Source organism: Anser cygnoides, chromosome Z (genome assembly GCF_040182565.1).
Source record: "Anser cygnoides isolate HZ-2024a breed goose chromosome Z, Taihu_goose_T2T_genome, whole genome shotgun sequence".
Taxonomy (NCBI): domain Eukaryota; kingdom Metazoa; phylum Chordata; class Aves; order Anseriformes; family Anatidae; genus Anser; species Anser cygnoides.
The window spans coordinates 11,213,916-11,285,694 of NC_089912.1; the positions used below are offsets into that span (position 1 = coordinate 11,213,916).

The following is a 71,779-nucleotide window of genomic DNA, read 5'->3' on the forward strand; positions in this document are numbered from 1 at the left end:
CATTTTATGTAGTCAAGCTTGTGTTAGAGCAGAAAAATGGATTAGATGACCTAACATCCTTTTGACCCTTATTTCTTATGATTGTGCTTTGAATGTAAATATATAAACAACATAGATGTAATTAAAGTAGCCTTGACTATTTTGTTCTGAAGTGTCTTAAACCAATCAGCAAACAAGTTTTTTCTTCCAGTTTAGGTCTTGTATTTTCTTCAATCAATACATTTCCTTGTAACTTTCTTTAAAGAATGTTTATATGTTCTATTTTTAATTTATTCTCTTTATTAATATAATAATATTTCCCTCTTTACTGCATGAAGTGTTTATAATTATAAGAGGTTGCTGCTACTACTCTTTATGAAAGGAACAGTAGAAACCGAAGTGTCAGAGGTTTTGTATCTTGGTTGGCTACTAAGGAAGAGGAAAATATGTCATTTGCAAATCATTTCCAATACATTGAGCAGAACATCTCTCCGAATCACCTCTTACAGTGATAAACTACTTACCACCATTGTGAATGTGTGCCTTCAGCTCCAGTAGCTTATCATAGAAATGTGTGGTACCAGCATCTATAGCATGTTGTTCTAAAAGCAGGATCACTTGTGAGGACTTTGGCCAATGCCAGGGAATCAAGTCACTTTGTGTCCTGGTTGAGATAACTAAGGGTAGCAGAAACTGGTTAAAAATGTATGCATACTTAAGCTGACAGAACAGTAATTAGGAATATAGGAAGTGATCACCTTATATAAATAAAAGCAAAATAAGAAAAATGGTAGTTTTATGAAACTGGATTTTATTTCCATTGAAATCAGATGCACAGTTTGGTCTTTGTTGTTGTAACACAGCAGATGCAGCAGTGAAAGATGAAGTTATGTTACTTAAACTCAGTCCTGATGGCAGGCTTGACTGCCTTAGCGGCATCAGTGCAAAGCCAACACAGTGCATGAGTAAACTCCTTCAGGAAGCTCATTAGAGTGTATAAAAGTTGCCTAAATCTGTCTTTGTAAGGCTTCCCCCATTCTTCTCCTTGGCATTGGCACTTTTCTATTGCAGTGGTGATGAGCTTTAGGAGAATTATTGGTCATACACCAGAAACCACTTCAGGCAGCATGGCTGGTGTTGATTAAAAACAGCATCTGGGGACACTGCTGTATGCTGAGGAAGGCCTACAAGGGGAAAAGTGCTCCTTGATTCCAAGTACAGGTACGTACTTCACGTTAAATTTATAAAACCTGACGTGCCAGCGGCCCAAGAGCTGTCGAGCCACCGCTTCCCACAAGCTGCCGTCACCGAGGGCGCAGCGCCGCCATTTTGTCCAGTTCCTGTGGGGGGCAAGGGGACTCCATGGCAGGCGGGGGCATGGCGGGGCTGGCACCCCGGGCGAGGTGTGACCTTCCCGAGGCGCTTCCCCCTTTCCCACTAATCATAAACAACCCTTCCCTCCGCTTCGCCCCCCTCCTTCCCGAAGGCTGGCCACCACGGAGCCCTTATCAGAGCTGCCACCCGCCCGCCTGGGGCAGAGGCGGCGTCCTGGGGAAGGAAGGGGTTGTGCCAACGAAGAGAAAAAGTATATATATATATAAAAAAAAAAAAGGGAAGAAAAAAAAAAGTTTTGCGGGCAAAGGCTCTTCGGCGGAGGGAGGAAAGGGGCCTGTCCGAGGGGAAGGCCGGGGGCGGCGATAAGGGTCGGCCGTCCCGGGGGCAGGCGCTAGGGGCAGCGCGACGCCAGCTGGCGGGGAGGATGCGGAGGCGCCGGGGCCGCGCAGCACTGAGGGGCTCGGAGGCGGCGGGGACATGAGCCCGGGGGGCGGCCGGGCCCTGGGGCCGCTGGTGGCGGTCCTGGCGCTGGTGCTGGCTCCGTGTGCGGGGCGGCGGCGGGGTAAGTGCGGCCCGGCTCCATGTGCCGCCGCCGCTGCCGTGAGGGCGGCGTCCCGCAGCCGAAGCCGGGAAGGGCGAGGAGGGGACGGGAGCGGAGGGTTTGGGGTGCGGTGGTGTCCTCCGGAGTCCTCGGGATGTCCCCGCGGTGTCCCCAGGGTGTCCCCGGGGTGGTGGCGTCGAGCGGGGGCCGTGCTGTGGGGCTGGGGCTCGGGCCCGGCTGGGAAGGTGCCCTCAGAAGGGCTCCCGGGGGGGGCCGGGGCTTGTGCCCCACTGAGAGACCCTGGGGGCTGCTGAGGGGAGTGGGTTGTGCAGCTTCGTCTCTTAGAGGTAAGGGGGTGGAAAAAAAACCTTTTTTTTTTTTTATTTATCTCCCGGAGCAGCAATCTGAGGAAGACACTCCCATTTCTTATCAGAAGATTGAAGCACCACGAGGGAGTTCTTACCGTGGCTGTTTTTAAGAGTAGTTTTCTAATCGATGTTGGCTACCGTGAGGTGCTGACAGGTTTTTGTTTTCTGTTCTCGCCAGGAGCACAAACAGAAAAGTGTATGCAAGTGTTGGGAGTTAGGAGTGGGAGCCCGTCGTGCTTCCTGCGAGCTCCGAGGAAAACGAAAACACTGTGCACGTGGACAGGGAAACTGCCCTTCTGATAAATTTGAGGCATAAAAAAGCTAGCTAGAGTTTTCGGCTGCCTTCTACTTAAAGTCATGTTTACTTGTTTGGAAACTATGTAGAAACACACAGAATTTTGTCAGAGGTGTAACGTATGCTGTCAGATTTGTGTTTTGTAACAACCACACCATCAGTCTCAGTCCTAGCTGTCTTAGAAAAGTAAAAGGTCCCTGGTGCTGTGACCGGCATGCTGAGATGGTATCAACCTCTGCGCTGTGTGTTATTTTTAAGAAATGTAAAACAGGTGTAAGCATATACAGGCTTTTTGTCTGCATTCAAACCATCTGTTCTGAGGTTTGTTGCTTGGAAAGTGAGTGCATGTCTGAAGATAACAGGAACAACTTAAAAAAAAAAACAGAAATGCACATAATGCACAAAAAGTATGAATACAAATAGGGGAGTAAGTTCTTACTTTATGCTAGTTTCATGAATGCTTACATCCCTATCAAATTACATAAATTAGGTATTGTGTGATAGGCTGCTAAATTACTCATAAAATAAATTAATTTCTAAGATGATTTAGATAAAGTCACTTCTGTGCTAGTAGCATTCTCAACATCTTTTTTATGAATAGCTTATATACCATATACATATGGATGATGTAAGATACCAGTAGACCAACAGATAGCCCAAACATCCATGTGTAAGTGATAGAAAAAAAAAATGATGGAACAAATGAGAAAAAAGAAAACAAAACCAAAAAAGGGGAATGAAAATGAATGTAGAGAGAGATTAACAATATTGAATAGAGCTATTTGTTATATGTCACATAAGCTTTGCTAACAACTGTCATGAAAAGCTGGTTTGCTGTGAAAGAATAGATGGATGGATGGAGAAAACTGTCCAGTATAGATATTTTGTTTAAGCTTCCTTTGTTGGTGTGTCTGAATATTATGGCTTTGGTTTTCCTGCCTGTTTGAAAATGAGGTAGAAGGAGATGGGATTTTATTCTATGTATTCTGATCAGGATTTTACCTCCACTTCAAATTCTGTACCACTTACCCATAGCAGACCAGCTTTATGTTTTGTTGTTGTTTTTTTTTTTTAATTGTTTCTTTTTGTTCTTAAAGCAATTGTGAACCGATCAGTTCCAGATGTTTGCGCGACTTGCCACATTCATGCTACATGTCATCAAATTGAAGGAAAAAGTGTCTGTATCTGTAACTACGGATTTGTGGGGAATGGAAGAACCCACTGTCAAGGTAGGCTATGTGTTAGTAAAATGGTAGGAAATTGTACATTCTTAAAACGTCCTTTCTTGGGTAATATTACTGAATTCTTCAAAACACAATAAGAAATTTCTGATTTCGTGGCAGAAATTCCAAAACGTAGAATATGTGTGGATTGTTTTTTTTCTGTGTGTGTGTGCATGTGTTTTCTTTTTTCTTTTTTAATGGCTAGCTGTGTGCAGTACTTCACTTGTACTGAATGTAAGTATTGTTTTATGCTCAGTTTTTGAGTTATTATTCAGTTTCTAGTCTATAATGAAGAACTGTAAATTCATTTTGTCTTAGAAAATGGGGGCTTTTATAGAACATTTGCTTTCAAAATGCAGTGTATTGGAATGGATTATTTAATAATTTTTTATCCTAACTCCAAAACAACAACAACAGAAAGTTGGTTCTACTTCAGTATTCTTTTCAATCATTGCGAACTGAGAACTAGACAATAATGCTGACAATTAAAATTGTCATTCTTCACTGATTTTTTTCCAGTTATCTCAGGTTACCGGACAATTAAAAATTAGCTTTATAAGCTGAAGGTCTCTTCATAATAACAGTGTGCCTATATACACAGATTTCTTAACTGTAAATATCTTACATGAAGAGTGTTATTTAGCACTTTTTTATGGCTGTAGTTGATACTGTCCTTTTAGTACTATCTCATACATGCCAAATCAGTATGTGAATCAGAGGCTGACATCAAATAGTGTGTCTCAGTGAATGTAACAGCTTACCACTGCTTAGGGGGTAAGGTCCTCAACCTCTGATACCTTCCGTTCCATCTTTTCCCCCTTCCTCCACAAGCATTGACACCCACTGGGCCCAGTTATCTCATTAAGCTGCATATTTTGCCATGTTAATTGTCTGCCCATTGAGTGAGTGGAGGAAGAGCAGCACAAGTTCCATAAGTGCAGACAGTGCGTGCTGGAAGGAAGCGTAGAGAAGAGCAGTCCTGATTTCAGCAACCCTTAGGTCAACTTGAGCTGTGTCGTGAAACTTCATTCACAGTTTCATTCAGGAACAACAACCTCTATTAGTCTAAATACTCCATTTTTCAAGCAGTGTTTACCTCACAATTATCTCTGAAAGAAAAACAGCAAGGGGAAGTCTGATTGCATAAGAATGAGCGAGACGAAGTGGGTATTCTAATTTTTAATATCTCTCTGATGTATTTTAAATATGCTTGTAGATAAAGACGAATGCCAGATAGGAGCCAACAAGATCTGCGGAAATCACACACTGTGTCATAACACGCATGGAAGTTTTTACTGTGTTTGCCTTGATGGATACCGGGCCTCTAACAACAACAAGACGTTTATTCCCAACGATGGCACGAACTGTACAGGTAGACACACAAGGAATCTTGATCACCAGGAATCCAGAACTTCATTTTCTACTGTGCAAGTCTTTCCTTCTAGTCATTTCAGAGCTTACTTCCTGAAACTGTACCAGAGTACTTTCTGCTGTGTGATGCAAACACTTATTTGACATCTATGTTCTAACAGCTATGAATTGGTTCAATTTGTCATTCTTTACTCTGTTACTGTAAATTACTTTTTCAAAGTCACACTTGATCAATAATATCTCCAGAAAAAGAATCTAGATTTAAGAAAATAGGATGATACTTATCTTTCCCCCTGGAATGTTGTCTTCTTGTTTAGTGTAAGATATTAGTCTGCTCCTTGTTAAGTTCACAGACTGTTGTGATTAAGATATTTGCAGCAATGGGATTTTTCTGGAATTGCTGTAGCAAGAAATATGTTAGAAACTATTTTTCAGATGAAACAAAAAACACTTTAAAAGACAGCTAGCTGCAAAATTCTGAGAGTCTCCTCCTTCCAGATGCTTGAGCACCAGGCATGATAAGCTCCTTTGTTTCCCGGAAGAGCAAACAGGAGTTACGTAGAACCCTTCAGGGAATGCTGTATTTGTTTTGAAGTTGGGTCCTATGGTAATTAATTTTTTTAAATCTGGCATGATGTGTATATGTTTTTCTCTGAACTTTTAGATATAGATGAATGTGAGGAGTCTGGACTATGTGGTCACAACGCAAGATGTGTAAATACTGAAGGAAGCTACAAGTGCTATTGCAATGATGGTTATAAATTAGAAAATGGAGCGCATTCTTTTCATCCAGATGGGAACAAAGTTTCATGCCAAGGTGAGAGTCTTTGGATACTGTGTGCACAAGCAGGTAAAATTGAATTTGTCTTGATCTGGTAGTACCTGCTATGGCCTGTGCTTTTAAGCAGCAGGACAGAAGCCCTCTCCACGGACTTGACCTGTCGTATGATTATTTTTTTCTTCTTCTTGGGTTCAACTTTTTCCAGTAGTACCGAGGTGTTAGAGTCAACATGGGCTGTGATTGCTACAGACTCTTGGCAGTCATTCAGATGTGCAGCATCAGAGAGGCTTAATAGTGCAATAAAGGTGACATAGTTAGTTTCTGAACAGGGAGGCAATATGGCATAATCCACTTGCCTGTGTAATCACACTGCTTGAAGGGAAGGGAAGAGAGGATAAATAGCTTGTGAGAAAGGTCAAGTGAGTAAAACAAGCCTAGGGGAGAGGAATAATAAAATAATAATTTACCCATCTGTTACATACTTTGCCACCTGCATGAATAAACTGCACTGTTTATCTTGCTGTGAGGGGAAAAAAAAAAGAAAACAATCTTTCAGTGTGAAACTGTTCCTCCTTTCCCCTCTAGTTTTCACAGATGCAAAGGGCTAGCAGTGTTACTGTAGCTATCAGAGTACCTGAAGAACCCAGTTGGAAGGAACTGCCTTGGTTATACGCAGCTCTCATTTCCCAGTCATAGCAAGAACCATCAGTAAAACTCACTGCCTGTAGTTTGCCCAGTTTTCCCTGCTGGAATGCTCTGCTTTGTTTTACCAGAACTGCAGTGCCCTGCATCTCACCAACCAACCCCTCCACCTGCGGTGTGTTGGTGCTGACGGTGCAAAGTGGAGGAGCTCTGTGTGTGCCCCCACTCTGCTTCAGTGGGCTGCAGGGGCCGAGGGGCAGATCATTTGATTTCAGCCTGTCTGTAGAACCTCACTTTCCATGTGCCTGAGGAAAAATAGCTGTCTGTTAGGGCCTGAAGTCTGCCTCTCAGGTTGAAGAATAATACCACCACTGCTGTAACGAGACTGTCACAACTTGGTGTTGTGTGTGGCTCCAGCTGTATGTCAGTAAAGATGTAGCTCAGCACTTGGATCGTGGCGTTCCTTAGACCATGGCCACAGCATCACCTTGGCTTTAATCTTCTCCTTTGGTGAGCCCTCAGATTGATCAGGCTAGGCGGGTTTTGTGATGCAGCTGTCCTGTCAGCTCTTAAAGTGGTTGTCTGTTGCGATTCTTGTGCTGTGAAGGCTCTTAACCCAATCTTTTGCAGAAATTAGATGTGGCTCCCCTCCTGAAATGGAGCATGGCTACATTGTAGGAAACTACAGCTCGGTACCAGGCAGTACGGTTCATTATGAATGTGAAGAAGGGTTTTACAGCGATGAGGGAAAGTTCTCGTATTGCACTGCAAATGAAGCTTGGGAGCCTGCCACTTTACGCTGTAAAGGTGAGAAGAGTTTTTGTAATTTTAAATCTTTCCTAAATTCTCTACTAAAGGGGTATATGGATGTATGGATGGCAAAGTGTGTTTGTGAAAGGCAGTAGACATAGCTTAAATAAAGGGGGGGTGGGGAAGGAAGGTTATTGAACCTATTTTCATATTTAGTAGATTCTGAATTTGAGAGTACTTCAAAATCAATATACCATTTGCAGCATCAACAATGAATTACTGTTTCTGTCAGGATTCTTTACAAAGGTCTTTTACAAAAGCAAGCTTATTTTCTAGTAATTGTATAATAAAATCATGCCACCTCCTTTTGTTACTGTAATGACATTTTTGATACTGACCCTTGCATTTTTACAGATGCCACAGCGTGTTCTTGTGTCTGTCAGCTGAGGCCTAGCAAACATCTAGACTGCTGTAGCAATTTGTGGGAAAGGCCACTGAGTTGGAAGGTATCAGTGACCTTTCAGGCAAAGACACCATTTCTCTGACAGCTTGTGAAGCTTTTTCCAAAGGTTGACTGTAGCTGCAGAAGAAGCATCTGTACCACCCCTCAACTCTAGATATCTGAAGCGTGCAGTTCCTCCCGAGTGTCTTTGAAACTTCTACTTGCTTTGGTGTTCTGATTGCTCATTCTGGTGAAATGCTACTGCTTACCTACCTTACTGCTAACTGCGGGGCTCTGTGTTCCTCTTGTGAGTAGACAGAAAGCCTGCACATTAGCTAACTAAGACTAGAAGTGCTAGTTAAGAGAAGTGTAACAGCTCTACAGGGGAGAGGAAGATTGTCATCCTGAAAATGATCAGTTAGAGAAGAGAGTGGTGTACGATTCTTTCCTGCTTTCTTTATTTTTAGAGAGTGGACAGAATGTAGTATTTACGGACGTGTGCATGAATAAGGAAAAGGATGCTAAAGGAGGATGTCTGGAAAAAGTGAAATATTAAACAGCACTAGAAAATTCATGAGAAAGAAAAGGTTAAAGAATTTAATATTAAATTATTAGTAGCAGTTACTGCTAAGTAACAAAATACATTGACATTGAAAATAAAGGAATTGAAATAATATTTTTCCCCCAAATAAGGACAATGAACTAAAAAACAAAAAGGAAGTGCCCAAAATCTCAAAAGGTCCCTAAATAAAGCCTGTGGAATGCAGCTCTCATGAATTACTGATAACATTTATTTTTTTATAAATATTCTTCATTGATATTTTGGTCATGTTACTTTTTGAATTCCTGCAGTCTAACAGCAGGTCAGCTTGGAGTTTCTGAGCACACTTCCAGTTGTTAAATGAAATAAAACACCTCAAAACCCAGGAAACAACCCATGAGTTTGAAATGACAAACTATTTCCCCTTTGTATTGCAATTTCTTTTCCTGGATTTCAAGTAAAACTTCTCTTTTTGTAAAACTAGCATGCCTGATTTATTTATTTATTTTTTTTTCTCTGATCAGTCTTTATCACAGCTAACTGAAGAACTTCTCCTGGCCAGGTGTAATGTTGTCTTGTTCAGCAAAATCAATAAGTTTGTCTTCTGTCTTCCTTTCTACGCTAATTTAGGAGTTTATTTTATGTGATGATAAAAACTGATCGTTGATGGTAGGCCAAACTTGGTGAGATGTCTGACCTCACAATAAGACACTGAAAGTGGAACGTACCTCTTTTTTGATTTAAATATATGTAAATTGTGTCTTCTAAGAGTACAGCTTCCCTTAAATATTAATAACAAAAATTTGAGGTGAAAAGTCAGTTTTCTAGGAAGTTGTGTTGTATGTGGAGAGGCGTAGTTAAACTGTTGAATAACAGTGTTTTGTCATGCTAATATGAAAGCCTTTTAGAAAGTTGATTGCTTAAGAAAAACCGGAATCATAGCAAATTTACTGCTGTTTTTGTGCTACTTGACTTCTTTGTTTTGTGCATTTGTGAATGCCAACTTACCGTGTTTGTGAATAGATCCGCTGTTACAGTGTGCTTTGAACATCATGTAGACTCTTGCTTTAAGAAGAAGCATCTGTCTCACATGTTGCTACCTCTTTATGGCTTTGCATTTCTCTGGTCTTTGTGCACTTTTTAAAATTTCAGTTCCTAAAGAGTTTATGATTGTCTGCCTCCCTCTGACTCACTGCAAATGGTATAGAATCAGAAGACCGCCCTTAATCTGGTTCGCAACATCAGGAGATTCGTAAGGACAATAACAACCCAGGACATTCTCTTTGTATTAGCAGCCAGGTTGAGGAAGGAGTCGCAGCTTGCATGCCATGCTGAGAGGAAGGGCTGACAGAACTCACTTAGTTTGGAAGCAGCTCCAGAGTAGATGCAGTTCTGTCAGCTGCGGTGGGAGTGTCACAGAGGACTTGAGGAAGAATTGGACGACTGCAGGAGAAGAGAATTCGTTGATAACAGCAAAAGAACCTGATAAATGGGACTGCTGCCATCATTACTTCTGCACAGAACAGTTATTTTTCCTCTTTTGTCCTCTCCATAGGTGTGGATTGTGGGGTTCCACCTTCTATCCTAAACGCACGTCCAACATCTACAAGCAAGACCACGTATGGAAGTAAAGTTACTTACAGTTGTGTTCATGGCTATTTTATCGCAAGTGGCAATCAGACTGCAGTCTGCAATGCCAAAGGACAGTGGGATGGTGCTGATTTGGTATGCAAAGGTAAATCAAATCTGCCTTTGGATTAATTAGGATAGATACTATTTCAGCCATCACTATAAATAGCAGTCACAGTCATCAGTTTGAGACACCTTCTCTAGGAATTTGGTTTATATGGTCTTCTGGCATATGAAGTACAGTCACAAAACAACAGCCATATTTTAGGCAGTTTTTAATATGTGTTGTTAATGAAGTTGCAGTAATTCTTAAAAATTAACATTCTAAGGACAAGAGCTACATTTTTGGTATTTTTTGCATGTTAGACATTGGGATTTCCACGAGATGAAAATTCAGCCAAAACTGCTGCCATTTCCTAGCTTAGTATCTGTTCTGTGGTTAAAGCCACTGCTCAGAAATTGAATCATTATTAGTAGTTAGCCTTTCCTTAAAATTCCAATACATCTTCCAGTTGCTGACTAAGATTGCTGAACCATGCTGTTGTTACTTGACATAACTCATAAATCCCTTCTGTTTTTGTAATTTGGAAGAATGTAGCCTAACAAGTTCCTTGTTAAGAAAGAAACAGGAAGTAACATTAAAAGAAAAAGTGCTTTACCCAGCAAAATTTCTACTGTATGGTTACTATTGAGCTAATATTAATAACTATGTGACCTGAGGTTAAGTACAGTCTTTAGTCAGTTTTTACACTGACACAACTTCAGCATTCCATTTGCAGGACAATTAATGTCTCATCAGCTCAGTCCCGTGAGGCCAAGTCTTCTGTTCATTGCAATCAAATGTAGTCTTTTTTTTTTTTTTTAATGGTGTTTCAGCCACTCTGTACTATTAAAATCTTCTTAATATTCTTGTTTAGGGTTACCGCTTTAAATAAAAGGTTGTGTGTGTTACACATATAAGTACTTCCGCATTTCTGCTTTTCACTCTGATTACTGGATAGCTGTAGGCAGAGAGCTGTAGTTAAGGAGCAGTAATTTTTGCATCTCATCACATACTGTTCTTCTGTATGTTAAACATTCTATACGTGTAAATTAGTTATTCTAAATCTTTTTCTGATGTTTTGTAATTGATACACACATTCATACACATTGGCATATGGAAAGGTACGTAGTCATTATGATAGATGTATTCCACATTGCAATATATACAATTAACTTTTACTCTACAGTCTTCATTTTTTATTTTATTTTCCTTTTTTCTCAAGTAGAATTTTAGAATCACTTAAGATCATTTATTGAAGAGGTTTAAAAGTTTTGTTTTCGGTGTTTAAGCTTTAGTGAAGATAAGATTTTAATTCTTATATTGTTTACTTTTCATAAATGAAGCAATGCAGAACTAGGGTTTAAGGTTCCTTATTAACTGGAGAGCGAATTTTAACCCCAAATAATATTCTTTCATTGATTTGATATTTTTTTTTATTCTTGTAGTTCCCTGAAGACAGTCGAGTAAATGAACTAATTTTGAAGCAGATTACCATATCTTTTCAGTTACCTCTCCAGAGGCCTGACCAATCCATCAGATCTTCCCCCAGAAGTACTGTTTCTGCTTGTCTGTAGCAGCCTCTTCTTTTTTCAAAGCTTGAGTTAAATCCACTGTCAAGGGGACATAAGCCTCTTGATGCTGTTCTTCCATGTCGTTCCTTGGACCACTTACCATTTTTCAGCTCTATTGTTACTAATGATTGGAAAAATAAAGAAATAAATAACGTGGTGGAGTGTTGTTGTGGGAAGATAGCTCCATTTCTAAAAATTTGCTTAGAGATCCTTGTTCTCCATTTCAAAACAGGATGCTGTTTTATTTTACTATTAATCTTGAAGGATAAATGCTCCACCTTTTTATAAATTCTCAAGTCATGAAATTCCAGGTTCTGAAACGTTGACCTAACTTCCAGATGTCATTAGGAAGTAAGAAAATGTGAAGTGGTGTTTGCTGGGACTATTCACATCTCCTTCAATTCTTTGACAGGCCGTCCTTGTTTCCATTTTCAGGTTTTGTTATAATGTTTTTTCTGTTCCAGAAATAGACTGTGGCAGACCTTTGCTGATTCCACACGCACAAATCATCTGGGATAACTCTACCACTCTGTGGAGCAGAGTGTACTATCAGTGTAAAGAAGGATATTATTTCGATGGAGACAGGAATTTTTCAGAATGTACAATGGATCAAGAGTGGGAGAATATTACTTACGTATGCAAAGGTAAGTATTACTGTAGGAAGTTTTTGTAGGGGTGCGCTATTTAAATAGTTTCTAATTCCTGTTCTGAAGGTAGGGTAGATGGAAAGCAAGAAATGCCTTTTTAATCTGCAATGTAGAGAATATGATAGTACTTTCAGACAGAAAAGGCAAGGAAGAGAATGGTAACCATACAGTGATTTCTAGGGGATGTCATGGCTAGATCATGCTGTATCTGCCTTGCTTTTTATTTCAAACAGAAAGGGACTAATGCCAAAAGGGACTAAATGCTAATGCTAATTAGGTACTAATGCTAAGGGACTAAAAGTGGAGTTTGATTCCAGCACTGAGAACGTTATGCTCTAAAAGACAGCGAAACATCATCGGTCGAGAAGGCAGCATTTAATAATACTCTCTTCTGGGCCTGATACTCTCGTTGTGGTCAATCTTATAGTAGGGGCAATGGACTTGAAAATTCCTTTCTTTTCTTCTCTCCTGATACTCAGAGTAAAATTTGTTTGGAGTTTGTTTGGGGACCTTTCCAGCCTAGATCTCAGGCTTCTCTGAATTTCAGTCCAGGAGGATTGTCTTACAAAAGAACAGATCCTGAGAAGGGAGATCTGTGAGGAAGGTGCTGTCATACTGTGGGCTTGAAAACAGGATGTAATGACATTTTAATAATAGCTAGGAATTAGCAGATGTCTTGGACTGTGGTAGCTGTGCTCCTCAATATTGTTCTTTGTGAAAGAGGTATCTTGATGACTGTCCATCTCTTGATTTTAAGTAGCATTGCTGTCTTCTGCAGATGGTAATGCTCCTGTAGTTTTGTAGCATCCATATGTTTTCCAGGGGGACTGGAAGTGTCCCTTTGACCGCTTTGTCTGCTACCACTTCACAGACCAAACCTTTACACAGAGCGTGGCCTCTCTCGCCACGCTTGATGTCTTGGATACTCACTGCAAATGTAAACCACATGAGATTACTTAAAATGTGCACACAAACAGGTCTCTCACTTTTTATAGTGCCCTAATAAAAATGGAATTGCTGGTGTTAGAAGTCATGATTCATACTTCATTTGTGTTGCTCTCCTTTCTGAATGCATCGAGCACTGTAAAGCTTTGAAGGGTCAGAACCTGCAGGCTGCCCTCACAGGTTTACTGTGGATTTCAGCAGGGTCTTTGTGAGAGGCAGAAGGGTGAATTCCAGCTCTAGCTGTTGGATCAGACAGCAAAAGAAGGTCATAGCTATGGACAAGTAGAATGGAAACGCCTTAAAGAAATGGCTTAACTAGTCCAGACGTATTTGAAAAATCATAAATAAGAAATTAGTACAAAAATCTCTAACTTCTTAAACTACTATCTTTTTAACGCTTATTAGCAGTAACAAGTGTCTTTCAAATGAAATAAAATTGCTGTTTTCCTCTGTAGAGCAGGAATGCATGGTTTCACTTTTTTTTTTGTATTTTTTTGTAGCAGAAAATTCCTTGGTAAATCTGGGAAATTTTTTTTAGAGTGAAAATAAGATACTCTTGTGAGAATAATGATTCTGTCTGTGTAACAGAAGGGCTTTGGCTATAATGCATGAGAGCATGCAGCAGTGGAATAAAAGATAGTCTGAAACAAGAAGCTTCATTTTCACCTTGTGAATTTCAGAGAAGAAGTTGTCAAAGCTGAGCTTTTTTGGTAGTAATATTTGTGTTACCTGCAGAGGTTGTTCTGGGTATGTGCAGGAAATGTTACGCAAGGTAACAATTTATTTACAGTTGCATATTTTATGAAAGGGAAATGTATAAAATGAAACCTTCCCACTCTGTTTTTTATTGTTGGGTATATTCATCATAGCTGTGAGAAGGCCTGAAAAAATTTGTGCCTTGGTTATGTATCTGAGATGCTTGCTTCTAAATCTTCACTTGCAAATGCAGTGTATGTTATTAACAAATCTGTAAGGGTATCTGTTTGTGACGGGCAGGGAGAGGAAACAGAGGGTTATTTGAAATGCAAGTGTAGAATGAGTTGTTTCTGTCTTTTAGTGAGCTTTTATGCAAATGTTTGACCACATACGTTGGGTTAGTTGCTCCTCATTATTCTGATCCCAGAAAACTCCTTCTCTCTGTCTGTTTTCTGTGGAGGTAGTTAGTATTCAGTGCCGTGTTTATCATCTATTGATGTGGGTAGTGACAATATAGTGCCTAAGAAAGGAATACAGTTTACCCAATTTCATTATTTTTATCCAAAGAAAAGAAAATACAAGTTTGCTTTAAAGAATAGCTTCTCAGTATTTAAATATGTTTCCAGTAACCCTATTCACTGTATTTTTAGACATGCATTTACTAAAACTTCTTGGATACGTTAAGTGAAATACAGTCCTTGCAATAGAAGCAACTGCAGTACATGTGTGGGAAAAGTACATGGGTATGTAAAACGAGTGAATTGACCTGTGTGGGAAGGTGATGCACATTACTGGTGAAGCATTCAAAACTCTGGCAGTAAGAAACAGCTTCTGGTAGTCATGAGGGAAATGTGACCTCTGTGTCACTGTGATGCTAAGTCTGACAGCACAGGTTTCTCACTGATAAGTTGGGAGTTGCCTTCCAAAGTAGTGTTAAGCAGTAAAGGCTGTCAGCAGTTTGTAGGATTCTTATGCACAGAGGATGAGATGATTCAGTCCCAACGTGTTGTGATCCTGGAACTCAAATAGGAGTTTCCCCTGTTCTCTATGCCTGTACCCACTGCATCTGATCCTGATAATAGAACTTCTTCAGTGTCATAACTGTACGTGCATGCTCTTTTTTTACAGTGCTTCTTACTCAATGCGATATCAACTGCCTCTCTTTCACTGAAGGTTAATTTTCTGTTTCATTTCTCTGTATTGTGGCTCCCCATTTACGAACAGAGTTTAGCTGCCTGTCTTCACCTCTGGTGACTGTGTTGAGATAATAATGTGGAACTTGAATATTACAATAATAATAAATATCTTAAAAGCATCTAGGGAGTAAGTGTTGTTTTTGAGCCACGTCCTAGTAAATGTGTGTTGTATGCCAACGCTGAAGATCCTGAGGGATGGTGGATAGTTGCTACATACATGCTGATTTCTTATAAATGCTTCTTCTGAGTTCTGAAGGTTTAGAAGGAGGAGCAGTTTGATGAATCAGTTCAGAGAAGGCACAAGAGATTGTCCATACCATGCACTTTAAAACGTTGCAAAAGAGGAAATGAATATTTTTATGTTGTAAAAAATGTCTTGAAAAAATCAAAATCTGAATCTGGAATAAACAGGGTAGGACCATCTTTTCAGGTGTAATTTAACTGCAGACCCAAAACAAAGATAATTTTCATGCAACTGAGAGGGCCTACATCCTGTCTTTTTTAATCAGAGTTGATTTTTATTTGCTTTCAACTTCCCTTTTTGTCCTGTGCTTTGTCCTTAATCTCAATGGCTATTTTCCCGTCTAGCTGGATGTCAGGTTTTACATTTTCAATTGTACAATATAGGGATGGTACAGAAAAATAGCTGGGATGTTTCTGTGGTAGCAGTGTCAGTAATTTCCATGCATCAGTGAATGGGTTAATGATCGCTCTCCTACTAATTTCTATTCCCAGCCACGTGTAAATAATTCATGTCAACAGTTGCAAGCTTAATAGAAAAGGTGTCACTCACATCTGTGGGCATTGATTCAAAACCCAGTAGGAATAAGGACCCCATCAAACAATTGGGATAATTGTAGCCATCAGTGAAAAGGATCTGATTGGCCTGATTTGCTATAAAGGGCTAATTTGATATGTTAAATCCAGATATATGGTAATCTGATAATTTTTTTAATTGCCTGGAAAAAGCACATGTGGAATCTGTGTCTCAATAGGTGCTGCCCCTTAGAACAAAGCGATGGAACCCAGTGATGTTAAAAAAAAAAAAAAAAAAGTGTAGCTTTTTGCTCAGTAGGGCTATTTAGTCTTTTTGTTAATTTGGTTTCAAACAAACTATTACTCAGTTTGTGATGGCAAATAGTAGTCCCCAGAACCTCTTTCACCTGGGGAGTAAATCATGTGCATTTCTAGTTCCAGTCCAGGTAATCCCATCTAATCTGTCATTGTTGACTGATACAGTTTTCCTTTATGTATGCTTACAGTTGTATCTCTACATTTTTTGTCGATCTGGTTCAATTGCTGTAGTCCTTATTGTCTCCTGGTAACATTTTTAGGTGAAGGAAGTAGTAAATCATTAGCTATCTGTCTGCTTCTTCCTAAATGACTGTCCATGCCTGCAGCTTTGCTGTTTTTTTTTGTGAGTTTCCTCTGTGTAAATTTAGGGGCAGAAAGTGGAAACCTGCTGAAGTTTTCAATGCTAAATAAACTGGAAGCACGTATGTTACCAAAAATGACAAAACATCTTTAAAAAATATGCTATCCTAAAACGTACAAACACTGAAGATACCTCTTTGTAAAATAAGTTGTAAAAATGCCTGCAAACGGTACTGTGCAAGATGAGTTTGCCCGTATGCCATGGAACAGGTGCCTTGAAACAGTCTGAGTAGAAGTTCCCTTTGAAATACACTTGCAGACATTTCATTTCTGTGCCTGAACATATGTGTACTGCATGTTGGTAGCAGATGGCATTTGCAGCATTATTCACAGCTTTTACAGGATTGAAAACACAAAACATACAAAAAAAGACAACATTTTTTTTCTTTCCTCTAAATTGTGTGTATGTGCAAGGACGGGTGGGAAAAGCTCTGTACGTGAATTCGCCTGTGTGGATGTTCTTTTAGCTACTTGCTAAAGATGAGATGACAGATGAGAGCTGGTTCTGTCTGCTTTCTGTTAAATAGTATTTTTTCATGCAAGTTCAGGAATACTTTAGTGGCAAAACATATCTCAAACTCAGGTCAATGGCAGTCAAGTGCTCTTTCAGCTGAGGACGAATGAATGGTGTATGTGAAAGAAGTTGTGCTTTTAATGACTGTTTGTTTGGACATACAGTCGTCTGAGTGTTGTTTTTTATTCTGATTCAGCAAATAATAGTACTGAGTACTGGCACCTGAACTTGCAAAAGCTGAGTATTAAGGTTGATCTATACAGCACAGAGCAAAGGCAGGACAGCACAACAGTGCAGGTGTTTATGCACTGTCTGTAATTAATATGAACATTTTTCCATGCACTCAAGCACAGAACGAGGCCCTTCTTCCTAGCAGGACTTTTAAGAATGGAGCAAAGAAGACATTAATCTTCTTTTCTTCTTAGAGTTAGTTTCTGTTGTCTTCCTAGCATGATTTCTCCCCCTCAAGTGCTCACTGTGCTGACAAATCACTTTGTTGCTTGCTTCTTATGTTTTCCCATTTGTGTTCTGTTTACCAGCACCTGCCTTGCCTGGAAGCTGACAGCCAGGTGTTATTTGCGTCTCAGCCCTCTCCCAAATTTGTCTTTCAGTGTCTCACCCAGGATCTTTTCCCACCCTGCTGCTCTGATCCCCAGCCATTTGCATGCTGCTTTTAGGACTCTTTCCCTCGGGATGGGATGGAGGTTGTGAAGGTAACCTGAAGGTCAGTTGAGCAACAGTGGCATCCAGCGGCCTTCTTGGTTAATCGCAAGTTGAAATTTCTTAGTGCCGAAGCACGGCAAAATTGAGACTCTTCATTCTCCCATCTCATTGTTGGGTCTGAGTGAAAGAGGTGGGTTAAAGTGGGATATGCTGAAGACGAGGATGCCATTGTCTGCTAAGACATCTCACGGAGTCTAGGCATGTATAGTGCTTTTCACACGGGGGGAGTTCCAAACTCTGGGAGGCTCTGGCACTCTTAGATGTCATACGAGAACAAGACAGCCTGAAAACCTGTTTCTCTCTAGGTGAGGGAATAATTTTTATAAATACCTTTGTGCTGTTACTAAATACTGTGTTTATTTTACCAGGATTAAAATTTAATCAAGCCATAGTTGTATATCTGATAATCCAACCTCAGAGCTTGTAATCAGAGTAACGGAGGAAGATCAGTCTCTTCAGGAGGCCCAGGACTTTTTTGTGCTGGGCTTTCTGTACATGTTACAGCGTTTCATAATCTCTCACTCCTACCCATTCAGAGCGTGAACTTTTGGGGAAAAGTCTGCCATCTATGCTGGGGGTGTATGGTAAACATATGGTGGCTTTCTCCTTTGGAAAGTGCAGAAAGCATGGCAGAACTGATAGATGTCATTACAGAACAAAATGCTAATGACTCTGCTTACTCCCTTCCAAGAAGGCCATTGTATAAGGTTTGTTTATGCCTGAATACCTGGCATAGTCACTTTTTCGTTGTTTTGCTGTTTATTTATTTTCTTTACAGAATTTTTTATAAACTCGTGAATCAAGTGCTTGATTTTCTTGCTGAGTGATCTCAGAGATTAATTTTTCTTTAGTTGTTTGGCATTTTAATTCAAATTTAATGTATATGTAAATATTTTCCCCTCTGGCTGCTCTCTAATGAGTCATTGTTGCCATCCAGTCTTTTAATGAAAATGTGTCTGATTTAAAGAATACAATAACTGAAAGTATTCTTTTGTTCTGTGTTGGTACAGCTGTCTTAATACTGTGGAGTTTCTAGTCATTGCTGTGAAACAAATAATAGGAGTAAGCATTTAAATACAATGAATCACACAGCCAACTGCAAGGAAGATTGTTTGAGAGGGCATGCAGATCCTTTTTCTTCTGTTCTGCAGAAGAGGGACGTTTATGAAAACACAATTATGAAATGGTAATGAAGTGTACTTATAGAGGACGGGGTCCCTGAGCTGTGCCTGCCTTTACTCCACGGCATTACATCAACTTCTGTGTGAATGTTTCTAAAGTATCAACCAAGGCTGTTATATAAATTCCCTTCATGTTTTCAGTGGCTAGTAAGGGCTTTTTAGCTTAATATCTGTATGAGCTTGGATTTGTATGACCTTGGGCATGTGGTGAATGTGATAAGAAAATACAGCAGCAGGACAAAGTAATGTAATCTGAAGGACAGCAAAGGCAAGGAGAGGAGCAAATACCTTTGCTGTCAATCTAAGTTGTGACCAGAAGGAGCTCCGTTCTTAGCTCTGAGAGGATATTTGATTATCTTGTCATGTGAAGGCAACTGCTCCGTGTCTGATGACAGCAGTGAGAGAGCTGCCTAAAAAAAGAATGGATGAGTAGATCTTTCTGGCTGTGTTTTTTCTCTAAGACACAAACCAAATCTCAAATAGTTTGTAAGTTAACACAGGTATGTTGAGGATTCTGTTGCTGGTTATTACAACTATAGTCACCGCATGCTTAGTTCTGTGGGTTTTATTCCTTTAATCTAATATCTGGTGTGAAAAATTTTAATGTGGCTGTGTCATTTAATTTTATTTATTATAAGACAAGAAAAAATGTAGACAGCTTTTTAAAACAGAAGCCCAAACAACGAACTAAAATGTTTGTTCAGCTAAAAAAAAACTCTTTTCCAGTCTGGCACAGGTTTCCTAAAATGCTTTAATGCAGGTTGTTGTATTCAGAGGAGTGATTTGTTTTGGTTTGTTCTTAGATGACTTATTGGTAGTCTCTTTTTCTTATGGACAGGTCTTTCAAAGCAGTTTGAGTTTTTGTCTGCAGTTTAACATGACTTCTAATCCGTGAAATTGAATGGTCTACAAAGTCTTCAAGTTTGGATGTGAGTGGCTTATTCTTAAAAAGGCAGACTGTTGCATCTCACGGGATTAAGATGCTGGCACTGAAATTCAAGGAGAGTATAGAACAAGTGGCAGCAGTAGTGGAACTGGGGCGTTGCTCATCGTTTTTAGGGTTGCAATACAGTCATGAGCACACTGTAATGAAAGACTTTGGCCAGGCATACAGGAATACATATACATGGTACAAGTCTAGTTTACTATGACTAGGAGGAACATACAAAGCTGAGCAAAATCTCTTTCTTCTGGATTGGTTGCCCAGAATGAAAGAACAAGGTCTTCAGTACAGTACGTAATGAAGATCCTTGTGTAAGAAGCAGTGATGTTGTATACACGCACTTTGATATGCAGAAACATATCAGAGGTCTGCTGCAGTGAATGAGCTTATTCCTTTGCTTTCAGGATACTGTAATTCAGTTTTAACATCCTCTTCAAGATCTATAAAGCTGCTAGGATTAAAATTTTTCTACATTAAAATGCAAACCCAGCAAAGTCTTTTGGTTTTCTTTTTCATGTTACCTCATGTAATGTTGGCTCTGTGTCTAAGCACCTTGCAGTCATTAGCTCAGAATATACTTCTTCACTTAGCATTGTATTTTAATTTTAGGAGCCACAATAGTTAAGGGAAGACTTGCTACAGAACTCCCGCCTACTTGGTTTTATTTATCCTTTGTGAAAGAAACAGGGAAAAGGAATAAATAAACTGTTGATCCAAATATATTAAAATTTGCATGAGAAATAATAACTGTTTTTGTTCTGTGTTTGTGTTTTGGTCACAGAGGAGGAATTGTTCAGTAATTTTTCCATATTCAATGAAACCTGCATGAAATGGCAAAGAAAAACTGGAAGACGAGGAGTGCAGGGAACTTACACAGTAAGTGGGGTGCCGTATTTGAGACTGGGAGTAGTTTTGTCCTGGTTAATTTTGGTGAGTCATTACTGGAAGTCAGTTCTATGGGTTTGGTTTGTGTTGTAAGTTCTTGGCTCGCTCTTCCAGTGCACCTCCCAGAACCCTGAAGGTGACTGGGTTAGGAAAGAAATGTGTACTTGTCCCAGTCTTACTTGAAAGACTCAAAAGCTGTTGGGAACTGATTCCAACAACTAAAGTATCTAAATATTTCCTTGAAACTGTAAGAAGCATTTCAGGACAAGTTTGTGTTTTAGTGAAATTCCGTTGTAGAGCTGGAGGTCACATTGACATAGAAAGCATTGCACAACGTGGTCTCTGTCCCTATCTGTGAGGCAAACATTTCAAGTAAACAGCCTATCACTTGTAGATACTGGATGTGACTTGTTTTAGAAATGCAAGGTACATCACTGTGCCTTGCTCAAGAAATTCAACCACCTTATGTTTCAACATTTTTAGAACTGTTTTTCTTAGAAGTTGAAAGCAACCTTTATAATTACTATTTTTGTCATCTGTAAAAGTAAGAATAAAAGTTAAGATATACATTCTTAGAAAAAATTGTTCAATTATTGAAACCCAAAACAATGCTAGAAGATTTCCCATGTTTTGGGAATAACAACAGCCCAGAGGCAGATTATTTTTTCTGAGCATGTCCAAATATAGAATCATAGGCTGGTTTGGGTTGGAAGGGACCTTAAAGCCCATCTAATTCCAACCCCCTGCCATGGGCAGGGACACCTCCCACCAGCCCAGGCTGCCCAAAGCCCCATCCAGCGTGGCCTTGAGCACCTCCAGGGATGGGGCATCCACAGCTTCTCCGGACAGCCAGTGCCTGGGCCTCACCACCCTCTGAGTGAAGAGTTTACTGCTTACATCTAATCTAAATCTACTGTCTTGTGGTTTAAAGCCATGACTCCTTGTCCTATCACTATATTCCCTGACAAAGAGTCCTTCCCTATCTTTTCTGTAGGTCCCCTTTAGGCACTGGAAGGTCTCCAGAACCTTTTCTTCCCCAGGCTGAAGAACCCCAACTCCCTCAGCCTGTCTTCACAGGAGAGGTGCTCCAGCCCCTTGATCATCCTCATGGCCTTCCTCTGGACTCATTCTAGTAGGTCCAGGTCCTTCTTGTGCTGAGGGCCAAATATGGAAAAAATAAAAATGGGATTACTTAGGATCTCCAGGGTAGGGAGATTAATACGGAAAATGCATTTTGAAGTCAGGTGATGATTTTGGAAAACAACCCATCTTTCTCCTACTGTGTGATGAACGAGTGTGGTTCTAGTTTGAGTGCTTTTATTGAGCACCAGTGAGATGGAAAAAACAAGTTCCAAATTATCTTAACGGTTCAAAACCAATGCTTTTCATTGTACCCAGTGGTAACTGGCAGACTGTGGATCTCTGTTGTAATGTGGTCTGTGTACCTGCTTCTGCCTGAAATCAGTTCGTAGCAAGACACTTCAGAATAGTCAAAACCGAGGATGATGCATACGTAGATACATGCCATGAAACTCAGAACACAGTCTGGACTGGACTGCCCTGAGCTCATCTAGATAAGCTTTGTCTGTCCCTTCACCTCATACAAATACCAGGTGTTTATTTCACAGTACTGAGAAGACCAGTGCAAAGCTTGGCTTTTATTGTTGCTTGGCACTCAGTCTTAATGCTGCTCTGTAAAGCAAGGGTGAAAAACTGGAAAAAAGAAGAGGAAGTAGTGAGCAAATGTAGTTTCCAGTTGTATGCTGTACAAAAGAATATTCCCTTACAGCTTGCTTTTCGTGTTGGAGATGTCTTTAGGGTCCATGCTTTAGATCCATTCTATTTGTTGTAGAAGTAAACAGAACATACTCATTGTTTTAACAACCAGAAGAAATTAAAGATCTAATCTACAAAGTCATCTTGTTGCACCGGAACAGTTGGTCACAATCCTGTTTTTTCAGTTGAACTGATATTCTAAAACAGGTGTTACCCAGATTCTCAAGGCTTAATTGAACCAGTGTTCTGAATTTTGGGGAGCTACATACAATATTGTTTTTGTTAATCCTTTAATAGTTTCATATACTTGGCCAAAGATGGGATGAGAAGACGTTCTCAGAGGATGTGATACTTAACGTCACTACGAGTGAAGATAATCCAAAGGTGTGTTTAGATCTCAACTCTGGCAGTAACTACGTGGTGAATATTACTACCATCTCTTCCACAAACATCAGTGTCTCAGTTACAGTAGCAGTTCAAACAAAGGGTAGGTTTTGTTTTGTGTTCGCTGTGCTTGTAGAACTTACTGTGGTGCAGAGTTGTTTGGAGCCCTGCAGACAAGATAACAGGCTGTTTCCTAGACTGTATCTTTCTTTATGCTCACTGCACAAATGTAGCTGCTACCACCATCCTCTTTTTCTCAAGAGAGATGCTTTTCTTTCTCCTCACTGTAGTCATTTAATCTATGATCAAACAAAGCTGTGACCGTAAGTGCCCTTCAAAAAGGCTTGGCAGTCTTGCTTCTTCAGGATTTGTCTTTTGATTAAAGCAGGATACGGTGCCATTGCTGGCTATGTGCCAGAACTTCAGTCCGTAGCACAGTGCTCACTGTTTTCCGTTCCTTGCCTTGATAACCAATTCTGTGGGAGAGTTTGCTGTTCCTGAGCTGTGTGATACTGATCTAAGTGACGTGAGCATTATAGATAATGCTCCTATGTTTAGCACTGATGAGCAGTGTTCTGGCAGTTTTTCAGCAACAGTAGAGAAGGCATGTTCTAACTGCAGGGTTCTGTAATATTTTGGTCATGGAAATTTGAGGCTTGCCTTCTGACACACTAATTCTAATGAGACAGTCCGTGAGAAACAATCGTCTTTGGAATCCACTTTTTTTTTTAATTTTTATTTTTTTCCTCAAGAGCTTTTTCCTAAAGGGCATCATCTTTGACAAATGGTTCTGTGGTAACTTTATTTTCATCAGAGGGTCCAAACCACTGGATGTTTGTCATTACACCCTTCCTCAATCTGAGACAAATAAATCCTGTCTCGATTTTCCAAATAGCATGCTTGTTTTTTTTCCCAAAAGCCATTTTCTTGGGAAAAAATATTTGCTTTATTTACTGTATTCCTCTGAAAAGAAATGAGGTTCTGCCTCCTCCTCAGGATAGAATTAAAATAAAAATCTTCCTTTATTCTCATCTACTCAAATTCAATTTGTTGTAGAGGGTGAAGTCTTTGTAATAATTGTTCCTTTTTTATTGTTTCTACAGTAAAGGAAGCTTTCAATAATGTGTTAATTTTTAATGACACCTGCTTGAAATGGTGGAGAAATATAAGGGGAGCTGATACGGAAGACAGATACTCTGTAAGTGATAATCCATATTTTGAATGAAAAATTCTTTTACCGCTATAGAAAACAATTTTATATAAATGATGTATGTGAACAATCTGTAATTTCTGAGTCACTTGTTGCCATCACTGTTCCTCACTCTAATACTCTCATAAAAAGCCAGGGAATATGCTTTGTAGCAGCCTTCAAAAAAGAAATGTTCTACCATGTTCTTTTGTAGTCTCCTGTTTCTTACTTGTTCCTTCCCCTATTGTACTGTTACCTGTCTGTACCTTCCCTATCAGTACTTTTTGCCTCCCCTGTCTGTACCTTCAGCTTCGTCACATTCAGGCCCCAGACAAGTCTGTTCCAATTCCACAGAGTCAGTACGCTCTGCCTTGTGATATGGCTCCAATCTTCCCTTAGCCCAGCAAGTCCTTTCTGTGTGAACTACCTCTGCCTGGACTCTGACCACCTGCTGTTATCTCAAATCTCCACGTGCTCAGAGTGCTCAGAGATTATCTAAAGGCATGGGATCCGTTTAAAGGAAAATAATCATGGCTGAAACACAGAAAGCAGTTTAGTTTTTATTAATAGAAGAATGATCAGGAAAGGCCTTAAGTTATTAACTTCATGATCGTTTTGGATGTCAACAACAAAACAAACACACCAAAAATCCAACTGAAACAAAAACAATGGGTCTGTAAGTTTCCCTGGAACCATATCTTTGTCAGCAGAAAACTGAGGTTACTTGGCGTTTTGACGTAGATCAAAATGGCTTGATTTTCACTTACTCTTCATAGTCAAACCAGAGATGTATGCATGTGAGCTTACTTTTGTAGCTCATCGCCTTGCACCATGAGGATATGCTACAATGAAAGTGCACCATTACTGGAAGTCTGCCTGTTAGGAAGCAAGCAAGACTTGGGGAAAATTATGGTTTTCAAAGAAAAGAAGATAGACTATCAGGAGCACAAGTGAAAGAACTAGCACACTGTCAGAGCTGATCAACAAGAGGGACTGCACTTGTCGAATTTTGTAAGCATTTGAATTAGAATAACTGTCAGTGCCGGTAGTTTTGGCAGTCTGTATGCAATGATGTGTTTTTCTGCGGTTTCTTCTGATTAAGAGTACGATATGAATGAATGCAAGTGATATGTTAACACATTACAACTTCCATGCCATGATTGTTTGGTTTCAGTTTCATGTGCAAGGCCAGCGCTGGTATCAGAAGGAATTCTTGCATGAAATGACCTTCAACCTTACCACACACAAGCAGGCTCCAGAAGTTTGTTTTGATTTGCAGCCAGGCACCAATTACTCTGTTAATATTTCCATGGTAGCTTTGAATTTTTCACTGATGGTTTCAATGACAACGCAAATCACAGGTAGGTCCTGCCATTTATATTTTGTATTTACTAAAGGACCTATTGGGTGCAAAAGGCTCAGGTGAAACAGCATGGTTTATCTCAGCATTGTGTGGTGGGCTGTCAAAAGGGCTGTTTCTGTGCTCATAATTCTTCATTATTATTCACTTTCATGGATTTAACATGTTGACAGTCCAGTGGTTGAAGGAGGAGAGAAATGGGGTGCAGTGTTTCTGAAGTGCTGTTTTCACACAGCAGGGAAGAGATAGTTTGGTGGGTTAGACATTAAGTATCTAGGGGAGCGGGGTTCAATTCCCAGCCCTGTTAGATGTTAAGTGAGTTACTCTTTCAGTGCCAGTTGTTTCCACCATGGAGATAAAAGCAGAATAGATATCACTAAAGTCTACAAGGGCACAAAGTACAGAGTCCTGTAGGCAGATCTCTTCATCTATAATTAGTAGAGTACAAGACATAAAAGGCATTTGATCAAAAAGCACGCTGTAGGGAGATAGTCAGCTTCAGGATTTTGCAAGATATGTGTATGGTACTAAAATGTCATGATTAAAAAAAATTATCCTCAACTCGTTGTTCGGAATGGTTTTACACCGCCCCTATACTGTCAGACTTTCTGTATTAGATTATTATTATTACACTGTGAAATGCAGTGCTTGGTGCTAGTACCTTTCCTTCCTGTTTGGTTGGAATAGATAGGTAAGAAACCTTAAAGCTCTCTGGGTGTATGTAACTCTTTCAGCCATTAGGTGGAACCAATTCTCTTCTGACTGCAGATGACGAACTGGAGATATGCAGTTTTTGAAATTCATAGTATTACAATATTTTCAAAAGTAAATCTAAAGTTTTTAAACTTGATTGAAAGGCAGAACATCATGTTTCCTAAAGGTACTGTGTAGGGTATACAATGACATGGATTTTCTTTTAAACGAAGTTGCAGTAATGATTTGGTAATTGATTTTCATAAGTTGCCTAGCTGTGACTCAAAGGTAGCATCCATGAGTACATGTAGCTTCGTAAAAATAATAAGCTGTCTCAAGAGTTTGGTTGACTGAGGTAATTATGAGCACATACTCAGAGTAAAGACGTTCCTCTTTTCTTTGTCATCCTGTCATATTTCCTAAACTCTACGGGATTGCATCACATCACTTACTGAAAAGGGCTCTAGAGAACACTTTGCAGCAGGTGCTGTGTGAAGCGGTGTTTGTGACTTGGCAGCTGGCACGTTTTCCCTCTCCACTGAGTTAGTGCTTAACAAATGCACTTGTGTAGCCCCAGAAAAGATCTTCGCATAAAAGTTAGGTCATTGCCATTTCGAAGGGAGATCCTGCCACAAGCCATGTTATATCTGATAGTTACTTCTTTCAGTGAGCAATAAAAGGTAGGCATTGCTCTGCCATCTTTTCCTGAAGTGTGCCACACGAACACTTTATATTGTGCTTTTTTTTTTTAATGAAAGCCAAAAAGTTGAAATGGGTCTTTTTGTGGTTGAAATTGAGTGAAAATTACAAAGCCAGCAACAGCAATCATGCTGTTCACAAAACACGCAAAAAAAAGTTGACAAAATAATGAGAATCTAACTAAGATTTTTATTTTTATTTTTTTTCTATTTCAGCTGGTTCAAGATGAAAAGGAAACAGTTAAAATAATTCTTTTGGCAATATCCCTTTGACTTCCATGCCTTCTGTATGGGAGGGGAACTGCATTATCTTTACAAGCAACTTAATTTATATAATAACTACTTACAATTTTAGAGTAGGTGTATAATTTGCTTCTTCATTTGTCCAGTTATTTTGTAATTATGCACGTTGTTAGACCAGATGGTTGTGTTTCTCTAGTGGGTGGAATGATCTCAGTTTTTCTGCCAGCTTAAGTTTGAAAAGTGTCGTCTGTCTCTCGTGGTTTTCTGGCTAACAGTACTGTGTAAATGCAAGATATGCCTTAAGCACAGAAGCACTAAAGAAGCTGAGACTTGCACAGATGTTTTACTGTTAATACATTGGAAGTGGCCTGGTTTATTGTCTAAAGTTTCATGTAGCATCTGCTAACAAATGCACATTCAGTTGGTTTGTTTCCCCAGCTGGGGGCAAATCCACAGTCTGTTAGGTGTTGCATCTTCTAGACTTCCACACATCTCTCATATTTTGAGAGTTTGGGGAGTCATACCTGCAGAGTTTCAAATACTGTGGAAAAAAAATGTCACAGCTGGATGAAGATTTAGTTTTCTGACAATGTGTATAAACTCTTGAGAGTGTTGCAAAATACAGTAAGTATGTAAATGCTAGCAAGTGTTTTTTTTTTCCAAAAAGGAGGACTTGTAAATGCATGAGAAACCTACTTCTACTTCATATATCTGAAACCAGGCTATATTATATCCATAGTATTTCTAAAGAGGAAGAAAAACCCCCCAAATTTGGGATTCAGAAGCCTGCTTCTCATCCTGGCAAGTAGCATCCTTTAAAAATAGTTCTGTGCTGAGCACATAGTTGTTTTTGCCGATCATCTTGTGGATGGTAAATATAGTCTACCAAATGCTTCGTGGATCATTGAAATTCTGCTCCTTTCATACTTCCAGTGACAGACATCTCACACAGTCTTTTATGTCTTCTTAGCTTATTTTAGACAAGCTCTCAGCACCTGTCTACTCAAGATAGGAAATTAAGTCAATTATAAAAAGTAGTTAGGCAGCAATTACATTGTAGATGTGAAAAGATTGTAACAAGATCGTCTTTTAAACCAGAAGGGAGTTGGTTTTTTTCTATTTCCAAGGAAAAGGATTGTTTCTTCCGGGTGTACTTTTGTCTTTCATAATTTCTGTCAGGATTACTATAATTACAGGCAGTTATGTTGCTCTTCTTTTTGGTAGATTATTTGTAGGCATGCTGAAACAAGTCATTCTTCTTAATTTCATTATCTGTTTTCACATAGGAATTTAAGAAAACTGAGTTTTATAACAGCTTTCAAGTGTTTGAAAAACAGGATAATAGACAAAGAGTTAATGCAAGGGCTTTCACTTCTAATATTCTAAATAAGAGTAACTTCAGTTGAGATACATTGTAATAATACTGACATTTGCTTTGGGGTAGTCTCATAATGGACATGTGACAAAATTTTGGTCTTTGGGATGTTTGTTAATGCCTGCTTATTTATGGTGTCTGGCTAATATTCTTTCATTTAGACATGGTCACTGTGACCTAAGGCGTTGTATTTGTAAGATAGAATTTTCTCGACACTAGAAGTAACTGTTCTGTGTCTGAGTTGCTAAATAGGGAAGTCTTGCATTTCGTTCTAGTAAAATTATTTGTAATAGATTTGATGACAATTTCTCCTTACCCTTCCTACTCTCAATTTTTTCCTCAAAATCAAAAGTATATTTTGAGTTTGTAGTACGCTTAATGTTCACACTTGCTGCCATTTCTTACTTATTAGTACATGCACTTTCTGTTGATTTTGGGTAGGTTTGCCATATAGCCTATGTGTGTATCTCAGACAGCAGAAGTAGTTCCTTTGTCTCTCAAATACTATTCCTTTTGTTTTAGTCCAGGGTATATGTGCTGGCCACATACTCTTGTATGTGTATCCTCTCTCTCTTCCTATGAGCGTGTAAGTTGGAATTCACAAGCGGGGAGTCCAAAAAGTGATTTGAATTAGAAGAGTGAAGTTCATCACGTACTGAGTATAGTCTTCTAGAATTCTGCACTGTGGCCTTCATATGTGGAAAAGGTACTACATTGGACTTGACGATCTTGACAAGTCTTTTCCAGCTTAAATGATTCTATTAGAGATGAGGTGGTGAAGTCTGATTTGTGTGTGTGCTCGTGGGTATACAGGGCCATACATAAAGGATATATTGTTCTGCTCTGTTGTATTTTGGGAAAAGATTTATGCTTTCTTTCACAGAGGGAGTTCTTTAAGGTCTGGAAATGGAGAGGGAAAATCAAATCTGCTTTCCAGTAAGGAAGTAAAAGACTGTTGGAGAAGTAGTGCTTTGACAGCTCTTACTCTGACAGCAAATTATATGCCTCCAGAGAGTCCATTACAGTGAGCTCCTTCAGAGCACTAGTATTGCAAAGGAGCTTCTGGCTTTTGTAACAGAGAAAAGGGAGTGAATAAAGCTTGAGCATGAAAATCGTTCTTTTGTAAGGAGGAAATTAGCTACTGGTTCTGTAAACATTTCTATACAAATTCCATGGTGTGTGCTTTGTATTTATGCAAAGACTATTCAAATGCATAAGGTCATATGAAACCTACTTATATCACAGAATGGCTCGTGCTGGAAGGGACATTAAAGATCACCCACTTCCAACCCTCTGCCATAGGCAGGGATGCCACCCACTAGATCAGGCTGCAAAGAGCCTCATCTAACCCTGGCCTTGAACACCTCCAGGGACGGGGCATCCACAGCTTCTCTGGGCAACCTCTTCCAGGGCCTCACCACCCTCTGAGTGGTGAGAAGAATTTCCTCCTAACATCTAATCCAAATCTCCTCTCTTTTAGTTTAAACCCCGTTTTCCATTCATTATCTGCCCGAGCAAGAAGTTGGTCTCCATCTCTTTTGATAAGCTCCCTTTAGGTATTGAAAGGCTGCAGTGAGGTCACCCCAGAGACTTTTTTTCTGTAGGCTGAACATTCCCAGCTCTCTCAGCCTTTCTTCACAGAGGAGGTGCTCCAGCCCTCTGATCATCTTTGTATCCCTTCTCTGGACCCGCTCTAACAGCCCCACATCCCTCTTGTGCTGGGGGCCCCAGCCCTGGACGCAGCACTCCAGGTGGGGCCTCACAAGGGCAGAGCAGAGGGGGAGAATCACCTCCCTCTACCTGCTGGCCACCCCTCTGGTGATGCAGCCCAGGACGCAGTTGGCCTTCTGGGCTGCAGCCACCCACCGCTGGCTCATGTCGAGCTTTTCGTCCACCAGAACCCCCAAGTCCTTCTCTGCAGGGCTGCTCTCAAGGAGTTCTCCTCCCAGTCTGTGCTCCTCTCTGGGATTGCCCTGGCCCAGGTGCAGCACCTTGCACTGGGACTCGTTGAACCTCATTAGGTTCACATGGGCCGGCTTCTCCAGCCTGTCCAGGTCCCTCTGGATGGCATCCCTTCCTTCTGTTGTGTGACTGAACCACTCAGCTTGGTGTCATCTGCTAACTTGCTGAGGGTGCACTCGATCCCACTATGTGATTGATAAAGATACTAAACAGTACCTGTCCCAAGACAGACTTCTACTTCTCAGTTATTTTTCTGACCTCATTCATAACAAGATTTTTTTCATAAATACCTGTGAAATCATGATCATTCTCATCAACTCTGTTATTCTGTTCAACAGAACAGTTGATAGAGATGATGGAGTCTATGCTTTACAGTCTGTGCTTTATACGCTGACCAGAATTCTTTACTTTTGTAGTATCTTCCATCTGTGTCAGCTGGGAGTTCTTTAGTATTACTTCAAGTAGTTCTTCACAAATTTATAGCCATATACCTGCACTGATCTTTGTTTTCCTTAGCTAGTTATTTTAACGCATATTTTCTAAAATGATTGAAATTCAAAAAGGGAAAAATTAAAGAATAAGCTACATTGAGGAGGAAGGTAGATTTAAGGACTATCCAACCATGAACTCATACAAGAAAAGTTGCTCCCCACACAACCTGCTAGTATTTCTTTTTCTAAGATACAGTATTGAAAGAAGATTATTTAAGTCATCATTTTCTGTGGATATGGTCTTGATTCATTCCCCTCCCTTCTTCCCTTCCATCTGTTAATAATGTTTTTCTCCAAACTAGAAATCTCTTAAAGCAATTATACTGGAATATATACTATAAACTTCGTTACTCTTCAGACAGCAGTATAAATAGTAAAAAAAAAATAATAAATAAATAAATCCCGTTCCTTTTCTATTGAATCAGTATCTCTGTCTTATTATTGTGTACATTTTACAGCAGTGTTTTTGACTTCCTTGTTTTAAAATCCAGTAAAAATGTTTTTTGGACATACAGCCTTGGAATAACCGTTAAAAAAAAAATAAAACCACACAACCCTTCTTTTGCAATAAATAAGATCACACAAATGGCATTATTTCAGCAATGATTGTTTTCAATTATAACTTGGCATTAAGAGAAATCTTTGATTTGACTTCCCTGAACTTCAGAAGAGTTACCATCTGTTTTTGGACTTTGTGATTTAGTTCCGTTATTATTTTTAAAGCTGTATCACTAGCACAAAATAATGAAGGGAAGCAGTAAACAGGACTATGCTGACCCCAAACAAAGGTTTTTTAATAAGAAACGAATTATCCAGCTTCAAAGGTTTTTATATGTAGACCTATTTAGCATGGTGTAGGGATGGATTTTTGCATTGATTATTGACATGTCTGTACAGGACAGATCTGTGCTACAGTTTTTTTTGCTGGCATTGTATTTCCAACAGTGCAAAGGTCAGATGGCAGGAAAAACATTAAATATTCCTGTTACCACTACTGGAGAATGCCGTAAAATTGCCCACGTTCTTCATTTTGCAGCAGTTTGCAATTTCCAAGACTAAAGAAAAAATAAACCGTAGAAACATGGACTCATTCAGGTTGGAAAAGACTTCTAAGATCATCTAGCCCAACCTTTAATGTAGCACTGAAGTCCACCATTAAACCCTGCTGCTAAGTTCCACATCTCCCTGTTTCTTGAAGTCCTCCAGGGGTCGTGACTCAACCACTTCCCTGGGCAGCCCGTTCCAATGCCGCACGACCCTTTCAGTGAAGAAATTTCTCCTCATATCCAACCTGAACCTCCCCTGGTGCAACTTGAGGCCATTTCCCCTCGTCTTATCACTTGGTGCTTAGGAGAAGAGCCCAATCCCCCACCTCACTACAACCTCCTTTAAGGCAGTAGTAAAGTACAATGAGGTCTTCCCTGAGCCTCCTTTTCTCCAGGCCAAACAACCGCAGCTCCCTCAGCTGCTCCTCCTAAGACTTGTTCTCGAGAACACTTTTACACCTAAAGGTACATGTTCCATTGTGAAACACTTTAATGATGACTGATAGTGAAGTGCACACAGCTAGCTTTTTCTGAAGAGTATGATTACAGTGTAACAGTTTTTTTCTCCAGCATTGAGGCCTGTGTTGTTTTCCTGTGCTTTTGCAATGGCACTTGAGAAAGCAAGTGCACTTATTTCCTGCAGCCTGGCTTCATGTTCAAAGGGACACTCAGCACATCGATTCTTAATGTAGAAAATCAGCGTGATGACGAAATGTCTAAGCACTAGAAACCCAACATTGCTGTGACAAGTGCTAAGAGCAGGACTGCCTCTGGATGTATTTCTTGCTAGGTTTTACTGCATTTTCCTGGTGCTGCTACAGGTATTAGTCTGTTTTTTTGGTGAAAAGTAAAAAGTAAACAAACAAAACAAAAACACAACCAACCAACCACCACTACCAAAAAGCAACAAAAAAGCTGTGTCAACAGCACCTGAACATGCTGGAGAATCTTGCTTTCTTCTCACAATCCACCTGGTACAAGTATTTATCTGTTGATGGTGTTCCCCTTTTCCCTCCACCATTTCTATATGGTGTTAAGTCAGTAGTTCTTCCATGTGGATTTTTAACTCTGGACAGTATGATGTCTTTAGAGCAGATATTTTTGGCAAACACTAAATTTCTGGAAGGGCGCTCCTTTTTAAAAGTTCCTAGTGACCGAATATTGTGTACAGAGTAACTCCTTCAGAGTTTTCTTACTGTTTACTGAAGCAAAAATGAAACCCGTTCCATTCCATATATCATTATTATCATTAGTTTGCATTGTTGCAAGCTGTTTGCTCTTCTTGCTAAAGCAGACAGTTGTCTTAATTGTGCTTGATGTTTGTAGTAATTTGTATTTCTTAACAGCAACTAAAAATAGCGGAAGACACTGAGTGCTAAAACCACAGTAATTTGCAGATTTTGTTCTCTTTTGCCCCTCTTCTAGGGCTGTCAGTGGTAGACTTCAGTTTGTTTTCATATACTGCATTTTTCCCGTCATTTTGGAACATGTAATTGTCATGAACTGAGCCAGCAGTGGTTTTGCTGCCTGTTCCCCTTTGCAATCAACGCTTGTTTGAAAAAGAATGCAAAACCATTGCATGCATTGCATATTCTACCTGGCATTAAAGAAGAAATTTCCAGGTTTTTTCTTGGATATTGGAAAATTCACAAGAGAAATTAACAATAGTGTCTCTTGGTCGTACTGGATATGAAGAGAAAGGTAGGTATGAGAAATGTACCAGATAAATCTGCCCTGACAGAATGTATATTCCTATCTCCGGGTCCACTGCCAGTGTCTCTTCTGAGGAACCATTGAAGTTAAGGGAGGGTTTGCAGGTCTTAAGTTCTGTTTACTTATCTTTGCAAGGTGTAAAGGACATAGAGCTTGACTGTCAAATATTACTTGTTCATTTATTTTGTTCAGCTAGTATCTGTAGTCACAAAAGTATTGAGATGACACTCTAAAGTAAAGACCAACACCTGTTCTTGCAGGCAGCCATGTAATAAACTTCTTTAACTCAGGAAACTATCTGAAAGGATTTTCTGCCTTGTCTACTGCTAGAGAAAAGCTTCTGTAAAACATTCAGGCTTTGCTGGATGCAGATCTTATTCTCATTTCAATCCTAATCATTCATAACTGGCTTCTTTGTGAGTGGTTTACCAATAGCCTGGTTTTGAAGAGGACCTGATAAAGAGAACTGCCAGGGCAATTAGTTTGGCTAGGTAAGCTAGCCAAAGGGTAGCTTTGCCAGGAGGATCTCCTGAGGATGATTTTTACCAAGGGCAAGGTAGGGTTTTCCTTCATAGGGATATATATCTGGCGTGCTGTGTTTATTTTGGGTATGTTATACTTAAGTTGTTCCTTTCCCATCTTGGTGCTATCTATTTAAAGCAGCGATCATGTAGGCTCTCAAATTTCATTTTCAAAGGTATGAGACAAGTTTCTGGTTTGTCTTGTAAGATAGTTTCTTTGTTATTTGTATAGTACTTTTTTGTAGTCATCCTCTGCAGTGGTTTGATTTAGCTCTGTTGGACTGATTGGAACTTCAGACTGTTGTGAAATTACCACACTTGAATTCTCTGTACCTGTGCTGGTATTATTCTAGTGTTGCAGAAATCTATTTCTTAGGCTTTTTCAAGCTGCAATTTCTTTTTTTCTTCTTTTTTCTTTTTTCTTTTTTCCTGTTACCATTCTGGTGGTCTGGTGACTAACAATCATTCTAAGGTGGTTTTCCTACTACTCAAGCAAACCTCGGAAATACAGCAAAAAAAAATCATGTTAGTAGCCCCATGTATATCCGCCTTTCACATTATGCTGTTGAATTGCATCCCTTTTCTTCAGAACAACAGCTCTCAAGTTCAATCAGTTCCTCTTGTGTAACATCCCCATACTGCTTTGGTTTTACACTGCCTTGCATTGTTTGAGCAGCATGCTCATCTCTACGCACCCAGATTTTGCACCATGATTGTTAACAAAATGATAGTCTTGGTACTTACTGCGTTCAGCCTTGGAGGAACTGTCATGACCTTTCTGCACACCAGGACTTCTGCTTTTAACATTTTATCTTTTTCTAGCTCCCCATTTACCAGTTCGTCTGTAAAAACTTTACAGTTTTTCTGCCAACCCTCATTTTTTCCGGCTGTACTGATGGTTTTCTGTAGGTCAAAATGTATGTACACCTGCTTCTATTGCAGCTGTTTGAAAAGTCCACATATCTCAGCAAGGATTTGCCTGATGTGTCTTAACTTTGGCAAATGTGCCTTGGTTTTCTTGTTTGTCTCCATGACATTGATTATTCTTTCAAATGGCACTCTGAAGCCTTGGTTTCCCTGCAAACAAGCACTGCATTTGTTACTCAAAGTCGTGTAAACAGCTTGATAGACGAGTTTTCAAACAGCCTAGCCATACTTGTAAATATCCATGCTAGTTCTTTTGGTTTTCTGGGGTGATACTATCTAAACTTCACACTCTGCCCTACCCAGCTGCACACACCAAAGCTCTTTTCGTTTGTGCTTCTAGGCTGATAGTGGTAATTTCCATTACCATAGCTCCGATCTCTGTCAGTCTGCAGCTGTCATTGTTGCCATCAAAACTGGCAGCAGAAAGTGTTTGTTCTGTTTTGGCCTTGATGCAAATTCCCACTAGAACAAATTAGAGCACGGTACCCATATCGAAATCCAATTTAAGGGGCTGGATATCACTAGCTGATTGTGTGCAGTAACTATAGAACTTGCCTTCTTGAAAGTACTTTTGACTCTGATAAATTTTCCTTTATTCATACTGACTTATTTCTCGTAGTGGGCTATGTGCCCAAAGATTTACATTTTACTTCTCCTTGACCATTTCAGTTAGTCTACTGAATAATATTGCTTCTTCCTACAAATCTTTCCTCTTCTTTGCAGTCTGTCATTATTCTTTGTGTCTCTGTTCTTCCCAAGTGGCACATGTTCTTCAATGCAGGCGTTTGAGTTAGGGTTGCTGTTTCATTGTGCTCATATTTGCCCAGTGTTTTTCTTGACCAGTCAGACTGTAGCCATTGGGGTTTGAAGTTTGGTTGATAGAGGAAGTCTGGTGGAAGAAGTAACTAGGAACCCTCATGCCTGCAATATTTCTAAAACCTCTCTGAAGTGCTGGTATTTGTTTACTTTTTAGATCCCCCATTCCCAGATGTAGAATTTGTTGCAGCAAAAGGTTCTCCACCCTTGCTCAGACTCCGGAAAGCAGAAGATCGAAATGGGCCGATCAGGTTTGTCTACGAGCACTCATTAACCTTTCAAGAAACATTCTGCAGATTTATGTTACTTGCATATTGGAGATTTTTGTTTGGATTAGATTTTTTTGTTGTTGTTAGTAATGGGAGAAAAGTTGAGCTGTAACTCCCAGTTTTGCCTCCCTTAGCAGAATATTTGGCTAAAGACTTCTCTACTTTCTGGACCGAAAGTCTGTTTTTGATAATTCTGAGTTCTCAGTGTTGTTTTTTTTCCCCCCTTATACACGGTAAAGTCACACTAGACTTTTATCGATGCATCCAAGAGCAATACAACCCCTGTAATTTTTGTTTTCCAGTGAAGTCATGCAGCCAGAATTTTTTTTTTCTAGGACACAGAGGCAATTTAGAACAGTCTGTATTTATGCTTATGCTGAAGTAGTATTTTCACATTAAAGTATTACTACCAAAATACATTTCTAGAGAAAAAGGTTTTATATCTTGCTAAGTGCTGTTTGTGAAAGAAAGAGAAGGTAGTTGTAACTCAAAAATATATATATTTTCGGTAAAGCAGAAAACATTTGAAAGCTGATAATATATCGGGAAATGACTAAGTGTAACAGCTGTAACAATGACTCTTCGTACTTTTGAATACCGTAAACAAAACATTGTTTTGAGAAGTTTGGAGACAGATGTAATTAATTTTGTACAAATGGTATCTGTCCTCTCCTTGAAACAGAAAATTCTTGTTTCTCAGAAATTAGGCATTGTTTTTAGAGGCCAGTGATGTCTTCTGTTTCGCAGATGAACTTAAGTGTAAGGTGAGAGAAGCAAAAGGTAGCCTGCAATAATTTGGTTTGATGCTCTTCTGAGTATGAATGGACATGTTAATTTGCATGTGACAAGGAGTCCCGGGTTTAAACTGTGCATGCATTTATTTCAAAATGCAAGGGAACACTCACAGAGAAATATTTCAGTACAAGAAGAATTTGTATTGGAAATTGATTAAAAGCAGTTAAAAGGCTGTATGTAGAAAACATAATATGAAAATGTAATGAATATCTGTTGTTTATTATATTGAACTGAGGGCTAATGTTTACTTTTTTTTGTTTCACTCTAGTCTTTATCAAGTGATTGTGCTTCCTCTGGGTTTGCAAAGTACTTTTATTTGTGACTCCTTTGCTGCTGCAACTTTCTTTAGCAACACCACTGACACTAAGGGATATGTAGCAGCTGAATTTCAGGCGAAGGATGTTGCTGATAACATGCCAGTTGCTCTTGGAGACAGACATTACTACGGAAAGTTTTATAATGCTCCTTTAAAGCTGGGAAACGAGTACTGTGTTTTTTTGAGAATAATAAGCGAGTGGAATAAGGTAATGGATGTTCTAAAACCTTTTCTTTATACCAGTTGAATGAAGTGTTGCTGGGGAAAAAAAAAGGAAAATGTTAGCTCTGTGTTAAATTTTTATGATGCTGTTTGACAGAATTAGATTAAATCTGAAGCCTCTTTAAATAACTCCTGTAATTCCATACAGATATTTATCTCATTGTAACATTGGAGCAGCTCTGGATGCCAAAAGGCAAACAATAGAAAGAGCTAAATATGAAGGGCCATCTCTTCCCTGCACAATTGAGGGTGTCTATTAGGCGAGAACTTGGTGAAAGAGATTAGTGTGAAAATCTGAAAATCTCTCCTTAGCAATGAAAAATTCTCTCAGTTTTGAATTGTAAGTTATATTCCAGTTCTCCAAGTGATAAGGGAAAAGTATATTTTGGCATGTGTGTTACCTTCTGAACAACAGAGAATGTCAACTCCATCTCCTTTGAGGAAGGTTGGTTGGTTGGTTGGAAAAACCATGCTACTAGCATTTTTTTTATTTTATTTTTTTACATTTTAAGGTAAATATGTATTTTATTTAGAAACAAAATGTTTCTTAACTATAGGTTTCTCTCAGCTGTTCAGTGTTCCAGTGTTTTGCCTCCCACAATGTCATTATGCCACTAGTTTTCCAGTCATTATCCATCTCAATGGTCAAGAGGTTGTCAGTCTTACGGCCTCAGCAGTAGGTAGTTTTTCTCCCATGCACTGTAATTTTCACATGCATATAGTTCGTGAATGTCAAATATAAAAACAAAATAAACCACCACCTACTAAACAAAAAATACCCAAAACACCTAAAAGTTGTCTCAGCCTGCTGTCCATAACATGAAAATAGAGTTCTGGGGCCTTGTGTATGCAGCATGAAGCAAGGAAGCAGGCAAAAATTCATCTGTGAGTCACTTGTAAATAATTCTGTGTAATTTTGGATGCCTACACCCAAATCTGAATAAGTGAATACAGCTTCTGGTAAGAAATGTAACTGTTTCAGTCCAAACTGAGTGAAATAAAGCAAGTACATGTAAGAGCTGTTGCTGATATTTATTAATCAGTGCGAAGTATGTAGTTGGTTTTTTTTGTGCAATCTACTTTAATAATAGCCCAGGAAGTTTTGTAGCACAGACAACTTGGTTTCTGATCCTGATACAAGTCTGTTACTTGTCATAAATTTTTAACTATTTGCGTGAGGCAGTAAGTAGAGAAATGACATCTAAAGACATTTGGTTCAGGAGAAGTAAGCCCAAAATATTCCAGACTTTGGATGTCAGACTGTATTTTTTAGAAGAATTTACTCCGTGGAGCAGGATTGTTATGGACAGAAGTATATAAAAGTTTAGCCTGTCTAAGCTTTCCTAAATAAGTCTGAGCTCAGTTTATACATCGTAGGGTTTTACATATTGGTTTCCCCAGCTCTTTTCCTTTGATGTTTTCTTTTACTGGGGAACATTACTTATTATTATTTGTGTTGAGGCTTTTCCTGCACACGACAGTGCAGATTGCTTAAGCAGCTCTGCAAGCTGTTTGTTGAACTGCTTCTAAGTTACATTCTTATTCTCTTTGATATAGAATATTTCCTGTTTTTTTCCATCTTCAGCATTGCCAGACATATTTTCTAGGCCACCGATTTAATGGAATATTAATACTTTTATTTGTAGAAGTCACTCTTGGCTTCCTTTCATTACACATTCACACACACACATTGGCTTCCTTTCATTACACAGAACACTTTAGCTCCCTAATATACACTTTCCTGTATGGCTTTTCTTAATAAATACAGTACATAAGTTATAACAGTTACAAATCATCATTGGGGTTGAAAAGACCAGACAACTTTCATTCCCGTCCCTTCTTCTTCGAAATGGAACATTTTCTTGTAACTCATAAGTATGGTTTGTCTTCAGTTCTCACGCCACCGTATTTTGTACAACTGTTGGTATTAGAGAAATTCCAGGAATTCAGAATTCTAAATTGAAGTCTGCTGGGTGCTGAGAATTTCTGAGAGTCTGATCACTAAAGTGACTGAATTTGGACTCTAAAATTGCATATTTAAAAATCTTTCTAAAATACGATCTTTAATTGGCCCTCAGTTATTATCACATCTGAAATCAGGGCACTTCTTTACTGCGAGAGTGACAGAGCACTGGGACAGGCTGCCCAAAGAGGTTGTGGAGTCTCCTTCTCTGGAGATATTCAAAACCCACCTGGATGCCATCCTGTGCAACGTGCTCTCGGTGATCCTACTCAACAGGGGAATTGGACTGGATGATCTTCAGAGGTTCCTTCCAACCTCAGCCTGTGATTCTATGCCTACATTTCTACTTGAATACAGCCAAAGTGCCTTCTGGCTCAAGGTCCCTTCATGCTGAGTATGGTATATTTTGTGTCATACATGCTACAAAATCATGGCTAGGTTGTGATTTTTTTATTGCCGTTATTCCTCCATATACCCAACATATCTTCTTTGTAGCAAAGGTGGGAAAATCAGTTCAGATAAAATTTTGTGGACATGGTAAGGACAAGTAAGCTATTCTGTCATACTGAGTTCACTTTCATTTATCATTTTCTCATATTTGGAAGCCCTGAGAAAGCTGTCTGCTGTGTGGTTTTTATTTCCTGCTTATTTTTCAAGGTGGAGGACCAGAAATGCATATTTCAGTTGTGCAAGACATTCAGATGTGTTAAAAGGCTGATCATATTATATGAAGAGATCATTGGGAATGTAAAAGGAAGTCAGGACGTTAGAGATAATAGAAATTACCATTTTTCATATTGATGAATTTGGCAATTAGAATATAGGAATGATGGAGACAAGGGGATGGTTTGGGAACAGACAAGGAAAAACACTACTTCCAAGGGTGGACAATTTGTTCCACTTAAGTGTTGTTCTCTGTAAAGGATGTTTCTAATCAAATAACTCAGCCCCATGTGGTACCTATTTTTGTCTCCAGTGATTACTTTATGGATTCCATGCTGTGCAAAGAGCCAAGGCTCAAAGTGAAGGGCCAGAACTAAAAAAGGTGCTTCGAGGTTAAAATTATTTGAGATTAATTTCTTTAGTATAACTTTTGTTCAGCCTCAGTCTTCAGTGTCAACATCAGCTGTTTTGGAGCGAACAGTTTATTCATGTAAAAAGTAAGAGTAGTACTGTGGAAGGTGAAGGTAACTCTGTTCTGTAACATGCAGTATTTTCAATAAAAATCTGAGGGATTTTTTTAAAAAAATTAATCAAAAATGGCCACTGCTGGCAGAAAAGTTTGTTAAAACTAGTCCAATAAGAAATCAGCTAAGAAAAGTGTATGTGTACAAGATGTTTTCTCTTTTCTCCGCAAGTCTTTTAAGTGTTCATCTCTGAAAGGAGTTTCTATCCCCAGTTTAACTGGTTTCAGTGTAGAAAGCTGAATACCAAGGCTGAAATCTGGAGTTTGAGATCCATGGATGCTTGAGTATTTGCAGGAGTAATTTAACTAATAATTTTCTGGAAGGGTGTTGAGGTTTACTGTTGTGACCAGCTGCTAATTCATTAAAGAAAGGGATTGTAATTTGATTTAGTGTGAAGTGTAGGTCAGTGAACTTCACTGCAGGGATTCCTGGGAGCTCTCTAACTTCTCTTACAGGCAGGAGAGCACTGATTTCGTGCAAACCAGAGGATGTGGCAGAGGCAGCTATCTCAAGATGATGGCACTTATATGAATGCTTGCCAGAATCTGGCATTTGGTTTTAAATCCACCCCATAATATTTATTCTGATTCTCCTAATAGGATTCCCTTTGTTAGTGTTTTGTCATTTTAAATAACCAGAAAATTCTGTATAAAAAATATTTTAAGAAGCACTGAAATTCCACACTTCTTCATGCCAACACACAAAAGGAAAATTATGCATACAAATGTGCCTTTGCCCTTCTGTGCAAATGCTTCAAAATGTAGCCTTCGATTTCGTAGAAACATGTCATTATCCAGAGCAACATAATATGTATTTTGCTAAAACACACAAAAAAAGTGTGTATTTATTTTACGAAGGTCTGTGAGAATCATTTAGCTGGAAAATATGTGCAGAAGCACTACAAAAACAGAATTCACAGTGATGATAAAACAAACAGTAGATATTAAACAGAACTGGCACTTGGGAGTCTTCTTGTGTAAGTATGAGTGTGAAGTGCAGGGGGGAAAGCTATACAGGGAACAAAACTTACAGTAAAAAGCAAACTTGTTAATTGCAAAAGAAGATCCTTAATAAACATTTATTCAACTACTGTAAACATTAGCTACTTTAAGTATTGTATAAAAATATTTTAAAATTACCAAGCAAGTTGTCATACTGGGGGCGTGGGGGAAGGGGGAGTGATGTAGTATTTGAAAACCATGTCATTAAGTATTTCAATGTATATGTGCTACATGGGGATAGAGTTAATACAGCCCATTCAGCTTTATCTTGGCATTTCATAAATTCTGAATTCGTATCTAAGCAGCTTCAAAGATCCTTTGATGACATTTACCTGCATAGGTTGTAGAAAGAGAGGAAGAATGATGATCTGAAAAACTAGAGCCGGGCTTTCATCAAAGCTGTATCTCTGATCTTATCTTTATAGCTTATAAGATTTATAGTCAAGATAGGGGCTGCTACCAGGGGAAAAAAAAACAAAAACGTTCATAAAAGTAATAAAATTTAGTACGTAGTGGATGACTGCTCTTGCAGAGTGTGTAAGTGATAATAAATTTCTCTCATGAGAAACAGTAATTTTTATGCTTTCATTTTCAGGTGAGAACACAGTCCTGTGCTGTATGGGCACAAATTAAAAGTAAGTCACATTTTTCTTTAGTGAAAAAATAGAAGGTATCATGGCTTTGCTTGGCAGCATAAACAAGTAATTGCTGTGGCTGTTCTTTCATTCTCCAATAATAGTTGAATGACTTTGAGGATGGGAGAGGTTAGAGGCAAAAAATTCATTTTGCACTTTGGTATCTAGATTATGATGTTCCAAAATGGATTCTGTGCTTGTTTTACAGTATTACTCTTTCTTTGCATCCCATCTAAATCTTACAGCAACATTTGTGCACAAAGGACTTGAAGAACAGAAGTGAAATATTAAAAACTAGTTTTAAGATAGTTCTATATAGGCTTTGAGGTGTTTTTTGTTTTGTTTTGTTTTTTTTTCGTTTTTAATATTTTCTGTCTATCAGGAAATGCATTGTTAATTCCACCTTGGTAGTCCTTGGAGGATTAAGTCCTTTTGTGAACTTAGGAAAATAAAAGACACAATGCAGAAGTGAAAAATATGGATAATTTTTGTTCTTGTAAGTACAGTTTCATAAAGTATAACGGCAAAACTTAAAAAGCCAGTGGGAGAGTGTAGCTTTCTCCTTGTTTTTCTTTTCTACTGTAAAATGTTTCAGAGAAAGAGATTACCTCAGAGGAGAGTTTGGAATCAGCTCTAAATCAAGTTTTTTCTCCTTTCCACCGTGGTAGAAAGTACTTACTTTATTAATTTTGTCATGTTTCAGGGAAAGCAAGCACTTGCCTCTCCTGAGAAGAAAAAAAAAAAAAAAAAAGGCAACACCACTAGAGACTCCTACAAACTCTAAATTCTGCTTTTGAGTTGAAAAATTCATGAACTGGTGTTTGGAAATTCAATGGCACTGGAGAGTGAGATAGTACTTTAGAATGATGAGGCGCTTGTGTTGCATTTGCCCCACTGTTCATCAAAAACCACATCTGGCTCTTATTACTAGTCTTCCACTGACAAATGTTTATTTATTTCTAAGTTGTTTTTTTTTTGTGGTTTACTCGCAGACTGGTTCATTTACCACCACACGTAGAATATCACTTAGGCAGTTGTGGTTATGAGATACTCTGATAAGCTCAAAGATTCAATAGGCTTGATGGCTCTATTGCTGGTCCAAAAAGGCAAGAGCTGTAAAATAATTCTGAAAAGACGAAGAATTGTCCTCTTTGAACTTGTTTTTTATCACCTTCTGGAGCGTTGTCAGAGATGGTCTTAGGTATAGGTGGATTTTATTTTGGGAAAAAGAATGGGCAATGGAATGTGGGAGTAGGACAGGCCTTTGGTTTTCTGTTGTAAATGCATTTTCCTCTATATTGTACAGACTTCCAGCCAAGCAGTGTCCTTGGACTTCTGCAGTTGGAGAGGCTGAGAGTATTTTTGGCTTACTGAAACCTTTGAGGAGTTATACTTAACTCAACCTGTGTGAAGGGCAGATCTGTAAATTAAATGTAAACTAAATTGAAAGATTTCAACTCCCACATAGACAAAGGTATACATTCTTGGATAAATCATTGTCATAAAGAGTGGTAGAAAGCTATAGCAAGCGTGCTTACTTCTGTTACAAATAGTTGTCTGAGTAAAGTAGATTTTGAGTTTTTTCACAAAATAGACTACAATGAGTTGGGAAGGCAGCTCTTTCATTTTTATGGAGGGTCAGCATCTGTTCTGTGTAACTAACGTATGGAAACTGGCGTGACAGTGATGTAAGGACAGGTATAACTTGTATCTAAACTGAACATGCTTGTAGGGAGAACAGATTTTCCTTGTAGGGTCTCTGTCTGAAGTTATTCTCCCAGACGTCAACTAAGATAGCAGGTGAGAGTTGCTACTTAGACACAAGTCATGTTTTATTGAGGAGACGTGAGCAAAGATGGTTAACTGATCAAGTGCGCCTTATGGATTTGTATGATTATTTGTGCTTCAGATGAGTTGTTGAGGATGTTTTGGGTGAATGCCCGGCCAGCTTTGTGCCGGTGCATTCAGATGAGCTAAAGAAAGTTTTCCACTTAAGTAACAGAAATTGCTTTTCTGATGTTTGGGCAGTCAGGTTCTCATTGTAGACATATGCTGTAATTTCACTGAGTGTTGTTTTTGCAAGAATTTAAATTTTTGGTGAGACATTAAATACTTGTGCTTGCAAGATTTAACAGCAAGTAGGGTTGTGGAATCTTGTGGGAACAAAATCCATTATCCTAGATGTCTTCGGGAAATCGAGAAGGAAATGGGTAACCCTTGACTAATACTGAAAGTGGGAAGGAGGTAGCTGGAAAGGATTGTTTTCTCTTTTCTCAGGGAACCTTTGCAGGTAGTTCTTAGTAATTCTGGTTTCAATTGTAAATCACTACAAGCCTTCTGTTCTGTCCTTCAGTGGTTTCTGGTAAGATAGGCTTGGTTAAGGCTATCATTGCCAGGTTTATTTCTGTTTTTTTCACTTGGGAAGAAAAAAGAATGGGGAAGGGAAATCCATGCCCAGGTTACAAAAATTTTGAAAGAGATGCATCAAGCCATTTAATTAAGCATTAGGTCTTTCTGTTACAAGAGACTATCTTGGCATTTGATTTAGACTGAAATTGCCAGTGGTGAGAGGGGAAAATGTGGACAGTAATTATCTTACTAAAAAAAAAAAAAAAAGTGGGAAACTGGTGGATGGAGAAGTGTAATTGCTTTTGAGAAATGCACCATTTAATCTTACATCCTCAGCAGTCTGGTAGCTGCTGAATAGTCAGCTCTATTACTGCTTGATGGCATGGCAAGTCCAGCACAGTAGTTTTGTTACAGTACTCTAGCTTTGAGCAGACTCAGTAGGTCCATCGCCAGACTGAAGCTTCATTACTTGCTATTTGTTCATTTGATCTGTTTGATATTTTTCTTTCAGATTTATCACCCACTCTTCAATACATGACTGCTGTTGTATTTGGGTCACTTGCTGCTGTCTGCCTTATACTGTTCCTGTCATTCTCAGCAGCACGGTATGTATAAACTCCAGTTAAGCTGTCCTCCAGAAGGCTTACATGTTTTGCTTTTCAGATAGTCTTTCTTGCCAACCTGCTTGTTTAAGGCTTCTTTGGTGGGTTATAAATTTTATGAAGAATTCCTTCAGTGTCCCCTTACTCTGACTTTGCTTGAATTGATGCCTTTTATGTCTTTGCAATCACTCGGGAAACATCTGAAAAGTATCAGACTCATAGTAAAGGAAGGATGCAGAAAGTGAAGAGCATGAGGAATTTTGTTCAGATATGTTTTGATTTAATGGTAATTAGAAGTTTGTCTGGTGTGCTACTCTAAAAGTGAAGTCATGCCAACAGAAATGTTGCTGTATGTTACTTACTTAAAGAGCCAATTTCCAGTGTCCCCAACTTCCTTCAAAATGTCGATGAAGATGGTTTTTCAGTAGTGTTCGATTCTTAGCTAAAGGACACAATTAAAGCATTTTGGAAATATGATTGATTTCTTTATATTTTGTGATCCTTCATGCAGGGGCAATGACTTTATAACTGTTCTCCTTTCAAAGGTAAAACAACAAGGAGCCTTTCAGCAACTGTGTATGTCTATGTCCGTGTAAAATCTCTTGCCTACAAAACAGGTCTTTGTTGTTGCTCTAATATGTTCAAGAACATTCTTCCAATTTATGTCGCTTGCATGGTCAGGAGCCTACAGTTTGGGGAATGCATGGAATTTATGGATTTCATAGAATCATAGAATGGTTTGGGTTGGAAGGGACCTTAAAGATCATCTAATTCCAACCCCGCTGCCATGGGCAGGGACACCTTCCACTAGACCAGCTTGCTCAAACTCCCATCCAACCTGGCCTTAGAGGCAGAAAGGGTTATTATTGTCCTGGTGTCTCACCTTGCAGGTTTTGGCAGAGGGCTTATTGCAGCGTGAAGCACATCCCTCATCTGTTGTGGTCTGAAAGGCTCTTCAGGAGGGTGACCTACTACTAGTAGGCTGCTTAGCCTGGCAGAAAAGAGGCTGCCAGGGAATGAGATATTTTACAAAGACACAAAAGCTGTTATGGAAAGTTCAACCTGCTCCTGTCCATGGTGCCCGTGGATATACCTGTGCACTCCTGAATGGTAGGAGAGGGAGGCGTGGGAATAGGTTGCTGTGAATGTTGTGAAACTCTGGCTTCTGGGTGGCCCGTAAGAGCAGGTTAAACAAACATTTGTCAGGAATGACATGACCACAGTTGGTCGTGCCATGGGGTCAGCTGAATGGTCTTGGATTATTTCTTGGGGTCCCTGTAAGCTTGATTTCTCTGCAGTTTCTGTCACTAAGGTTCTCTGTATTCCGGTGCTCACCAGCTTGTCATGTCAGCTCTCTCAGGAATCATGTTACTGCAGTGGGACAGATCATGAATTCCTACTATCATGGTTGCTGACAAGTTTTAACTGATCCTCATTGAGTTTGCCTGGCACTGAATTAACAAAGTACATGGGCCTGAGTGCTCATGTCCTTAAATATTATTAATATTTTTTTCATTTAAGTATTAGCCCTTAGTTATTACTGAGATACCTAGTCACACATTCACCTTGCTTCATTCCTCCTAATCCTTTGTTTCCTTCACTAGATGATGCCCATTCAGATGTATAAGGACAGTGACAAAATTTCTGTTTTGAGAAAATCTACACGGGGCATGAGTGTTACCATCGCCAAAGTTAACCTAGGTCAGGCAGTCATCTGACACTATGGGAACACTTCATACTCACCACACACTAGCTGTAGTGTTCAGAATTATACCAGCAGCTCGGGTCTTCAAAGAAAACCCTCCAAAACTTCAGAAAATGTGGTTTACCCCATCAGTATGAGTGTCACGAGGTCTGTGTCAGACTTGTGCTTTGGTTTTAAATGTTTATTTTCAAGTTTTTTTTTGGTTGGTTGTTTTTTGTTTTGTTTTTCTAACTGGATATTTCTCTCTTTCTTCAGATCTTATCTCCACAGTGCAGTGCACTCCCCACCTGCTGCTTTAGCCTGCGAGGGTGTGCGTTTATCTGCTACCATGGGTATGACACAAGCCGGGATTGCATCATCGTCCCTAGAGACTGAAAATGTCTCTCTTCTCTAACGTGTTATCCCTCAAAGTCGGCATAAAGAAAATGCAGTCTCCCTGCCAAAGCCAACACCTGTCAGGATGTAGCTGTAAGGCACACCTCTGCTATAGCATTGACAGTTGAAATGTGTTTGTTACTGAGTTTTTTATTGCGTCCCCTTGTTTTCTGACAGCGTGGTGTGGAGAGAAAAACCTTCCATCACAAACATGTTGTGTCAGAGACGTTAGCATGCATCTCGTGTGTCGGCCACAGGCTTTATTCCAGCTATTCCAGCCACATGGATGCCTGATAGCAAGTGTCTGTATCATACCTGATTACGTGAATAATCCCCTGATCCAGTTGAGACTGTCTGAGGATTAACTGCTACTTCAGATGCCTTAGGACATACAAACTGACCCATTATGAGAGAAAATACAGATCAACTTTTACCTCAGATTAAGTGCCTGCTGTCTTTTCAAGTGAAAACGTAGGAGATTTCATCAGTCACTCATGCATAATGCTACTTCAGTAACAAGTACAGAGTGAAGTTGTCACATGAAATAGTGTCACCAACACATATTCCATAGATATTGCAATCATTGCTCATAGCAATTAGGAATAATTGCAAATAGTGCACCAATTTATAAAACTGCAGTTGCAAAAAAAATAAGTAGCTTTAGTGTCATGTGAAACTATTTTAAATCAAGAGCTACCAGTGTTAAGTGCAGTTTTATTAATCTCTGTTTTATAATTACAACTGAATAAAGACATTAAAATCATTGTCTGCACAGGTATGTAACATGTGGTTAGAGTCAGTTGATAAAGTACAGTTAACCAATTTCCTATGACATCCTCCCAAATAATATTTTTCCCTCCTATAAGAAAAAATCAATTGTCTGTGCTTACTTCCACTCCTGTTCAGAAGATGCTTTGAGGTAATACTAGAAAAATCATTCTGTTAACTGGTGAAATAAAAGGAAGTTTTGAGCTTTAGTAATTTAGTTGCTTTTTTGAAGTTATGTTCTGTATCTCACTTCTTTGAATATATGATATCCCTTTTCGGAATTCTAAATGTTTCTGATTCCTGTTGGCTTTTATTTTTATTTTTTTATTATTATTATTTCAGGCATGCAGTCTCTCTGGGTGGTATAATTCCTTTTTTGGTGTTCAAAAGGGATATTTTAAAGTGTAACAGCAGACTTTGTAGTTGGTAAAGCAGAGAGGAATTAACATAAAATTGCAAATAGCTAGGGATATTTTTCTGAGATTAGGGCAGTAGCAGTACATGGGTATTACTTCTGTTATGCACCATTTCCACTGATTACTACATCTGCCCATCAAGTCAGTAGGTCTTCAGTAGTTGGCAGCTGAGTAAAAACGCCTTTGTCTACATTAGTGATAAAGAGTTGGTAGCATTTTTCTCCACCGATTAAGAAAGAATAACAGAACTGTTCTTGTTGGGTTACTGTTACTTAAGTTTGCAGTTTCTCCTGTGGAATTCATTCTCACACATTCTGTTCTTAATTCCATTTCTCATTGGGATAGATTGCCAAGGTTTGGTGTAGCTGTATAAACTGAAGCACTTCATTATGGTTCATTTTCCTGACACTCTTGTCCAGCAAGAATTCATAAGCAGCTGTTCCTAAATACGAGAGGGCTGAAGAGGCAGGAAGTAATTTAAAGAGACGTGACATGACATCCTCTGTGAATGAAAATTTCTTGCACATATACTAAGACCAGCAGTTACCTTATGTTGTGCTGGACCAGGAACATGAAGTTCATCTTTTCGTTCTAGAAAATTGGAGGTCTTCATGTAACCTTGGGCAAATAGGCATGTGACTGTTCTCTACCTAGCTTGTCTTCTCAGAATACGAGCTTTTTCAGAGCAAGTCTTCTTTCTTATTAAACCACCACGCTTCTGCTAGCAATTACATAATGTATTTAATGGTTCATTTGGATATCTCTGCCCAGTAGAGTGGTGCATCATACTAATATGCAGGAGTAGACTGACAAGGGAGAAGCAATGAGGCAGGACTGCCTGCCAGTGAAGTTCTCCAAAACAGCTACAGCCCTGCAAGATTTCCTCTTTCTCTCTGCTTCCTTTGTCACTCTTGGCAGACCTACCTCTGGCTGGGAGCCTGTCTTTGTCTGTTGTGTACTTATCTTTTTTCCACGTACATCTGTTACAATTTAGTGTTGGAAGCATAGAGAAAAATAATTTAGCATTGCCCTCTTCAGATAATTCTTTAAGTGTTAACGTTTCTCGTGTTAGAGCCTCTGTCAGGAATGTTGCTCTGTTGTTCCCAAACTTTCCAATGCTTTTTAGTATATTTCAGGAAAATGCAAGTAGTTTAAACAGTGGGAAATTAAGAAGTAGTTAGAAGCAGGTTCTTGAAAGTTCTATGCATAACTATTACTGAACTGGACTAAAAAGACAACATGAAATTTTACTGGCCATACTTATTTTCGTCTGTTACGGAAACAGGCTTGTACAATAAAGGGAGCCTGGTTTAAGAGCACTGCTAATGAAGGCCAGCTCTCTGGTATATCCATTAGGAGGAAGTATGCCATTATGCTAGAAAGGTTTTCACTGCAAATAGGAACTTAATGCTTCTCATCAGATAGTAGCTAATTTACAAAAACGCTTCCTATTAGAAGGTAGTCCTAAAAGATGCCACTTTGAATGGAGCTTTTGAGTTAATAGCATATGTCTTCAGGGGTACTTCTGTTACTCAGGTTTATAATCCTCATAATGAAGTTCGTGGAGAGATATAGCTGCCCTGTATTTTATACATAGCCCCTTGCCAATCTATTTGCAGCATTTACATAACTGTGCCCTTATGATTCGAGAGGCTCTAGAGACATGTCTAATGATCCTTAACTGCTGTTCCTTCTGTTAACAATGAAATACTTGTGTTTCTTTTTACTCTGATTCTTTGGATATGTGTTCCACACCCAGACCTGAGTAAGGCCACTTGCCAGTTACAGCCAACTGAAGCTGCCTTGCTTTTACTTCTGATTTGTAGACGTTCATGGAGCTATATTGACCAACTGTTTTAGATACATATGAATGTTTGCATTATCTCACAAGTGCTTTCATCTCTAGAGGAAGCAGCAAATTGTTAGCACTGGGTAACAAATTCTGTGTAAGTTTGAGGTAAACAAATTTTTAATCTGCTGTTATGTAATAGTAAGCTAACTTGCAGGTTACTGTAAAAATGCAGCATTTCTGCATGTAGTTGTGACGGTGTTTCAAAGGAAAAACATTTTGTTGTAAGATATGCTTTCTGCTACATGTCACTGATGAGTCCTTTAAATCTTTCAGTTGGGATTTCTTTGTTCTGGGCAAAATAGAGACAGTTGACAAGCCATCTGGACATTTTTGTTTGTTTCAGTATTGCTGGCCTTAATCAATTGTATTTTAGGAAACAGGCGTTAAGTGTAGTTTCTTAAATCATCTTTGATCACTTTCTTTCCTTGTAAAAATAAGTTTAGATCAGAAGAAAACTCTCAGGACATGCTTAACCGAATATGTGGGTTAAAAAAATAAATCACAATGCTAACATTTGCTCTGTGTGCCTACAGGGCCAGATATGTGGGCAGGTATGCTCCTTATTTCTGCATGTGATGTCAGTTTTAACTGTTTTCACTCACTGTTCTTGTTCCCAGATTTTCCGCTATATTGCAGAACTACATCCAGCAGAATTCAACCAGAGTCCAGCATGAGCTGGTAGACCCATGATCTCTAGCTCAAATGGAAGTATTTCTGTCTAGTGATAGCATTCCTAGGAAATTGTGCAAATCTCTTCTACAAGACAGAGATAAACCTGTTGTGTTGCTTTCAGGGATGGAGTTGGTGCCTTCGGATGACATTCTGAGGACTCTGTGAAATTAGTTGGTGATCTCAGTGCTGAGCTCTAGTGGAAAGAAACAGGTGTCAGCATTGCAAAATCACCTCTGCAACTGCAGTTCCTGGCAGGAGTAGAAATGACTCTCTGGATGCACAGACACTTGTTCCTTTTGGCTCTGTCAGAGGTGAGGTATGAGGAGGCAAAGGTTGATGACAGTATTTGTGGCATAGCTGTTATGTAGCTGTTTCCATTTTGAGTTTAACAAAAATGACAACTTTACAGTCACCGAAAGGAGAACCTGCTCTGAAGTTCCATTTTTTCCTTCTGCTCCGCTCCCTGCCCTGCCCTGCAATGTTTGTTTTTCCAGAAATACTGCTTTTGTCCTTGGAGTCTTGCAGCTGAGTAAGGACACTTTATTGGTGTTTTCCCACCTTAAGGCAGCACAGTTAGTGTTTGTCACTTGCAGCTGGTCTATGCTCCTTGGTGCATCACCGTGTTGTAAAATACTGTATATATTACATGTGTATAATTTGTATATATATCTATGTGCAGTTTCTTCTCTATCATCCATTTTACTTTAGAAGTGTCTGAAGGTACAGACAGAATTTCACAGCGTTCAGTTTCTGTCGTGTCATTGTCCTCCCCTTCCCCCTCCCCCCACAAGTATAAAATAAATAACAGGCTGGGGAGCAACAGAAAAAGGATTATAGCAATAAGGACAGTTCACAGTAGAAGGTAATTTCCAAGGGCCCTGATTTTCCTGAGCAGCTTTTAAAGATGGATGGTTGAGTTTAATGATAGCTCTTATAAAAGTGTCTCCCACAGCCATCCTGGGACAAGTGAAAAGAAAGCTGAATGGATTCGAGTATACTGGTGGTGGTTTTTAAAGCTCATGGGCACAGATCAGCTGTGCCAGTACACTGAATAAAGCCTAACATAACAATGAAGTTGAGGTGTTATAAGCCAGTTCTCAGCTTTCTATTTTAACTGTGTAAAATGACCTATTCAGTTTGGCTCTTGGCTAATGAAGATGTTAGTAAGTTCCATTTCAGTTTGCATTCCTGTGACTTCTGACTCATTCTGGATATTTTTATTTCCACATGTGCAGTTGGCCAATCCTTTCCCATAACCTGAAATCTTAATTCAAGCTCACAAAAACTGAGCCAGGTCAATGTGGAACGACAAATAAGTAGCAATTATAGATACCTCCTGAGAGGCAGGAACATAGCATTTCAGTCTCATACTAGCAAATGAATAAAATTGTTATACGATCATGCATGTTTCAGAATTATAGTATAGATGTTGTGTGGCTAAATGAAATCTGACTTTATCCAGTTCTTTTAAATACTACCTCATTCCCTTTGTTCTTCAGGACTGTAATCTGCCAGATACTCCATTTTTGTTACAGAAAAATAGGCTCTAATTGGACATAATCAGATATTCTGAGGAATTCAGCTTTCTTTCCTAGATTTTCCAAAAATTCCCATGAAATTATGGAATTATCAGCATTCCCACCCAGTGTCATTTAGCATTGTTCTTTCCAAATTTAGTGCAATGATACGTGTTTACATTAGTTTAGAATCTGCTCTTGGGTTTTAACCTAAGACAGAGAGAGAGAATCCATAGAGACAAATACATTGTGCATTTTCATGTGGAGATTGAAAGCAGTAGCTGCAAGAATGTTTCCTAGTATGGCCACAGCAATATACAGAGACTCTGTTACAGCACTGTTGTTTATCCATTGTTTGTCTACACAGGAGGTTAGTGTAAATCGAGGTAGGTGGGAAATTCTAGCTGCACATTGTCTCTGCGGTGATTCCCTGTCTAGTTCAAAGACTTTATCCTATTTTTGTTTCCTTCTTAAAAGATTCTTCTGTTGGTCAGTCCAACAGCACTTAAGAATAGATAGTATTGTTTGAGTTAGTTAGTTTGGGATCCTGTTGGTCTGTTGTGCTTTTTTCCTGGGAATTCATTTTTTTTCATCCCACATCCATGCCAGTAATTATCACAGCAGGGCTGATTTATATTTTTCAAACAGGCCAGACTCAGAACATGTATTCGTATAGTGACTTTGGGCATTTTGCAATGAAAAGCTGCCGTCTTTGACAAGGTGTAGTGAGTATTTGTTATACAATAGCATGACTTGATACTAACAGTAGTTCAGGCTTTATGCAGGTTCACCTCCAAAACAACAGGCAGTGTTAATGCATGGAAAAGGGTTGCATTTAGAGTGATAAAATACAACTTAAATGACAGTGATTTCATAATCACAGGGTGGTGAACCCAGAATAGTTGGTAGAGAGCCCATCAAGAAGCAACAATACTGCCTTAATATGAGAAATGATCCAATTTAATCCCACTTAGATGTCACTCAATTTTGCATTTATCCATAAACGTGTCCCAGCAGATGACAGTAAATCAGTATGATAGTGAAATACTTCTGCCTCTAGGCTTTTTATTTGGTACCTGGCAATTCCCTTCCCAGATATTTTCCTCGTAAGTCTGCCTTGGGTATTGAATAATTGCTTCCTGTGTTTAGTCATATCTTAAAGTGCCCTTTCTATATGAATAAATTCTTTGCAGTTAGGATATGCTTCTCCACAGGGATAATGGCCACATAAAAATTGTTTGAATTGCTTAGTTATAGTGTGCAGAAATTGAAATTACCTAAAAGAGACTTGATTTCACAACACTGGCCCTTTGCTTTCTGGATACCATAGAGTCACGGAATATCCTGACTTGGAAGGGACCCACAAAGATCATTGAGTCCAAGTCCTGGCTCCACACAGGACCACCCAAAAACCAGACCATGTGTCTGAGAGCACTGTCCAAATGCTTCTTGAACTCTTGCAGCTCGGTGTAGTGATCACTGCCCTGGGGAGCCTGTCCCAGTGCCCGACCACCCTCTGGGTGCAGAACCTTTCCCTAACACCCAGCCTGACCCTCCCCTGTCCCAGCTCCATGCCGTTCCCTCGGGTCCTGTCGCTGTCCCCAGAGAGCAGAGCTCAGCGCCTGCCCCTCCGCTCCCCTCGTGAGGGAGCTGCAGGCCGCCATGAGGCCTCCCCTCAGCCTGCTCTGCTCTGGGCTGAGCAGACCAAGGGACCTCAGCTGCTCCTCATGTGTCTTCCCCTCCAGCCTCTTCACCATCTTTGTTGCCCTCCTTTGGACACTCCCTAACAGTTTTCTGGCCTTCTTATATTGTAGCACCCAAAACTGCCCACAGTGCTTGAGATGAGGCCGCACCAGCGCAGAGCAGAGCAGGACAGTCACTCCCCTCGACCAGCTGGCAGTGCTGGGCCTGATGCACCCCAGGGTACAGCTGGCCCTCCTGGCTGCCAGGGCACACTGCTGGCTCATGTTCAACTTGCTGTTGACCAAACCTCCCAGATCCCTTTCTGTGAGGCTGCTCTCCAGCCTCTTGTTCCCCAGTCTGTACATACAGCCAGGGTTGCCCTGTCCCAGGTGCAGAATCTGGCACCTGCTCTTGTTGAACTTCATATTGTTGGTGATTGCCCATCCCAGTAATCTGTCACAATCTCTCTGCAAGGCTTCTCTACCCTCAATGAAGTCAACAGCTCCTCCTAATTTAGTATCATCCGTAAACTTACTCAAAACTTCTAGTCCTACATCCAAGTAATTTATGAAAACATTGAAGGGACCTTGCCCTAAAATGGAGCCTTGGGGCCCTTGCTAGCGACTGGCCACCAGCCTGATGTAACCCCATTTACTATCACCCTTTGAGATTGAACCATCAGGCAATTGTTCACACATCATATTATGCGTTTATCTCTGTGTGTTGGACATTTTGCCTGGAAGGATACTGTGAAAAACAGTATCAAAATGTTTACTGAAATCCAAAAAGATTACATCAACTGGCTTCCCTTGCTCAGCTAAGTGGGTGGCTTTGTCATAAAAAGAAATGAATAAATATCATGTCACCCTCCCACCTTTTTCTGTTTTTCTAAGGTTTCATGTCCCTTTTGAAAATCCTAGCTCTGCACCTCTGTATCCCTTTCTAGTGTTAAGGTATGCCTTACTGCTTGTGGCATGTTGAGTCAAAATTTATATGCTTGGGATAGGTTTGGCTGAGTTCATTTGCGTTAGCTGAGTTGTTCCTTCTACATTAATTGCTGTAATAAGCTCCTTCACATTTTTACTATTTTCTAAAGAAACAGATTTGACGCAATAAAACTGCGTGTTCCCCCGTAATGTCTTTGTCCATAGGCAAATTCGAGAGCAACAGGAATCAAAGTATTCATGTTGTAAGATGAGTGAAAAGGCAATTGAGAAGGGCAAGAATCCACTCCCTATTCTTGTCAAATACGAGAAAATCCACGTGAGTAAATGATGTTATGAATGCTCTGCACATGCATTAAGAAGCTGTACAATACAAAAGAATCCACTGCACAGTTTATTGTCTCTAACTCTTGCATTCAAACAGAAGTGGAAATGTTTTACTGCTCAATATGTGGTTCTTCCCCTCTGTCTGCTAGGAGTTGTGTTTGTTTAAGAGCGATTCTCAAGTACTGTTAGAAATTCAGGTCAATCACAAGACAAATCTGAGGAAAATCAGGCTTTGTTTAGGTCAGTGTTCATAGATCATCTTGTTATCTAAACTCTTTCAGCATTCCTGCAGGCTGTTCTCTGAAGATAATGTAAACAATTATAGAGCAAGTGTTGTGTTGGTTGGTGGGTGGGTTGGTTTTGGGATGGCTGTGGATTTGTTTTGTTTTCTTTGTTTTTGTTTGCTTGTTTTTCTACTGATGTGCTGGGCTGTTAGTTCTTAAAGCTTGTTATGAGCATCTGAAAATCAGTGGAGCTGAAGACGGCTGTCATAGAGAATAACTGAAGTGTTTTTCACTGAAAAAGAGCAGTGACATTCACTGAACCCACCTCTCCGAACTGAACAGAAAAAAATCAGTGTAAACGCAGGCTCTACTTAGGTAGGTTCTTATGCAGGTTGAGATTGATGAAGTGTAGGCAGAAGAAGGAGATTGCAGGCAGGCTCGGGCTTCTTCTAAGAAACATGTTTTCCTGGTGTTCTGGGAAAGATGGTTGCAGCACAGACCTCAGCCAGGAAATGGCTGAACACCAATTGTCTTGGTGTTCATATGAGTAGAAGAAGCAGAGAGGTTTATGCAGTTACACTGTAATGAGCTGAACAGTGCTGAAGATTTTATATGTAAAGCAAGGCAACAATTAGATTCATTAAGTTAAGAAATACCTTTGACTCTCAGACTTTGACAGCTGTTTTTTAAAGGTGATACCTAAAACCATTCTGTTTACTCACACTCATATACATCTTTCTTTTCAGGAGCAGCGCAGAGTTGGCAGGTGCTGTCTGTAAGGCTCGTTATTAGAGGTCCTAGTGTGTTAGCTGCAATTTATTATTGTTTTTACAGCTTATAATTTATATGCTAACTCTGCTGTTGCCTGTTTCAAGCAAAAATTTTCATGAGAATATAGTAATCTGGAAGATGTCTCCACTTCCGTCTTGGCCTTTCTCAAAGAGCAGGTTCTTCTTGCAGCTGTAGAAATGTGGCTACCGGCTGTTAGGAAATCATAGGCTACAGATAACAAATCTTGAAACTGCAGAAGCAGCAGGTTTCTTTCCAGCCATCCCTGAGTGCAAATCACTATAATCGGCCCTTGTTTTTCCAAGTAAACAAGCAGCTTGCAAAACCAATATACATCCTTTCTTTTCCTGCCTTTGACATCCTTAAGCAAACACAGTGTTCCTTGACTTTCACTTTGTTACCTTTTTATCTTGCATTCATTTTCTCTTATGTTCTATATTTCATTTATTTCCCTTTGTCTTTTTCCCAATGGAGTCAACATCCTGTGGGAACATATAATTACATTTCTTCCTGTTTGAAGGGAGGGAGGAATGATGACTCTGTTCTGTTGGAAAAACATTTTTTTTCTTCAGTTAAAACCCTGGGAAATACATAATATTTAAAAGATCTTCCAGGCAGAAGTAGAGACCAGGATTTCAAATGTGCTTGCTCTGGCATTTGTTCTTTTTGCTGTGTTCCTCCCAGGTTTCAAATCACAGCAGCAAAGGTGTGTGGGTGCACTTCAAATTTGGAACTTCCCATCCAGCAGTGGGAAAACCACGAAGAGATACAAACGGGCTTGTTATCTTTATGTCACTGAAATCCTTATCTTGCAGTCTGACACCAATACAACTTTCCTGATTCTTCATGATAAATGATTGATCCAAGAAAAATCCTAGAGGAAGTTTGTACGTAAAAAGTACAGTGAAGAGGCAAATTGTCCCGAACTGCTTGAGGACACCTTTCTTTGCCTGTTTTGCTGTCTTCCTCTGCAGTCGGTCTTTGATCTGTCTTTATTGTGACTCCCTACAGTGACGCTTGGCCAGTGCATATAACAATATATTTTACAGAATCATAGGATCTGCTGCTTATCTAGGCTTTGCATTTCTCCATGACAATCTTAACAGTCTGTCTGTGGCTCAAGATCATGAAGGCTGTCAGTCTTTCTAGACTGTTTGGCAGAAAGTATTGCATTCACCAATAGATCTTTAATCATGAGACAACAAATGGGATGTAGAGCAAATGACAGAACCACTGTGCTCAATTTATTTTCAGGCTGCCAAAGGCTACTTTGCAGGCAGCAACTTTCATATGTGCCTGTAGAAAAGCATTACCTTAGTCAGAACTGGAGATCCAACCACATAAAGAGGAGGTGGCCTGAGATTCCATCGGAAGAGTTCTTCTGTAAAATTGGTGAGCTTTTAAAAAAAAAGCAGCACGCATGTCAAGACCGAGTATTTCTGTCCACTAGATCTCCTTCTAAGAGAAGGTCTGCTGTTGTTTTGAAGCTGCATTTTCTAAAGATACCATGACTGGCACAAGGAGAGACTTTGTCATCTAATTTCTTTTTTGCTGTTTCTTCTCAAAATTCTGTACCTTTCCCTTCTGACTTCCTTTAGGTGTGCGTGCACGTAAGTGTGTATGAAGCAGCAAACTTGATTCAGAGAAGAAAAAAGTAGACAAGATCTTAATACATTCCTAGAGTAAATGAGGTTTGTACCAAGGCGGCACTGGTAAGTTTTGCTTGGAAGGTGAATCTGGGGAATATACCTTTAGAAAAAGGAGAGCCATACTGCTTCTGACATGGGACTTGTATGCATTTCTGCGGTCTGGGTTTGCTCATTTGTTTATACTGTTCCACATCATTGGGGCATTTGAATCACTCACGGATTCATTTGTTTGAAAAATATGGAGAAGAAATGTGTCTTGTCAGAAGTTTCTAAAAATTTAACAAATATGGAGCTTTGTTTAAAAACAATTAAATCACCCAATTGTGCTAAAAAAGGGAAACATAGATGGTATGAACAAACTGCATTTTTTTTTTCTACATGCATTTCTTTGTTTTTAAACAGCTTCTCCTTTCTACTTGGGAAGAATCTTGTCAGCACCCAGTGCTCTTTCTACCTTTGCAGAAGTCTTTTTACAGTGTTTCCTCTGCAGGTTACCTGGGGCTAATTATCCCCATCTCAGTAGGGTAAAGAACCACATCTCAGATGATTACCTACATTCAGAATCATACTCCCACATGTGTCAGTCTCTGCCTGCCTTCATTGCCTGTCCTTTATAGAGAACCTTTTTTTTCCCTGAAAACTCAAAACACCCTACCACAGGAAAGCGTGAGGAACTGAGAAGTGAGGGGTTGTACTGGCTGTCACAGAGTGAGTCAATAGAAACATAAAACTAGAACTGTTGTAGTTTGAGTGCCAGTTTAATGTCATGAGCACTGATATAGACAATGCTATCCCTTTATCTTCTGATAGTTGTCCTCTGTGGCTCAGGAGGTGGGTCTGCCACACCTACTTGTCTGGGATCAAGACCGTGTTTTCAGCAGTATAGTATAGATTGGTTTTGCATTTTTGCATCATTGAACGACGATGTTGCATAAGGTGTTTGCTAATATGGGGCTATTTCTCATGGATTTGTAGCCACCGTTGTGTTTATCATTAGAGTGATACAATTTGAGAGCAGGTGGAAAATAGCAATATCCCATGCTGTAGGAATTCAATTTTTTAACTGTTTGGTGAGGATACATTACATCTGTGAAAGGAATATTTAAGTCTTGTGTACTTTGCAGCTGTGTGCCTGAAAGTATTTCTGGGAAGAGGCAACAGGCCTGTAATAGATCTGTTAGCTTGCTTACATAAAGAAGCTACCAGCAGTCTGCATTCTGTAAAGGTGGTGCCAACACCAGGCAATGTTAATGTTCCTGATCCCATCAACAATCACAGAATCATCTAGGCTGGAAAAGACCTTCAAGTCTTCAAGTTGGATCATCAAGTCCAACCATCAACCTAACGAGTCTTATCACTAAACCATGTCCCTTAGTGCCACATCCACAAATCTCTCAAACACCTTCAGAGATGAGGACTCCACCACCTCCCTGGGCAGCCCATTCCAACACCTAACCACTGTTTCCATGAAGAAATTCTTCCCGATATCCAATCTAAACCTCGCCCGGTGCAACTTGAAACCATTTTCTCTTGTCCTACCATTTGTCACCTGAGAAAAGAGACAAACAATGACCTTACTGCAACCTCCCTTCAGGTAGCTGTAGAGAGCAATGAGGTCTCCCCTGAGCCTCCCCTTCTCCAAACCAAACACCCCCAGCTCCCTCAGCCGCCCCTCACAGGACTTGTGCTCCAGGCCCTTCACCAGCTTTGTAGCCCTTCTCTGGACACGCTCCAGGGCCTCGATGTCCTTCTTGTAGTGAGGGGCCCAAAACTGAACACAGTGCTCGAGGTGCGGCCTCACCAGAGCAGAGCACAGGGGGACGATCACCTCCCTGCTCCTGCTGGCTGCACTGTTCCTGACACAAGCCAGGATGCCGTTGGCCTTCTTGGCCACCTGGGCACACTGCCGCCTCATGTTCAGCAAACTGTTGACCAGCAGCCCCAGGTTCTTTTCTGCTGGGCAGTGAATTTCCAGCCACCCTTCCCGCAGGCTGTACTACTGGGTGGGGTTGTTGTGACCCAAGGGCAGCACCCAGCACGCGGCCTTGTTGAATGTCACGCGACTGGACACGGACCATTGACCCAGCCTATCCAAGTCCCTCTGCAGAGCCTTTTTCCAGCAGATAAACAAAAACTACAGTTATGTGGTCTTTTTAATTTCTGCTCCTTTGAGTTGGATGCCAGTTAAACACAGTTTGGTACTGTGGTTTCCACAACTCCAAAAGTGTAACTGGAGGCAAAGCGGGACAGTACTTGCTGTGCCACTTCAGTGGGGTCATCTGCTCTCTGATACTCTGCCTGCTGCTCTGTGGTACAAGTTAGCAGAAGCAGAGATTAGAAATATCAGGAGTATCTGTGAGCAGGGCTTTCAAAGACTTTAGGCATCTAGATAAAGTCTGAGTACTGCAGCTACTGCTTGACAGGTGTCTGAAACAGATTTGGTCCTGTGGACGAGTAAGAACAATAAATTCAGCCCACTTTAGAGAAACTGATTTTTCCTTTCTTGTGTGAGAAACAAATCTTATGGAAAATCGCAAGACAGTGCTAAGCTGTAGCTAACGCTCATCTTTTTGGCCCATAATGAAGTCACTGGCAGAAACTACAGGCATGCTGTAGGGGAAGGGATGATTATCACTGAAGAAAACCTTGGTGAGAGGCCAGGGAAAAGTAGCCCTGTCATAAGAACATGAGCAAGGAGGAGAATGACTTGCAGAAGAGATAAAGCAGACAGAATCTGGAAAGAGATGTATGCACCACTTCTGCTTTTTATGCTGGTTTTTTTTGTTTGTTTTTTGGTTTTTTTTTGCAATACCTATGCTTGTTGCAGTCCACTACAACAAACTGTGTTTAGCTGTCAGTGTCAGCCAGGGGTAACCAGACAAATCATTTGCAAGTCAGCAGCATGTGCATGGCAATTGCAACATGGTTGGGTGCTTTGTGTGGGGGGGGGGGGGGGGGGAGCAGGAGAATTTGCATTTACTCAGCAAAACAGGGAAAAAGCAGGGCAGTGGGAGGGGTGGGGACAGCGGAAGCATCCCTTAGGTTAGAGATCAGCACAGAGATACCCCTGAAAACATTGGGATTTTTTTTTTTCATTCCATAAATATGGAATTTCTACCCAACTTAAATTTTGCAAAGTTCAGAGGGGAAGCAGACACCAGTAGACATCTTTCTAGCCTGGATGCTGTGTCATCTATCAAAAGTCAGATCTTTTCTTTGTCCAGTAGAGAGAAGGAGCTTCAGCTTGAATCTTGCCCTTGCAGTAGTCTCTGAATACCGTAATCCTAGGGACTTCCATAGTCCCAGCAATCACACTTCAGGGAGGTGGCTTTCCATGCTACCATCCACCCTCCTTTTGAAACATTGCATTCATCCAGAGGAAAAGGAGTAGTGTTGTTACAAAAATGTCGTTGTTCTTGACAAAGCATGATTCTGATGGCAGTAGGAGCCCTTCGGTATGTAATCATCAACAACCATTTAAAAGCTAGGAAAATAACATGAGGAGGAGAAACCTGAATTTGTATCACTGGTACAAACTTAATGAAAGTCCAGTGATTTAACACCACTTTTTTTCAGAGTGTTCCCAATGTACTGGAACAGCTGGGGAGAAAAGAGCGTCCCTTAAGAAACCCATGGCTCTCATGGTACCTCTGTGCTGGACCGGGGTTTAACCCTCACATTCAAAGGCAAGCCTTCAGCCTGAGGTTCTCTGCTGAGGTTTTTATCAGTGAGACACTGCTGAAGGTGTTTAGGTACTAGCAGCTCTGCCAGGTGTAGGCAAATTCTCATAAACAGATCTAGCTGTGTACCTGCACCCTTGCAAATGAATTTTCCTGAGGAAGGAGCTGTCAGGAGCTTTCTAGATGAAGGAGGCATGGATGGGCAATAGCTCCTTGCCTTTCCTGCAAGCTATGGATGAGACCCAGGCGCCAAAGAGAAACATCAAGGTGACACCAATGGGCCTCTGCTGGAGCCCCATGGGGCCATGGAGAAGGCCCCTATCCCACCACCATGAAAGCTGGGTGTGACAGCGGTTGGAGAGGCTATTCTGGACTGGAGCGACCCTCCAGGGATTTTCTTCCTCGCACGTGGGGCTGGTGAAAAGCTGTGCCAAGAGTGCAGGTCTCAGCAGTGTCAGGCTGTGAGGCACAGGGAAGAGCGTGAGGCATTTCTTTAATGCTCGTGTCAGGCAGATGAATAACCCTTTATAGCCACGGGCATTGAGGGAATGGGTGTTTGCCAGTCTCTGCATGTTGCTTATATAAACATAAATTTACATATGTACAGATGCTGCATTTCCCTGTCTCTGATAAAAGGTTTTCCTCGCACCTATAGAGGCTTTTGACTGCATAGGATTACTTTTGACCCTTGAAGACAACTAATTTGTAACAACAGAAGGGGCAGTTTGGCTTTCCGACTCCTTCATCAGTGTTTTCACCCACTGGCATAGCACATCATCACACCCCTAATACCAGTTGTGCTGCCAAAAGCCACGTGGAGGGCTGGATGCACACCTTACTGCCACAGGGCTGCAGCTGTAGCTGGGAGAACTTCAGGGTTCTGCGTGCCTTCAGGTTGTCGCCTAGTGAGCTGATCTGATGTCCTTTGAGTGGGGCGGTGTCCTGCCCCATTTCTGTGGGATGTGAGGCCGACAGACTTCATTCTTTGTTCTGCCCCTTGGGTTTGCAAGGGGAAGAAATTTGGTGTCTTGCCAGAAAATCACTGAAGGTGCCCCCTGCAGATTTAAAGCCCAGCTCTTCTTTGATATTCTGCTTCTTGAGAAACAGGTGGGGGTTTTTTTCAGCCTCTGTTTACCATGGCACAGCCTTTCTTCAAGCACCTCCAGATCCCTTTGCAATCTTTGCTTTCTCTGAGACAGTTTTGAGAGTCACAGTGGTATTTCCAGACAGCAGAAAGCCTTACAGGAACCGAACACAACAGTAATTAGTACAGGTACTGCACCCAAGCCAGAAAATTGATAGCCTGTAAAGTCCTGGCACTCTGAGTGAAAAATGGCCTATTACCGTCCAACAGGGAATGGTCAAACAAACAAAATACAGCCAAAACACATATATGAATGTGTGTGAGCCAAAACACATATATGAAAAGCGTGATTCCCTTTAGCTCCAACAGGATAATGCCCAAACCACAGAAATGTTGGCTTAGGGATGACTTTTTTTTTTAATTCATGCCTTTATTATTAGCTTTGCAGTGTCCCCTTTGTACACATGCATCTACACAGTGAAGGGATGAATGGTGGATGCAATCACTGCCCTGTGTCCTGCACTAGCTTTGCATATCTTGTATTTATAGGTCTGCCTTTGCCATGTACTTGATTGCATAGCATCTGTAGTATAATTTTTCTTGCAAAACCTCTGAGTTTTTTTCTCTGTTACTAGAGAAGAGTGGTGGATGGAGAACAGGGAGCTTAGTTGCAAAAGCTACTTAGACACTGTCTCATAAGTAACCTCTGGAATGGGTTAGAGAGGACAGGTGCTGTTAAGGCATATATTAGAAAGAGCCCTGTGCCTGTAGAGTAGTAACCATGAGCTGCTTTCACCTTGGTGGGTTTGTGTAATGCTCTCGCTGCCTCCATTCCCCTCTGGTGCCATGCGGGCGAAGATGGCTGTGCAGGGCTGAGAGCCTGGCAGGGCTGAGGCATTCCTGTGTGCACGGGCTTTTGATAGCGTAAACACCAGCTTGGAAACAGGATCATCATCTTTATTCTTTCAGTGCCGCGGGTCTGGCGACAGCACAAGCGGGCTGGCAAAGGATGAACATCTAAAATAGGAAGTGGTGTGTGTGTGTGCTAGTGACCCAAATGCCCTTGGGTGAACGCAGCACCAGGGAGGGGATCGCTGGCTGCTGTTGGGAAGCAGGCTTGGGGTAGGGTATGCGGGGCAAAGCTTTCAAAAGCAGCACTGCAGGCTTCAAGCTGCTTTACAGACCCTCCAGATTGACACACAGACATGTGATTTGCCATTTAGAAACACAGAGTGATCACTGGATTTTCTGCGCCTAACAAAGAGAAAAAAAAATTAGGAAATTGCTGTCAGTAGCTACAAGTCCTGCTCTGCACATGTTAAGGCTCTGCCCTGGTTTCAGCTGGGATAGAGTTATTTTTATTCCAAGTAGCTGCTGTGGTGCTGTGTTTTGGTTTTAGTGTGAAAACAATACTGATAGCTCGCTGAAGTTTTGTTGTTGCAGAGATATGCTTACACAGACCCAAGGCATTTCCAGCTTCTTCTGCGATGAGGAGGCTCTGGGTTCACAAGGAGACTGGAGAGGGACACATCCAGGACAGCTGACCCCAGCTGGCCAAAGGGATGTCCCATAACGTGAGGCATCATGTGGGACAATAACACTGGGGGGCTGGCCAGGGTGGTGCTGGGAGGGTGCTGCTTGGGGCTGGGTTGAGCATCATTCAATGGGTGGTGAGCAATGGCATTGTGCATCACTTGCTTTGTACATTCTTTTATTGTCATTATTATAATTCTTATTATTTTCCCCCCCCTTTTCTGTCCTTTTAAACTCTTTTTATCTCAACCCATGAGCTTTTACTTTTTTTTTCTTCTACTTCTCCCCCACCCCACTGTGGGAGGGAGGAGTGAGCAAACGGCTGTGTGGTGCTTCACTGCTAGCCAGGTTAAATCACAACAGGCATTTTGGTGACCAGCATGGGGCAAGAAGGGTTGAAATAATGACAGATTGGACCAGAATGTGTTAAAATAAAATTTATCTCTCTGAGCTGTGTTTGGTCTCAGAGATGTGTTGTGTAGCACATTACTTGCCGTGTGTGTTCCCTGCCATGCTGTTTGTCATCTCTGGGGGCTGGTTTAAGGTTATCATTTTGCTGTACTGTGTAACACTGTCTTATGATATGATAAAATTACCGGTCGTGAGACTAATCTGGTATTTGTACTCAGCACTACCGTCATCTCTGTACTTCGGGAACCATCTCTCAGAAGCTATTAATAATTACACTTTTTACCCGTACTCCTTGCGGAGCTAATCTATGTGGAAGACCCAGTGGGGCAGTTCTCCTGCTTCTTCACCCTCCTTGCCTCCTTCATGTACCCTTCTCCTCTGAGCTAGATATAATAGCTCTTTGAAACTTTGAATATCCTATTGCTATATCTCCTGAATGTGTTTCTGGTTAAACTATTTAAGAATACCACCCAGAGATCTGTCCTGAGACAGGATGGTTATGAGTGGCAGGCAGTGTGGGAGGATGCGGGCAGGCCCCTAGAGCAGTGGGCACCTCCAGTGCTCTGGAACTTCACCCCTGGACCAGTGCAGAATCCTGAAAAACTGATAAAATGCTTGAAAAAGGTATGCCATCACCCTGGCAATTCCAAAGAGACACAAATCACTGTGACATGCTGGGGCTAGGCCTATGCCTGTGGAGCTGCACGCAACAGAGCTCCAACCCCTGTGACAGGCCCTGTGGCCATGCCAGTGCTGCTGACAGGCCCCACGGCTGGGCCAGAGACCCAGCCTGTGCCAGTATCAGTCACACCTACACACAAAAGGAAACACTGGATGTGACAGACAGCCCACTGAGTAAGAAAAGGAGCTCCTTCTCAGACAGGGAAGGGGGAAGAAGAAGGTGAGGCGGGCTGCTCTGGAGCAGGGCCGTCATGGGAACAGGAGGAGGAAGAGGCAGATCTCACAAAAGCAGCAGTAACCACCTGATTCCTGTCCCAGGGTGATCTATGAGATAAGTGAAAAGATTTCAGCTATCATCCAGGTGAGCACACTGTCACCTGGCTGCTCCAGTGCTGGGATAACAGGGCCAGTAGCCTGGAATTAGAGGGCAGGGAAGCCAGGCAGCTGCGATCCCTCTCTGGGGAAGGGGGCATTGACAAAGCAATTGGAAAAGGGGCACAAGTCCTCAGCCTCTGGAGGCAACTCCTGTAAGGTGTGAAGGAAAGGTATCCCTTCAAGGAAGATGTTGTATGTCACCCAGGCAAGGGGACCACCATGGAGAGGGGTATCCAGTATCTGAGGGAATTAGCTGTGCTGGAGGTGATTTAGGATAACCTAAACAATGAACAGCTGTCCAAAGATCCATGTGAAGTCAAGTGTACAAGACTCATGTGGCAGAAGTTAGTATGGAGCACACCATCATCATATGCCAGCTCATCGGCAGTAATGACCTGAAAAGAATGAGAGGAAACCATAGTGGATAAATTGACTGGACAACTCAGTATCTTAGCTTTTAGGAGAAAGCATCCCTCTGCTCAATAGAGAGGATATAGTGGGCAAATACCATGTGCCACCCTGTGGTTTTACCTGCATGACTGTAGAGAGGACATGAGAAAATTTTGTGAGAATTCTACTTTGACCAAAAGACAAAGGTGCATGAGTCTCAAAGAAAAACAATTGCAAAAGGGTGTTCTTCTGGGAAAATTTCTGCTCATTTCCAGCAGGCAGTCCCCCAGACACAATACTACTTATTATACATAAGTACATAATACTATGAACAAGACTAGAGAGGCCCTGTCTCCAGCCAGGGGGAGGAAAGGGGGACAATCAGGTTTACTGGCCTGTGCGGATCCGATGGCCTGGCACGTCAGACCCACAGAAGTACAAGGCTCTAGTGGACACCAGTGCACAGCGTACCCTAGTGCCGTCAGGCTATAAAGGGGCAGAACCCATCTGTATTTCTGGAGTGGCAGAGGGATCCCAACAGCTAAATGTATTAGAGGTTGACGTGATCCCAACTGCTTTGTGGGACAATAAAACGGGGGGGTGGGGGGTGGGAGGGTGGCTTGGGTGGGTTGCTGGAGCCGCTTCTGGGGGATGAGCTGGGGTTTGGTAAGTGGGAGGTGAGCAACGGCGTTATGCATCACTTGCTTTGTATACTCTTTATTATTATTATTATTATTATTACTTATTAATAATTATGTTCCTTTCCTTTTCTGGAAACTGTCTTACTCAACTGTCTTTATTACAACTCTCGAGCTTTTACTTTTTTTTTCCTCTTCTGTCCCCTGTCTCACTGACTGGGGGGGATGGTGGTGGTGGTGGTGAGCAAATGGCTGTGTGGTGCTTCGCTGCCTGCTGTGTTAAACCACAACAGGCTCCCAAAGTATTTCTTCTGAGACAGACCCTTGCTCAGGCCCCAAGGCCAGAAATACCCTTTTCCTCTTGAGAGGCACTGCCCCAGTGAAAGCTCAGGTCCAAAAATGTGTCCCAGCAGGTTTGCAGGAAGGTCTTATATTGTCTCAATGTGATACCAATGTCTGGAAATACTCATAAAGGTGAACAGAGAAAAGCACCCCTGCAGGAAGAGTGTCTTTCCAGATGACCCTCATGTCTCATACCCGGGCTGCTTGCACTTTCTTTGAGGTTTCTGTTCTTATTCTCTTTCTTTGAAATTGGAGTGGGAAATTTGATTGCATTTATTTCAGGAAATACCACCAGGTGAGCATGCATGGCAGCTCCACAGGCAGCAAGCCAGCTTAATCCTGAGGTTGGCCTTGAACTGGGTTTTAGCTAGAAACAGGCAGGAGGAGAAGAGGCTTGGTCCTCTTCACACTGCAGCCAGTCTTTGTACAGTGTCGAGGTGAAGGGCACACTCGTGATATCTTCATCAGTCCATCCAGCATCACACAGGACTTGCTAACTCTTCTCTGGTAATACCGAACAAAAAGAACTAGTAAGGATCTGGTTTGTTCAGGTCTTTATATTTAATTTATTTAAAGCTCAGCCCATGTTCAGCTATAGCCCACACCAGAACTGGTCATCTCTGGAAACACCACTCGTGACTCTCTGCTGACTGCACCCTTTGTCCTCCTGATCCGCAGCAGGATGTCACACCATCCCCTTCATCACAAGGGAGGGCAGGAATTTAATGAGGCACAGAGAAAATGGAAAGGGGGCGAGTGCCTGGCGCAGCTCTGCCTGCTGTGTTGTGCTGTGCCGCCTGTGGGTTTGACTCCTGTGCCTGAATGTGGCGTCTTCCTCAGACACCCTGTGCAGTATTTGCCAAAGCTGCTGCTTTTCTGAGCACACAAGGGTGAGGAGCCAGGGGGTCTCCTGCTTGGCTGCCACAGGTTTACAACTGCACTGGCTACAGCAGCAGTATTTCTGATATGTACCTCTCAGAAAAATGGCTTGGTTTTGGATTCCTCTGGCAATATGTGGCCTTCGCTAAGGAGAAGCTGAGGCACATATTCTTTAGAGCTCTTATTAACTGCCTTGATAAACCTCACTGTATTACACAGGAAACAAAAATGCTGCAAGACAAAACTATCAGCAGCCTAGCAGAACAGAAAGTTAACTGCAAGCAGCCAACCTACAGCAAGCTGAAGGTAAATAAGATAACTGAGCAAACATCAGAAGTCAGGATTAAGGAATGAGGTGGACCCTGCACCAGGCAGAGCTCAACAAGCTGTGGTGGCTCCAGGCTGATCTCTGCATCCCTGACAGTGGGCAGGATGAAGATGGGGGCTCCAGGAGAGAAATTCTGCTGCAAAGGCACATGGAGAAATGCAAAATCCAGTTTAAATTGGGAGCTCAGTCCTTGTTGTGTGGTCTGTGTGGTGCATGGGATTTTTTATTTTTTCAATTAGGTAAAAAAAAGAGTTTATAATCATAGAACCATTTAGGCTGGAGAAGACCTCTAAGATCATCGAGTCCAGTAATTGAAACCTGTACAGAGCATGTGAGACATAACTCAGGAAGGGACTGGAGGAGGACGCGTGAGGGTGCTGTCTTCCAGAAGATCCCAGCCACAGATTAAGATCAGAAGATGATAGAAAAGAGGCAAAGCACCCCAGGCTCTGCTAGAAACTGCATTCAGCAGGAGGCTACAGTAACAACTGCAGGGAAACCATCCTAGCCTAAAGGCTTTGTCAGTAACTAGCATTTCTAATCTTGATAGATAAAAAAGTGGAAGATGGCAAACTTGCAGTTTTATGGATTTATTAGCTTTATCTTGCATTGACTTGGGGAAAGATGCTAGAAAGAAAAAAAATGTCTGAAACGCAGTGTGGGCTAATAGACCCACTGCCAAACATCTTAACACTTTCAAGTTGCTTTCCCCCACCAGGTCTCAAGCGGTGCAGAAATACAGGAAGGGTGGTGGGTCAGGAGGTCCTGGCCGTCCCCTTTCTGCAAGGATTTGCCTTTCTGCTGTGGTGGCTGGAGGCAGGGCGGCGGGAGGTCTGGTGATGTGGAGGCTCATTAGGAGTGCCAGTCACATATTCAGCTCAGATGAAACACCGTGGAAAAAGGACCTGTTCTGTTTCCTTGATTTCTTAGCCCAGTTAAAAGGCAAATGACATTCCTGACCTTCTTCTTTCCCTGTCCCAATTACTGAAAGCAAGCAGTCTGTCTGTGGAGAAGAGGTTGGTAATGCTTTATGGTTAATTGCTATAGTAGACATTGTGCCTTTCAACCACAGAGTGGTAATTTTTTCCATCAGAAATTTCCCCAGTCTCCAGATGCTCAGAATTTCCAACTTAAAAATAAATAAATAAATAAATAAATAAGGCACTAAGATAACCAGTTTGGTACTTGTACCAATCCCACTTATCTCCAGATTTGCAAGGCTTCATAGATTTGATCAGAACAGCAATTGCCAGCATACAGCTCAGCACAGCCAGAAGAAAAACTTCTTATCGGGCCCTGGTGGCTTCTACTAAAATCCCAGTTTTGGTAAATACTGCAATTTTTTTGTCAGCATCTTGATGCACAAGAAAAAAGAAATCTTGCTTCTGTAAGTATGATAGCTCTCACAAAATGTAGTTGCAAAAAACAATACCAAAAATTCACCATTTTTTTCTGTTGATTGAACTGTGTACAGGAACTATGGGGAAAGTTTAGAAGCAATTATAGACAAATTAACTCCCCATTCAAATCATTTTGAAACAGCCCTGACTCTTCTGAAACAGAAAGATCTAGCAGGCACTGGAGTCATATTTTGAATATTTGCAGATAATAGAACCTTCCTGGAAACAAGAAGGCCCAAATAAAATTCAAAGTTTTAAGACATTGTGGACTTTTCTTCAAAATTTCAACCTTTTTCTGTTAATGACGCTTGCCTTAATGCTGGGAAATGTGTACCAAAAATGTTGCTATTAGAAAGAGGACTGTTTTACTTTCTCCAGAATAATCTAGGCTTTCTTCAAGGACAGCAAAAAGATATAAACAGAAATTAAGCAGTTTCCACCGCACAGTTACTCCATCTAAAGGATTATTAAAAAAACGAGGGCACTGAGCCATCCTCCTAGAAGGGGGGAGGTTGCTCCTAAGGATGCCATGCAGTCACAAGGTCTGAAGTGTCCCTTTAGGGGCTGAAGCAAAGCAGCTGAGGTGAGGACAGCAACCCTTGTGTCTTACAAACAGATCACACGCCTTTTGAGTTTCAGATCCCATTTTCATTTCTGTTAAGATGCTGGCTCTAGTGGCATCTCACATGGCTTGACCAGACTATGAAGTTCAAGCCCTAGCTCATGAGCTGGAGCACTTTCCATTGAGTTCTCATGCAGTTATTACTTGCATGTATTTTTTCTTCTCACTTCCTCTTGTTTTCAGCTTTCCTCCTGCCCTAGCTTGTTACTGGAGGGGCTGAAATGCAAGTCATATGAACCACATGTGCACACGAAAATGAAACCCATGGAGGAAAGGCCAGTGTGAGGCTCCTGAGTCCTGTGAGTGCTATGCTTGGTGGGGACAGCAATGTGCTTCATCCATTCGCGGGAATCAGGCAAGGGCGGCGGTCTCACCAGCTGCACACCATCCCATAATGTTTCAGCTTACATTAATAGGACAAAAGTGGTAAACTAGTGATGTGAAAGCTTGGGAGTCTGAATCTGTGGCTTTCCAGAGACAGTGGGGCCACAGCTTCTGCCTGTGATCCACGTCCTGAGGTGAAAAATTGGTTCAGGATTGCAGACTTAAGACACCTTTATCCTGAAGAAGTTGTAATGTGACATTGTATGTATTTGGGAAGGTGGCGGTTGTAAACATATCTGGCTCTTTTGCCAAGGCATCATAGTGCGTTAGGTATAGAATCATAGAACCACAGGATGTTTTGTGTTGGAAGGGACCTTAAAGCTCATCTAGTTCCAATGCCCCTGATGTGGGCAAGGACACTTTCCACTATACCAGGCTGTGGACTTCTGTGTAAGTTCAGAGTGATCCTACAATTCACCAAAAATATTTTGGAAAAGTTCTCTGAAGGACTTGCTGATGGTTTTCACTCTTCCAGAGGTGGGCAGAGGAGAGCAGGAGGGATATCAGCTTCCTCGGGATATAGAATTGTAGAATCACAGAATCATTAAGGTTGGAAAAGCCCTCCAAGATCATCTGGTCCAACCATCCCCCTACAACCAATGTCTCCCACTAAACCATGTCCCTAAGCACAGTGTCCAACCTTTCCTTAAACACCCCCAGGGACGGTGACTCCACCACCTCCCTGGGCAACCCGTCCCAATGCCTGACCACTCTTTCTGAGAATAATTTTCTGCTAATTTCCAACCTAAACCTCCCCTGGTGCAACTTGAGGCCATTCCCTCTAGCCCTATCCCTAGTTATCTGTGAGAAGAGGCCGGCCCCCAGCTCCCCACACCTTCCTTTCAGGAAGTTGCAGAGAGCAATGAGGTCTCCCCTGAGCCTCCGCTTCCCCAGACTAAACAA

General features: G+C 40.7%; 1 protein-coding gene across 6 annotated transcripts; it reads left to right on the forward strand.

The window, feature by feature from the left end:
• Positions 1-810: 810 nt before the first annotated feature.
• Positions 811-48,265, forward strand: SUSD1 (sushi domain containing 1). Of its 6 annotated transcripts, XR_001211439.3 has the most exons (17): positions 820-1,564; positions 3,616-3,747; positions 4,958-5,113; positions 5,777-5,929; positions 7,166-7,342; positions 9,824-10,003; positions 11,976-12,155; positions 20,572-20,666; positions 22,749-22,938; positions 23,939-24,033; positions 25,199-25,385; positions 36,027-36,120; positions 37,202-37,457; positions 42,218-42,257; positions 45,118-45,211; positions 47,169-47,381; positions 47,466-48,265. XR_001211439.3 is itself a non-coding variant. In XM_013192297.3 (16 exons), the coding sequence occupies exons 1-16, from the start codon at positions 1,342-1,344 to the stop codon at positions 47,305-47,307; spliced, it is 2,391 nt and encodes a 796-aa protein (XP_013047751.1). In that variant the 5' UTR covers positions 821-1,341; the 3' UTR covers positions 47,308-48,265. The 6 variants fall into 6 exon arrangements, 3 of the variants coding, with proteins under 3 accessions (XP_047907372.1, XP_013047751.1, XP_047907371.1); XM_013192297.3 differs by having other exon boundaries at positions 821-1,564; positions 47,169-48,265; XM_048051414.2 differs by lacking the exon at positions 820-1,564 and adding an exon at positions 1,601-1,876 and having other exon boundaries at positions 47,169-48,265.
• The last annotated feature ends 23,514 nt before the right edge of the window (positions 48,266-71,779 follow it).

Coding starts and splice junctions, on each gene's coding strand:
- SUSD1 (XM_013192297.3), top strand. CDS start 1,342: ATGGCAGGCGGGGGCATGGCGGGGCTGGCACCCCGGGCGAGGTGTGAC. Junction 22,939..23,938: donor AGTAGCAGTTCAAACAAAGG/GTAGGTTTTGTT, acceptor TTGTTTCTACAG/TAAAGGAAGCTTTCAATAAT. Junction 24,034..25,198: donor ATACGGAAGACAGATACTCT/GTAAGTGATAAT, acceptor GTTTGGTTTCAG/TTTCATGTGCAAGGCCAGCG.